This window comes from Cibotium barometz, chromosome 48 (assembly GCF_041138505.1).
Source record: "Cibotium barometz isolate CiBa-2024 chromosome 48, ASM4113850v1, whole genome shotgun sequence".
Taxonomy (NCBI): Eukaryota; Viridiplantae; Streptophyta; class Polypodiopsida; order Cyatheales; family Cibotiaceae; genus Cibotium; species Cibotium barometz.
The window spans coordinates 22,923,339-22,995,427 of record NC_141093.1 but is presented as its reverse complement, the minus strand read 5'-3'; positions in this window follow the sequence as shown (position 1 = coordinate 22,995,427).

Here is a 72,089-nt window from a genome sequence, read left to right as displayed (position 1 = left end):
GCCCAGGGCAATCCCCTCCTATGCCACTGGGAATTGGTTTTCACCACCAGGGTGATGTATATATGCTGCCTAATTCTGTGGTTGGGTCCAGGCTAGTGCGGTGACTTAACCCCCACCTCATGAGGAGACGTCCCCTTCGAAGAGCGAGAGGGTTTGGTACAAGCGTCAATACACCTGAGGGGGTGACAGGACGGCTTGGCCCTCGTCGGCTGGCTGACGACGAGGGGAGACGGTCCGTGAGGTTTACCCAGCTGGTTGAGGCTGGAAGATCGAATTCTAGATCATCGATGTGGTTGTGGTTGTGATTGGATTGTGGTTATGGTTATGGTTATGGTTTGGACATGAAGTTTGGATTGGAATATCGGCTCAGTTTCAGGGTCTTTGTAAATATTTTTCACTGTAAGTATGTTCGTTGATTTTAATGTTGTGCTAAGGAAGATTTCTTTTAAGGAATCAACCGTAATTAATTAATAAAGGAATTTATTTTTAAGTGTTTCACAGTGTGGTAGGATTTAATTAGAAAACAATTGAACGGGTGAGTGTGTGGAAAGTGGGAGGATGGAAGCCCTGACGGTACCATTCTAAGGATGGGTGGACCCGATCAGTCGGGTAGCTTTCTACTAGTCGTAATAACTTACGATACTTAGGGAATAGTAGAGTCACGAACAAGACTTGTTTTAGGGGACCGAGCCAGCGGCGGCCGTGCCTCATGAAATACGGGGGAAAAAGGCGTTGGCTTCCTTGAACCAAGTGTGGGTCTTGTTCCATCTCCACGCACATTTCGTGCTGGGGGATTAGAATTTCCTTTAGGATGACTACGCTTCCCCTGCGAGATAGAGTTAGGTCTGTCCGTTTGCTCGTAACCTCGTATTTCTACGAGATCGAGGTGTCGTCAATCAGAAAATAACACGAGACTTAACCGCCTATCAAAAGGATTCCCCCACCCTACGGGTCGGCGGGGGGTTTTACAGACACTCTAAGTTGATTAATCTTACATAAGGTAGTCCTACTTTGAGCTTATTTCTCCTTGAATTTGGCCTATGATAATTCCATGGATCAACACTATAAGTTTTCATGGATATTGCTTACGTTACATTAAAATCATAGTGTTGTTAACCTTGCATAAAGAGAGTTTACTTCAAGCTCACATCATGTTACATAAATGTTAGATTTTAATTAAACTTACACTAGGTAAATGGTGACCTAACTTCTATTGTATTTATACTAAGCTTTCATGAATGTTTCTAAGGGTTATTTTGTTGGTAATATTATTTAAAGAATGCTTACTTCAAGTTGCATTGATCTATCCTTAATCTTGATTACGCTTGTTTAGAGAACACTTGAAGCATGAAGGTGATATAATGGATGATAGGTAAGGTAATCCCCTTAGATGCTTGCAATCTCCTTTAATGTTTAAGATTTTATAATTATTTCTTAAGCTAATTTCATTTTTCCCAAGGCTTACATAAAGGTTGCATAAATTTTTAATACCTATTCTAAAAGTTTTTAATTAAGATTCATGGTTGCATATCTTGCATATAGGTGCTTACTTATACTTACCCTAAGCTTATGTCAATGTTGATCTCGCATGGGGGATGCTTACTTTATGCCTACAATAGGTTTATCAAAGAAATAAATTAGACTTGTGTATGCTAATTAGATGTTTACCATAAGAGCTAGATCTTGCATTACCAACCTCCTTAGTTGTTGATCTAATGCTTAAGCTTGCATTTTTACATAGGTAGTGATGGGATAATCACACTATGTTTGCAATTACATAGGTATTGGTGGAATGCTTACATGAAGTCTTTCAAAATAGGATAAATATAGGTGGAATGCTTACATGAAGTCTTTAAAAAATAGGTTAAATAAGATCTTGAGCTTGAAAATAAACTAACCTTTTAAGGAAGTGAAGGTACATGACCCATATCTATGCTTAGACTCATCTACACATCTCAAGTTTGCTTGTAAGTCAATTATTCTAGGAAAGATCATAAGAGATTTAGAGATTTATGGTTTTGTAAATGGATCTTATTTCTTTTTATTCTAAGTTATAAGATAAGGGCCCAAGAACACAAGGGTATAAGACAATGAAGCTGTATCTCCCAAAAAGTATATTTATTAAATCAAAATTCTCTCTTTGAATCTAATGAAAAAGTAGGGTGTGGTTCCTCTGTGAGATTAAACATAGAATCACATCCAAGAAAAGCCATAATCAATTGAATCAAACTCCATAATAGTTTCAAGACTCAACAAGTTTCGACCACATAAAAATCAAGTTATTGCTTCTCTTATGTTTTGAGAAATAACCAAGGGAATAATATTCAATTAGTTAATCTAGTCAATGGTAAACATTATTGCTACAATGGAAAGATAAAATGATAGCAAAAAGTTCTCGAGAAGAAGAAGTCAACTTGGTCTTTTCACCTTAGCCAATGGAATATTCTATAGAGATTGGAAACTAAGTTTCCCTTAAAAATCTCGGTGTGCCATAAATGAGCATGGAAATTACAATCAAGTTTTTGATAAGGAAGACGAAGGAAACTTTTGTATTGGAAACACAATCTCTTCATGATGTGAATGTGGAAATGTTATATGGAAGTTGAAAAGAATTGTATTCTCTTGTTTGAAAATATTAATTGATGGTGTGAGCTACACCTAAAAATGGTCAATAGAGTGAGCCACTCCTTGAATCACTCCTTGAATGGTCTTGATGATGTGAGACACACTTAACAATTGTTGATAGAGTGAGCCACTCGTTGAATGGTTGATGTTGTGGCCACGCCTAACAATGGTTAAATAGAGTGAGTTGCTCTTTGTATGGGAATCATAATGAAATTAGTTCTTGTTCCACGTTCATTCATCTACTTTCAATCCAAACTAAGACAGGGCAATCCTCGAGAGGGCAGCAACACCGACCATGAAAAGGGATCCTAAGGGAGGTCCAAGGTAATTGAATCGGATCCTACGACCTAAATTAGTTTGTCTTGGACTTAAGGGAGCTGGTTTGATGCATAATGGTGATAAACATTTTGTTTTAAGTTCTGGGGATATCATAAGGCCCTTTACATGAAAAGTAACATGACATTCATTTTGTTGCTTTGAAAATAGTGCTCGGACTTGTTTATGGAGACTTTAGTTTCTTTTGGTTTTGGTTATAGAGGGAGGATGCTCATTGAGATGTGGCTTGTCCTCCTACTCCTTTGGTCAAATTCAATTATGTGGTCTCTTAAGTTTCAATTTATCTGGTCAGATAAGTCTCTCCAAAATTACAAATTCCCTTAAAAAAGAGAACTTATCCAAACTCAAAACATCAAGGATAAGGACAATGCGATGTCTGCAATGTCTTGTGGGTGCAATAATCACACTCGTTAGGTTCATACTCATTTGAGGTGAGTTGGGACCTGCTAATGTATAAGGGATGTGTAGTGACCCTTCTCTTGGAGGTGGTGCCTCTAAAGAGGATGAGATAGAGGCATCATCCAATCACCTAGGAGAAGATGTTACACAGGTGCTGTGATGACCCATGGAAGGCCAGTTTGCACATCGCACTACATTTAGCAAAGTGGGGTTATGTTTGATTTTGGTTCACAGGCAAAGGCTCCAAAACCTCCTTCATTCGTGCAAAAGCATGGATAATTTATCGCTCATATATTGATTTATGATTGGTCTAAGATCAAGGTCATTCATGAATATCTTTATAGGTCTAAGCACTGATGTTTTATGAGTGTTATCATGCATGAGGCAATAGACCTAGTTGATAATTTGCAAGTCAAAGATGTAAAAGTTATCCACTCACCACCACCCAAACTAAGAGAATCATCCAAAGCCTCATTAGCCAATGGTGCTCAAGTATAGGACCATGGACAAGTTGGCAACGAGTCTACTAAACCATTTGGGCTAGCAGTAGTAGTGGCACGGCTAGCCTGAAGGAAACCTCATGGGGCCAACCCTAGCCATCACCTGAAGTAAGAGATCGACATCTATTCCCATGAATAGGTGTGCTTTGCTGCACAATTTTCTCGAAATCATATAAGTACACAGTGTCCAATGCTGAGGAATAGACAACAACAATTTTGTGCTCATCATTATTGCTAGCATCATAAAGAGAATACAGGGGAGAGGGAGTGCTTGAGTTCCTTGCAAGAAAACACACACACGCACACAAAAGAGAGAGAAAGAAACAAGAGAGAGATTGATGGCTAAATTTTCATCTATATTCTTCTCTTTTCTACAACCATATAACTAAAAAGATAAGAGTACTTACTATAAGGGAAAGTACTCTCCTACAATAACATACAATGGTCGGTCAATAGTGTGAACCTAACTATATGAGCTGGCACTATAACTATGCCATGGCTCTAGTACTCCAAAGTGGCGGATTGCTGTCCCAAGTTGTGCTACAGTAGAAAAACACTGATGTGATGAATGCAGAGAAGGTTGCTGTCCCAGATGTGCTAAAGCAAAAAAATGTAAATATGGTGAAGATCCATGCTGCTGTAGAGGTAGGTCGGCACAACAGCATAAGATCTTGAGTATGATGTGGATGTTTTGCTGAACGATGAAGCGATTCATATATATATACATATAATTTGGGGACTATTAGTTGGCCTAGAGTAGGGGCTGTTGGCCAGCAGAACAAGACCAAATTCCAAAAATAAATCAAACAGAAAACCCCTTTTAGGGATGGGAAAAATACCATTTTTACACAAGATTGGAACTAGCAGTACATTGCCTTGTTCCAAAAATCCAAACTAGTGAGAGTGTCCTATTCTAGCCCTATTTTCTCAATGCTGGGAGAGAACTAGGGTATAAGATTTTGTGTGGAGAATGTCCATATGTTTTACTTGAATTGTATCAAATCTCATGATATTTTGACACTAAGAGGTAGGTGTTTGCAGGTATTTGCAGGTGTGAAAAGTACCTATCTTGATGCATAAGGACCCAAGGGACTTACAAGCTAGCGGGGCCTTCTCCTTTGAAGTTGGGCAGGTATTTGCAGGTGTTTGCAGGTATTTGCAGGTATTTGCAGGTGTGAAAAGTACCTATCTTGATGCATAAGGACCCAAGGGACTTACAAGCTAGCGGGGCCTTCTCCTTTGAAGTTGGGCATGAAACTTGATATGTGGGTCTTATGCAAAGTCAAGGAACAAATCTATCTTGCAATCATCTCTCAGACAGCTGATGGAGGGATTTCTGTAGGAGGTTTGAGTTGGATCATGGTGTGTAGGTGGATCATAGGTAGAGGATTTCTCCCATCAAGTTTAGTAGTGTTTGGACAAGTGGAAGTGGTCCTAGACCCACATGCTCCAACTCGGGTTAACATGATGCTAGATGTCGGCTGAAAGGCCAGTGAGAGAAGCGCCTATTATTCAACCTATAACAAAGAACAACAAGCTGCCCAGTGCTAGAGAGAGAAAGCAAACACTGTCCAACCCTCTGTATCTCTTGTCTAGCCCTCTAAATCTATTCTCCAGCATGCTATACATGTTGTCTATCCATCTATACCTACCGTTCAGCCCTAGACAAATAGGAGAGTGGCTACTATAGAGAGAGATGACAACCCGTCTAGCTTTGTAGAGAGAAAGGTAACAACCCGACCAGCTCTATAGAGAGATATAGAAACCTGCAAGCTTGAATCTTAGTGTTTCTTCCTATTTCTTTCTTCCTGTTTTTTTATAGGTTGTGGGTTGTAGGGTGTCCACCAACACAAGCCCTTTTATGGGCTATGTGGACTGGTGTTTTGGATTAAGGAGGGGAGATTTAGGTGAGAGATAGTAGCAAACAAGGTTTCCAGAGTGGAATCTCTACAGTACAAGTTTTACAATTGTTGAGAGTGTGGAAGGCAGGAGATTGGGACTAGCAGTGGTAACTTGTTCTAAAAATCTAAACTAGTTAGGGTGCCTTGTTTCCAACCCTGTTTTCTCAATGCTAAAAGAGAACTAGGGTACAAGGTTTTGTGTGGAGTATGCCCATATGTTGTACTTGAAACATATCAAATATCATGAGATTTTTACCCTAGGATGTAGGTGTTTGCAGGTGTGAAAAGTACCTATCTGATAGCTGCTCTGCAACAATCAGGATTGCATACTGTCGAGGGCCTTCTCTTTTGAAGTTGGGCATGAAACTTGATATGTGGATCTTATACAAGTCAAGGAAAAAATCTACAAAGTTTCATCCTTTTTGGGTCCATTGAGGAGGTGCAGCAGAAGGGTTAGTATCTGGTCCAAAGCATCTCTAGTTGTTAGCTTGTAGCCATCTGAGAGGGCTGATGGAGGAGTGGATAAAGGAGATTTGGGTTGGAGCTTGGTGTGCAAGTGGATCATAGGCATAGGATTTCTCCCATCAAGTTTGGTAGTGTTTAGATAAGTGGAACTGCTCCTGGGCCAATCTGCTAAAGCTGGGGTTGACATGATGCATGCTCGTGAGAAGGCCCAACATGAATTAATGTACCTGGCTAATGCAGCATGCTCAAGAGAAGGCCCAAAATGAAGTAATGTACCACATGGTGGCAAGAAGCACCTAGTTTGCCACCACCACTTGACTTCTAAGGAGAGCCTTGCAGAACTCCAGTACAAAAGCTTCTTCTGAATGCTCACCATGATAGCAGACTGCAGTGCCCCTTGAGATCCACTCAAAAGCCTCAACTGGATGCCAAGTCTGTCATGTGCACACACATGCCATAGCTAATATTTGGCATGAACTATCTTAATCCTTGATTAGTATAACAATTAGCAATAAAATCATAGTCATCATTATGATCTGCATTAGCATCATCATCTTCATCGTACGAGGAGTATAGAAGGGCTATCTACAGGCAGCAGTCCTCTATACAGCAGTTGGTTAGGTGTTTAGTTCATGGGCAGTAATAAGTGTGGTAAGGTAGCGACACAAAAGAGCATGATTTATGAGTATTTTATTCAATTTATTATCCACATCATGCCGACTTGTGTTAGCACAGCTAGCTAAATACATACTCTAGTTTATTGTGCACAGTCTACCTAGGAACCACGCAACTTGTGCCAGTTGATGTGTGCTCATGTACTTGTGAACCTTTACGAACCCCGGACTTAAGCACCTTCATTTGGGACTAAATCAATGTTTAGCCTTGCTAAGCCTATTGCTCTAATACCAATGGCACATGGCAAAAGCTTTGGGGGTCTTCTTTCATGTCACGTGCATGCTCGTGCCATGGCTAATCATCATCGGTATGAGCAGGCTTAATCCCATGAGTTCAGTCAGTCATCAGGGTAGGAGAATTACTTAGAGCATCGGAATTATCATCAACAAGTTCCATGTGGAAGATCTAGGAGTCTTCTTTCAGTCCTAAACACCTTCTAGGAACATGTTAAGTAGGTCTTAAAATATTACACATCCAATAGAGTAGAGGATCGCCATCACAACAGGGGTGGCAGAGCAGAGATTCTCCATCCATCTCCAAAGAACGTGCATCACACGTCGTGAGTACACCCGATAAAGAGAGAAGAAAAATTTTATCTTTTTTTGTGTGGCGCCTCTAAAACCTGGTGTAAAAGAGTCCTTCGTAAAAGGTCTTCACACACAAAAGACGAACCTTGTAGACATTTTCTTTGGGGATATTAAGGGTTCACTCATAAGCATCTAGTCAAATTGCGTTTTTTTTAAAAGGTTTTTATGCTCCATTGTGAACGGGTAGACATTGACCTTGCGAGTTGCAAGTGTTAAGACCCTCGTTATATTTTTTGTATCACTCATAATGGGCACGACACTCATCATGGACACGAAAACTATATGTGCAAAAGCATGTTGTCACACCAAATGGGTAACACCATCAGCTTCAAAATCTTCATGGATAGCATCATTGAAGGGATTATAATCGGCATGGGTGTCTTGAACAAATATTTTCACAATGGCATTGTTATCATTAACCAATCCTTTCACCAATAATTTTGTAATCTTTGTAAATGTGCCAATATGAGGAGGCAAATTCACGACCAAGCGTATGAAAAAAATGTAACCCTTGGTGAAACACGGCCAAATGAGCACGCATGGAGCAAGTGTGTGAGGGCAAAGAAAGAGCTTTCAGGAAAGAAATGGGCAAGAGCCACTAAGTCATCCACCACAAGCAAAAGGAACAAGCTAAAAGCCTCTGAGTCCAAGGTGGCAAACAAGCTGAATAGCCCAACAAATGAAGAGCACCAAGGGTGTTAGTAAAGAAATGGCTATTATGGCTCATCCTAGCCCCCTTTTAAACACATCCAACAAGTGATTACCTGGTAAACTGCAACTGTCGTGAGGATCTTTCCAATGGTCGAGCTCGTAACCCTTGAGGTCTCTAGGCTCTACAACTCCTTGAGAAGCAATTCCACCCCACCTCCCGTGAGTGTTGTCACACCGTCGCGTTGCACTATGGGTACTCGCCCCTCCTCTCACCTCACATCACTCACACACACTCACTACCATGCATTAGGAAGAAAGATTAGCAAGAGGATTAGAAAGAGCAAGACTCAATTGCACAATGGGAGAGTATGTTGTATTATGAGAGATATTCACTTATATACATGGCCATAAGTGTTCACACTCACTTAGACAATGGCCGGCCTCGTATTGCAATAGTACCAGTCATAGCCGCACCTGCAGGTGTTTGGCGTTCAAGCTCATACCAATGCTGGGAGATTTACAGTAGCATAGCAGCCTGGCACATCTGGCGTGCTAGATGTAGCAAGGCCGTCGAGGATACCCACACTCCACTGGCTGAGATCATCAGGAGCATATGGCTCAACATCATTCACACCCTCCGCGGTCCGTGGGGGAAGTTGCACGGAGGTTTTGACTGCATGCGAAAGCGGCAGGAAGCCTTCTTGAGACTTTAGAGGCTTGGCCCTTTCCTCACAGATAGAGGTGGGGAAGCCATTTCCCACTATAGACCACCTATATGGTTGTTTCCCCCTTCTTTCCCTATATAAGATAGCCTTCTCCTCATAGAGTGGCCAGCCAGAGGAGAAGCATCTCTCCCCCTTATGATCCCTTGTTTCCCGCCCTTATATGAGGTGAGTTTGTATTTAGCTCTTCGTGGTAGTTTTCTCTTTAACTAATTGAAGGATCTTTGACTATTCTCATGATATATCCTTTAAGTACATCACTTGGGACTTCATCCTAACTTGCTATCACATGCTCTTGAAGCGGGAATTGCCTTAAGTATTCCATCGGACCATAATGGGCACCCGTCCAAGTTGTAGCTTTGGACACCATTGCTTCATATCGTGAATGTATGACCTTTTGGTGTATCTACCTTGACTCCTTGATGTAAGATAATGGCGGTAGCTCTTGTTAACCCTAGGAATTGGTTAACATTCCCCTCCTCCTGATGGCCATTGCATCCTCGTGATTGTGTTGAAGACCTTTCTATGGGGAGAACTAACATGCTTGTAGATTGCTTTGATGTTGATTGACGTTCAATGGTCTTTTGTTCCTATGGAAGGAATAAGAAAATCTAGTTAGTTAATGAAAAGGTTAGTGGTTTATTGGAATTCATAACAGGCCCGAGGGGTGGGGTTTTTTGCGAGTGATTGCATTTTTATATTTGTGTGACCATGTTTTTTTTTTTGGAGTTTTTTGCTCACTTTGTTTTTGGCTATCATAAGTAAGGTTACATGTGATTTGTGTTAGTGGGGATACTAAGAGATGTTAATAATGGGAGAGAAGAGAGGGAAGTATCCAGAGAAACATTAACATAATCATCAAAACAAGATGCTGATTCTCAGTTCCTCATTTGATTCATTGAAGTGACATTCATCATTTGAAGAAATTGGCCTTCGATGGTGTCCCTTTATGTGGCAAGATTCTTGTCAAATGTTGTTCAGTATAGGACCTATTCCTGCATGTTTCTTCACATGTGCTTTCTATGCTTTTATGTATATTTAAGTGCTCTTAGGAAGAAAATATACATGAAGTACAAGAAGTGAGTCATATAGACTCTTCTTGAACTGCTCTGTGGGTGTTGAAGTAGCCACTTGTTGGTGAGGATTGAAAGTATTACGTGGACTTGCAAGGCTAATTTGATATCTTCACTAAAAAAGGATTGAAGATCATTGATTTGTGAAGATGGTAGTGTCGTTTGGAGAGGTTTGTAATTTGAAGGAAAATTCCAGGTGATGGGTTGTACCATTGACCAGGCTTTCGCCACCATGGCCCGCCCCATCTAGAGATGTACCTGGAAGTTGTCAATGGTGATGTTTTGGTGGAAATGTCCTTCACTGTATGAGTATGGATATGTACTTATGGAGCAGCTGCTACATTAACATAGCCAAAAGAATAGTAAGCTATAAGCTTAGCAAAATATAATGGCTATTGACGATCCTTGAGAGTTGCTTGTGATATTCTACTACTTCTAGGTAGGCTATATGTGTGACTCCCTTGTGTTTGTGTGTTTTTTTTTGTTACCAAGAGCAATAGGTTCTTGTGGCTACTTTCCTTTTTGAGAGAATAGGTTCTTATGTCTGCATGGCATAGCTTCTACACTTACATTTCACATCCAGAGGGGTGAAAAGAGCATTGTGAGTTTGTCTTTGATGCGCTCATAAGTCTCTGTTGTAGACGTGGGAATTGATTCTTAAATTTTTGGCTCAAATGTTGTCGAGGCAGTAGGTAAGACTGCTGATTGGTTACCATTGGGGTTGCTTGAACACACAAGCTCTTGTGTACATGCTGAATGCATGACGAGAGTGGTTGAGTGACTTGCTTGGTGTTGCTTGGGTTGCCATTCTTGTCGAACTATAGGTAAAGCTGTTGGGGTTGAATTAGGTAGTGAGGCTTTCTTTCACGATGTTGGATTTTGTCAACCATATGATGGTATTAACTTCATAATATCTTTGCTGAAGTTCCAATCCAACCATAATCCTAGTGATGAACACTATAAATTGGTGATTGATGCTTTTGGTGCTGAGGCTTCCTTCTTTGTGCAAGCTTAGGGTGATGCGCTTGGGAATCTAAGCTTCGGTATTATCTTGGTAGTACCCTTGTGCTTGCAGTAATCTTTTTGGTATCCACACTTGTTGACTTGGTGGAGTTCTTTGAGAAACTCGCATAGGTTTTTGTGGACGGTATTGAGTACTTTTATTTTTCCTTGGCCTCTAAGTGTTGCGTTGAGGGAAGAGGCTTTGATGATTGAGGCACCCAAATTGGATTAGCACCTTCTTAGTAGCCTTGAGCTACAAGTAGCTACTTCTCCAGCCACCTTTTGATACCATTAAGATACCTTGATTTGTGTTGTCTTGGTGGATTTTACTTTTGGTGGAAGTGGAAGGTTTTGGGCCCTCCTTCATATTAGTTGGCGTTGAGGTTGCATGTTTGAGACTCATGGGCATTGTTTTGACAATGAGGTTCAAGTCTCTTGCAGAGTGGCATTCGATGATGAGGCTTTCGAGCATGCGCTTGTCTCCTTTGGTGAGGTTTTTTGATGAAGAGGCATAGGCTTCGGGGCTTTTCCTTTGAGTTCCTTGTTAGAGATAGATGGTTGCGCGAGGAGAACTTCTTCAGGAATAGCTGTTGATTACGAGGTTTTGGCATCGAACTTTGGTGGTGAGCATGGGGTTGAAGGAGTAGATACTTTATCAAAGCCGGTCATTGACGTAGATGGTAGGTCATTGTATAGAGGGGTTTTCATGGAAGAGGCTTGTAACTTTTTTGTTCAGCATCATAGAAATCAATTTAAGGTTGGATCCTCTTCCTTGCAATATGGTATTGTCAACTTTGTGCCGTTAACCATCATGATGATCCTATCGTTGGCAAAGAATAGTGGTGCTTTGGGTAGCAAGTGTCCATTTATGCCTCAAGATCAAATCTGCTTCTAACACATACTCAACCACAAAAAACTTACAAGGGGGTTAGTTTCAATATACATTTTGTGTTCAAAGTACCCTAAACATGGCATGCTCAAGTCTTGAGTGTAAAGCAAATTCTTTCAGGATGAGCCATGAGTGTTGGTTGATCTAACAAATCCCATAACTCGAGGGGTCATGAGATTGTGTTCTCGTGTTGGATAAAGCTATACTTCAGCTGTGGTGATTTATTGGAAAGTTCCAATCCAACCATAATCCTAGGGATCTTTTCAGTAAGATATGTTAGAAGTTCTAGCTCCTCCAAGGTCTCTTCCTCCCATAATAGTAGTTGTACAATGCCTACAGGAGTGTTCAAGGTGACTGTTTGCATGGATTCATCAATTGAATACAACGAGTTATGTGTCCAAGTTCCACCAAGGATGACATCATACTCAAAGGAATCTAGGGTAACATGGAATGTAAATTCCACATCTCCACTGATTGTTTGAGAAGCATAGCTAAAGTAACTAGGAACTTCAATGTTTTGTCCATTGGCTCCTCTTACAAGACCATTGTCTATAGGGATGAGTTTAGGTTGTCCCAATGACACCCAAGTGTCTATTGTCATGATGTTATGACTAGCTCGAGAGCTAATCAACGCGTGTTTGCACTTAACATCATTGCTTAGGGAGATCTAACCATACCATGATAGAATCTTCAAGAGAAACCATGGATGTTTTAGTTCATGTTTTAGCTTCAGATCTTGTTTCCGTTTCATATTTCCGTTCACTTTTGTCCTCTTTTTGGCTCTCAAAGTTTTTAAGAGTACCCAATGCATACAATGGCACACTTGGTCCTCTGATAATTCTAACAACTGAGTTCTGTTTAGAAACTTGTGAATCTTCACAGTCCTGTTCTATGGATCTCTTTATGTCTTGGTATAACTCATGTTGAGCCCTTAAAGGTGCAAGTGCTAATGCTATGCTAGCTTTACCATGAGAGAAGAGCATTCCTCCAAATGAGGTTTTGAGAGACTGCTTTAATTTTGTAAGGGAATTATCAAATTCCTCATGTGCTTTCTCAACCGCATAATTCGTGCAATCTGTCTCTCTAATGACTCTTCTATAGAGAGTATGTCTTCCTCTTTAAAGGGAAAGTGGTACTCCTTTGGGTTTTGTATTTTGGTTGCTTTTCTAGACTTAGCATTATGAGGTTCAATGACAACCGGTGATCCTGTAAGACACTCAACCATGTTAAGCATGCTCTCTTGAGCTTTCTTTTTGCATTCTACATATGTCACGTGATCATGATTTTCAATTTGGGGTGGTTGGGTGGGTTCTAGTTTCTTGATTTTTCTGTGAGGTGCACCTAGTGCCGAATAAAAACTTATTTCATCCTCACTAAATGACGTATTAGAACTTGTTTCATCTTCTGATTTCCTTTGGATTGTCAATTTTTCATTATGTTTATCCATGTGACGAGAACGAACTTTATTTTGGGCTTTTTTGTATCTTGTGTCGCACATATGGGTTTTGTGGTTTGTGTGGTGGCCTTTGAGGTGGATGCTTCTGTATCATGTGTAGCTTTTGGCTCTTTTGGGTTTATGTCCTCCATATGATCCTTTTCTTTGTCCTCTTTTTCAACCTTGCTTTTTTTCGATAGTTGGTTGTCTCTTGTTTTTCTTGGGTTTAGAAGATTTTGTTTTCTCATTTGGTTTCTGCTTTAAGGCATGTTCTACCCATTTCGAAGTATTGTCTTTTGCGTTCTTTTTTACTGTTTCTTGTATCTTGGCTTGCAATCACGTAAGCACATTCAAAGGTATTGTGGACAATAATTGCCTGTTTTGTACACTTAAGATGTTAAGAGTTGTATTTTGTGAGACAAGTTGCATTAAAGCAACTCGTCTTAGGCAATCTTGGAACATGTGATCAATGCCACACCGTTCACACATGGGTTGCAAGTTGCCAATTACTATGGGCATGGAAGTATTCCAAATTGTGCAGTCTACCACTTTGTTTTCTACCATTTGGAGTGTTTCTGTTTGGTGCACGGGAGATGGAGGTTTTGAGTTATTTGTAGATGAATTGGGACACTTTGTAGTATCATGACCAAAGGATTTACAATATATATGCAGTACAGAAAAACAAGTGTCTTGTATGCAGCACAATGGGGATTGGGATGGTTGTAGATTGAACTGAACACAAGGCATTTTCGCTCCTCACTTGTAGAGGCATTAAGGATGTTTGGTTTTGAAGGATTTCATTCTCTCTTAGAGATGTTGATTGAAAGATTTTAAGCAAGGCTGCATAAAATTTAGGAAATGACAATTTCGAGGTCAATCTTTCTTTAGGGATTGCTTCACTTGGTTTAGATGAGGAACACCTCGTATCATGATCATCTTCCATCATGTTGTCATCTAACCGTATTGCTTCTTTACAACATTGATCGAATGTTTCTAGATTGGATACAATGATCAAGTTGAGTAAGCTATTATTCTTTAAACCCATCATGATAGATCTCTTCAATTAAGAATCGTTTAATTTCTCCCATGACTCACATTGTGCGTCCAAGAGTTTTATCCAAAGGATAAAGTCTCTAATGGTTTCATTTGTTTTACGCTCAATTAAATAGAGTTCTTTTGCTACACTCCACTGATCACCTTATCTTGAAAAGCCATGGATGAAGGCTGATGTAAGATCCCTGTTCCCACCGAGCAACGGATTCGGGGTACTGGCAGCGGAAATAGCGCTTCTCGCGCGGGACAGGGGTCCCACACTCGGGGCCTCGCCCACGGATATCCGGATAAGAGACTAATCCGTCGGTTGTTCCAAAACCGAACCCGGAAAAACTTTCTTAACCGGAAACACGGGCGATTCCACCAGGATAACTTTTTACTCTAACGTAGTCAAGATCATTTCTGATCGAGATGATCCAATTACATCTATAAGATACTTAGTCAGTTCAAGGAAGAAACTTGCACTTGGATCATTGGGATCAACGCTTTTTTCCCCATTCAAGAGGCACAGCCGTTGATTCCTATCCATAGAACAGTTACTGTCCGGGATTTTTTTTTTTTCTATCGTAAAAACAAAAGTTTGAGTCTCGATTTACGGATCCATCAGTCCAGCCTAACCCCATCCAATCCCATGGGTTAGCCAACCGCCCAACCACTGTAGTGATGGGATCCAATTAAAAATTTGGTTAGGTTTTGTCCCGGGTACCAAGGAAAAGAGTTCCAAGGCCCCCTAGCCGGATATTCATGCAAAATAAAACTAGTCACACCACTCACACACCCAATATGAAATTGCCTTTTTCAACCAGATTCAACCAGTTTAAAACAATCCTTTAATAAAACCATAGTATCATTGATCACCATCTTCCAATTTATCCAATTGATTCTTAATTTTCCATCATTCCTTCATCAGAGTATCTATGGCATCATTGGCAACTAGAACGCTCAGGAGCCGTTTCGATAGTTCCTAGCCCATAATACTTGGCAATATAATCACTTAACAAGATGGACTCTCGTTGAAGATCAGCAAGATCAACCAACAGATCCATATAAGGAGCCATGGACTCATCCATTGAAGACCAGCAAGGTCAATCAACCAGATCCATGCTCGATTTCAGAAAACAACTCCAACTCTGTTCCAATATCTTCCTCGACGCACGCGTGGGTATCCTAGGCAACCCAGAGCCCGAGCACCGTATGGTCAGCACCCTCTAGGATCCTTCGCAGGTAACCTAGCGCTTCACGCATAGGCCGCTTCCTTGGCCCCTCATCCACCGTACCGGAAGCTCACCATTTTAATCGCACCGAGGCTGGTCAAGACCTCGGCCGACCTTGCTACGCGAGACGTCCTTCATTGACTCCCCGTCAGCAGTTGCAACTTTCTCATCACGACCTTAATCACAAGACGGTCAAAATGCTCCCCCCAGCATTCTTGACATAAAACAATCATTTACAGACAGCATTTACAAACAGCATTTACAAACAGTTTACAATACAATTTCTATTTTAACTTTCATTTTGCCACATTATCCCTCTTCAATCTACATTACTTATTCCATATTCCATTTATATGTATACTCATCCCATCACATCATTTCCATCTCATCACTTCAGATTCCCTCACATCACAATCGTATATTCACATCCATACATCCACAACTATATGCGTACATTCACATCTACATGCATACATCTACATCCCTATGCATACATTCACATCCACATTCACATTCACCTCCATACACCTACATCTACATGCATACATCCACTCCACATTCACATCCACATCTATACATCTACATCTACATGCATACATCCACCTCTACATCCACATCTACATGCATACATCCACCTCTACATCCACATCTACGTCTATACACCTACATCTACATGCATACATCCACCTCTACATCCACATCTACGTCTATACACCTACATCTACATGCATACATCCACCTCTACATCCACATCTACGTCTATACACCTACATCTACATGCATACATATACATCTCCATTAACAACTACATCTACATGCATACATCCATATCTCCATTCCCATCTACATCTATACATCTACATCTACATGCATCCATCCACCTCCACATCCACATCTACATCTATACATCTACATCTACATGTATACATCCACATCTCCATTCACATCTACATCTATACCTCTACATCTACATGCATCCATCCACATCTCCATTTACATCCTCATCTACACATCTATTTCTACATGCATACATCCACGTCCCATGCATACATCCACCTCCACATTCACACTCACATCCATACATCTACATCTACATGCAACATCCACATCTCCATGCATAATAAAATTCTTTTAATTAATCTAGGATGATAGTTCCTAGAATATGGTAGGAATTCCTCTTTTTATACTTTGAATAAATTTATTTTATGCGTAATTTCTATAAAAATTTTGCCATAGCTCCGCTACTATGACTGATAAATCTCAATTTTTTTCTAAGGGATAAAGCTCATTATTAAAGAAATAATTAGAATGGTCCCTAATTGGATCATCAATCCATAATGGTCTCTAATTGGATCATTAAGAAAACAATTAGAATGGTCTCTAATTGGATCATCAATCCACAATGGTCTCTAATTGGATCATTAAGAAAACAATTAGAATGGTCTCTAATTGGATGGTCTCTAATTGGATCATTAAGAAAACAATTAGAATGGTCTCTAATTGGATCATCAATCCACAATGGTCTCTAATTGGATCATTAAGAAAACAATTAGAATGGTCTTTAATTGGGTCATCAATCCATAATGGATTGAATCATCAATGTGCATAAACTAAAAGCATAGCAAAAAGCCATTAATTTGGCCTCAAGCATAGCTTAATCTTGGATTAAGGAAAAGCTTTATGAAAAGTTCATTTGGATTGAGAATGGGTCGTGAGTATGACCATTTCTTGAGTGAGAGAGAGAAATTATAAAAACCATTAGAATTTAAATATAAGTGGAAATTAACTTCTATAGCATTTATTAAATTATGTAACTCTTCACTACTATTCACCAATTAACTTCAATAGCATTTAAAAAAAAACCATACCAATTAAACTTCTCAAGCTTGAGAGGGGTTGAGAAGAGAGAATCATTGAGAAATCATAGAAAAGATCAACATTCAATATACTTACCTTATGATTTGCTTGATTCTTTATTCACGGTAGAGGCCCCCAACCAATCAATTGGTTTAGTATGTTGATGGAGCCACCAATGGGGATTGAAGAAAGAGGGAAGTATCAAAAACTAGTGAAATATTAAAGAATTCACAGTTCTTGGCTTAGGTAGAGTAGAGTAACAAGGCATAAGACACTATATATTTTAGCTTAGGTGGAGTAGAGTAACAAAGCATAAGACTCTATCTAATTTGGCTTAGGTAGAGTAGAGTAACAAGGCATAAGACACTATATATTTTAGCTTAGGTGGAGTAGAGTAACAAAGCATAAGACTCTATCTAATTTGGCTTAGGTAGAGTAGAGTAACAAGCACAAGAGACTATATATTTTGGCTTAGGTGGAGTAGAGTAACAAAGCATAAGAGATTATATTTTGGCTTAGGTGGAGTAGAGTAATAAAGCATAAGAGACTATATTTTGGCTTAAGTGGAGTAGAGTAATAAAGCATAAGAGACTATATTTTGGCTTAAGTGGAGTAGAGTAATAAAGCATAAGAGACTATATTTTGGCTTAAGTGGAGTAGAGTAACAATGCATAAGACATTATATTTTGGCTTAGGTGGAGTAGAGTAATAAAGCATAAGAGACTATATTTTGGCTTAAGTGGAGTAGAGTAATAAAGCATAAGAGACTATATTTTGGCTTAAGTGGAGTAGAGTAATAAAGCATAAGAGACTATATTTTGGCTTAAGTGGAGTAGAGTAACAATGCATAAGACATTATATTTTTTTCAACAAGGGGAGGCTTCTATTTATAGGAAAATTTGAGCTCCTAACCAAACAAACTGATTCTAGAATTTTCCAAGTCAGTTTGGTTGAATTTGGACTAGATTTGGACCTAGTTTGGTTACTTTTTGATTCGGTTTGGTTCCATTTTGATTTGGTTTGGTTCAAGAGAGATGAGAGATAAAAATATCACATTATTTTTGAGTTTAAAACTCATTCAAGCATGTGAAATATGCACCTCCTTTAAAGAATTCCCCTTCCTTACATATGTGTCAAAATTTTATTGCTCATAGTTTTTTACTAATAAACCTTGTACATTTTCAACTCTTCATCTTATGTGAAATGTGCACCTCCTTTAAAGAACTCCTCTTCCTTACATATGTGTCATAGTTTTTTTACTAATAAACCTTGTACATTTTCAACTCTTCATCTTATGTGAAATATGCACCTCCTTTAAAGAACTCCCCTTCCTTACATATGTGTTTATTTACTAATAAACCTTGTACATTTTCAACTCTTCATCTTATGTGAAATATGCACCTCCTTTAAAGAACTCCCCTTCCTTTAAAGAACTCCCCTTCCTTACATATGTGTTTATTTACTAATAAACCTTGTACATTTTCAACTCTTCATCTTATGTGAGCATTTACTCAATTTTTGGGTATCTTCTTTTACAAATTGGATTTATCTCCTCCCTACACATGGATTGATGCTATTGGCCCATAGAAACCTTAATTGGACCATAGTCTAAAGATTTCTGAAAATCTAGGCTCTTAGACTAAGGTTCTTTATACCTATTTCCAATTAATTCCAATTGCACATTGGAAAATTCTTTTTTGAATTTCTGTTTCAGGGGAACTTATTTTAATAAGATGAGTTATTTTTCTATCCAAAAATATTCATAATCTGAATATTCTCTCTCTAGAATATTTTCTCTCTCTAGGTTAAAACAGTTAGAAACAAGGTCTTTATATTTCTGAAGAGGGATTGATTACGGGGGAAGATACTAGACATCAAAAAGGGGGTTGGGGGGAGGAATCTTACATTCTACCCCACTTAAAAAACGCGAGATGTCCTCATCTCGCAACTTGGGATAATTTCCCAAGGTGAATGAATATGAGACTTAGAGGAAAATTTTAATCATATTAACCACCAAGAAAAGTCTTAAAGAGAGCAAGATTCAAAATAAGAACAAGATTTAAACTTTATTCATTCACGGGACTTATACAGTAAAGATAGAAGAACTCTTTACACTTCCATAAGCCCATCCATCATATGGTCACAAAAGCAGTCCTCACAAGCTGCACAAGTATAGGGTAACTCATCTATGGGAATGATTCTGCTGGTTATTGCCGCACCTATCTCAGTGGTATGAGGTGATCTAACAAAAGGACCTCTGAGAGGCAAGCCAAAAACGGGGTAAAGGCATATCTTCTCATGAGGAAGAAAACATGCCAGTAAAAAGACCCGCTCAGAAAACCCAAGATGCCTTGATCTCATGACACAGTAGTATCGGGGACCCAAACCCAAAGCTTCAATAACCATGGCCAAGCGGACATTGTTACGAAAGTGTTGCTGACCCCAGGGTGTTACCCTAGTTATGTTTTGATAGGTCCGCCATTTGGTCTGCGCTACAGAAGTTCCTAGGTGAGGAAAAAGTGAGCGCTCATACTGTTCTATAAAGTCTTTCTTCACAGACTCTCTTGCGTCTTGAAGGTGAGAAATCATCAGGGATAAAACTAATTCCTGTTGCCAAGCCATGAAGGAGATTAAGAAAGAAAGGAGATTGATGGGAGTAAGATTACTGTGAGCGACAAGTAAAAGTTACGACTTATATAAAGGAAGGAGCTAGCGTAACCTAGAAGCCAACGGTAACTTGCCACTGAAGTTTTACCGTCTTTCCATGATTTGTGTTTGACACATTTTTCTATAGAAGGCATTAAGAATTTTGAGATGAGGAGATAAAAGAAACTTGTAGGCTAAGTCACCTACTTTCATTGAATTCAGCTATAAGGGTCACAATATTTGGGGGATAACTTCTTATACTCCCCAAGAGATAAAGAACTTCTTTTGGGCCGTACTCGAATGAAAACCAAAACCTTGGTATCCAAAACATCGATTCTCACTTCTGAACTCATTGTTCTAAATCCTTAAAACAGGTGGGACTCCTGAGAAGTATTCTAGGGAAAGGGTCTTCCTTTTTTTAAACAGAAACTTTCTTTTATTTTAGAGAGGGAATAATTATAAGATCAGAAAGGGAGATTCTTACTCCTGTATACCTCGAAGGCTGGGGAGGAATCTTACATTCTACCCCACTTAAAAAGTGCGAGATGTCCTCATCTCGCAAGGTAGAGGACAGCTCTTTTTCTTAAGATCCAATTTTATTCTGGGGTTCCTTATATTTTGGTCAACCCAACAGAACACTGGGATAAATATCCCTTATATAGAACTCATCATTAAATAACAATTCATTCAGGTCATATCATTCATATCTTTAACATGATAATGGTCCATTAGACCGAAAAGTTTCCTTCGGAACATTCCTCCACGGAAAATTTTAGTCAAGTAAGTTCTCAATTTGACATCCCTTAACTTGATCTATCGGTCAAGTATTAACAGTAGTAATCTGACCGCACAACCCACTAATCTCATAGTGATTTGCTGAATTCCTTATCATCATTCTAGTTATGAATATCATCACAGGGACTCGTCCCATTCCCCCTCATTGTGGTTTCATTATATTTCAACTAATTTTTTAAAATCAACATTTTTCAATCAGCATTTTCAATCAGAATCCAAATCAATTCATCAATTCTCAACAGAATTAAAAATCATATCAATCACATTCGAAATCATCATCTAGATAGCATTAACACTTATAATTTCAAGTCTTAGATTTACTCGTATATACTGTCAGTAAAGAGCTGCAGTATACTCTCGGTATATACGGGTAGTCACGGCCCTTGGAATTATAAGGTAAATACTATCATGTCTAGGCCTCAAGCAAGTCAGGGATTCTATATAATTGCGATACTTCCATCTGAAGACCCAATTACCAAATTACGAGTTTCAGTTTGAATATCAAATTGTATGAATTATATCACACAATTATAACCTTTTTGTGTTTCTTCATAAATTTTTGACCTATTTGTCTTCTCAGGTGATCTTTATTAACCAAATGCTCTGATACCAACTGTAAGATCCCTGTTCCCACCGAGCAACGGATTCGGGGTACTGGCAGCGGAAATAGCGCTTCTCGCGCGGGACAGGGGTCCCACACTCGGGGCCTCGCCCACGGATATCCGGATAAGAGACTAATCCGTCGGTTGTTCCAAAACCGAACCCGGAAAAACTTTCTTAACCGGAAACACGGGCGATTCCACCAGGATAACTTTTTACTCTAACGTAGTCAAGATCATTTCTGATCGAGATGATCCAATTACATCTATAAGATACTTAGTCAGTTCAAGGAAGAAACTTGCACTTGGATCATTGGGATCAACGCTTTTTTCCCCATTCAAGAGGCACAGCCGTTGATTCCTATCCATAGAACAGTTACTGTCCGGGATTTTTTTTTTTCTATCGTAAAAACAAAAGTTTGAGTCTCGATTTACGGATCCATCAGTCCAGCCTAACCCCATCCAATCCCATGGGTTAGCCAACCGCCCAACCACTGTAGTGATGGGATCCAATTAAAAATTTGGTTAGGTTTTGTCCCGGGTACCAAGGAAAAGAGTTCCAAGGCCCCCTAGCCGGATATTCATGCAAAATAAAACTAGTCACACCACTCACACACCCAATATGAAATTGCCTTTTTCAACCAGATTCAACCAGTTTAAAACAATCCTTTAATAAAACCATAGTATCATTGATCACCATCTTCCAATTTATCCAATTGATTCTTAATTTTCCATCATTCCTTCATCAGAGTATCTATGGCATCATTGGCAACTAGAACGCTCAGGAGCCGTTTCGATAGTTCCTAGCCCATAATACTTGGCAATATAATCACTTAACAAGATGGACTCTCGTTGAAGATCAGCAAGATCAACCAACAGATCCATATAAGGAGCCATGGACTCATCCATTGAAGACCAGCAAGGTCAATCAACCAGATCCATGCTCGATTTCAGAAAACAACTCCAACTCTGTTCCAATATCTTCCTCGACGCACGCGTGGGTATCCTAGGCAACCCAGAGCCCGAGCACCGTATGGTCAGCACCCTCTAGGATCCTTCGCAGGTAACCTAGCGCTTCACGCATAGGCCGCTTCCTTGGCCCCTCATCCACCGTACCGGAAGCTCACCATTTTAATCGCACCGAGGTTGGTCAAGACCTCGGCCGACCTTGCTACGCGAGACGTCCTTCATTGACTCCCCGTCAGCAGTTGCAACTTTCTCATCACGACCTTAATCACAAGACGGTCAAAATGCTCCCCCCAGCATTCTTGACATAAAACAATCATTTACAGACAGCATTTACAAACAGCATTTACAAACAGTTTACAATACAATTTCTATTTTAACTTTCATTTTGCCACATTATCCCTCTTCAATCTACATTACTTATTCCATATTCCATTTATATGTATACTCATCCCATCACATCATTTCCATCTCATCACTTCAGATTCCCTCACATCACAATCGTATATTCACATCCATACATCCACAACTATATGCGTACATTCACATCTACATGCATACATCTACATCCCTATGCATACATTCACATCCACATTCACATTCACCTCCATACACCTACATCTACATGCATACATCCACTCCACATTCACATCCACATCTATACATCTACATCTACATGCATACATCCACCTCTACATCCACATCTACATGCATACATCCACCTCTACATCCACATCTACGTCTATACACCTACATCTACATGCATACATCCACCTCTACATCCACATCTACGTCTATACACCTACATCTACATGCATACATCCACCTCTACATCCACATCTACGTCTATACACCTACATCTACATGCATACATATACATCTCCATTAACAACTACATCTACATGCATACATCCATATCTCCATTCCCATCTACATCTATACATCTACATCTACATGCATCCATCCACCTCCACATCCACATCTACATCTATACATCTACATCTACATGTATACATCCACATCTCCATTCACATCTACATCTATACCTCTACATCTACATGCATCCATCCACATCTCCATTTACATCCTCATCTACACATCTATTTCTACATGCATACATCCACGTCCCATGCATACATCCACCTCCACATTCACACTCACATCCATACATCTACATCTACATGCAACATCCACATCTCCATGCATAATAAAATTCTTTTAATTAATCTAGGATGATAGTTCCTAGAATATGGTAGGAATTCCTCTTTTTATACTTTGAATAAATTTATTTTATGCGTAATTTCTATAAAAATTTTGCCATAGCTCCGCTACTATGACTGATAAATCTCAATTTTTTTCTAAGGGATAAAGCTCATTATTAAAGAAATAATTAGAATGGTCCCTAATTGGATCATCAATCCATAATGGTCTCTAATTGGATCATTAAGAAAACAATTAGAATGGTCTCTAATTGGATCATCAATCCACAATGGTCTCTAATTGGATCATTAAGAAAACAATTAGAATGGTCTCTAATTGGATGGTCTCTAATTGGATCATTAAGAAAACAATTAGAATGGTCTCTAATTGGATCATCAATCCACAATGGTCTCTAATTGGATCATTAAGAAAACAATTAGAATGGTCTTTAATTGGGTCATCAATCCATAATGGATTGAATCATCAATGTGCATAAACTAAAAGCATAGCAAAAAGCCATTAATTTGGCCTCAAGCATAGCTTAATCTTGGATTAAGGAAAAGCTTTATGAAAAGTTCATTTGGATTGAGAATGGGTCGTGAGTATGACCATTTCTTGAGTGAGAGAGAGAAATTATAAAAACCATTAGAATTTAAATATAAGTGGAAATTAACTTCTATAGCATTTATTAAATTATGTAACTCTTCACTACTATTCACCAATTAACTTCAATAGCATTTAAAAAAAAACCATACCAATTAAACTTCTCAAGCTTGAGAGGGGTTGAGAAGAGAGAATCATTGAGAAATCATAGAAAAGATCAACATTCAATATACTTACCTTATGATTTGCTTGATTCTTTATTCACGGTAGAGGCCCCCAACCAATCAATTGGTTTAGTATGTTGATGGAGCCACCAATGGGGATTGAAGAAAGAGGGAAGTATCAAAAACTAGTGAAATATTAAAGAATTCACAGTTCTTGGCTTAGGTAGAGTAGAGTAACAAGGCATAAGACACTATATATTTTAGCTTAGGTGGAGTAGAGTAACAAAGCATAAGACTCTATCTAATTTGGCTTAGGTAGAGTAGAGTAACAAGGCATAAGACACTATATATTTTAGCTTAGGTGGAGTAGAGTAACAAAGCATAAGACTCTATCTAATTTGGCTTAGGTAGAGTAGAGTAACAAGCACAAGAGACTATATATTTTGGCTTAGGTGGAGTAGAGTAACAAAGCATAAGAGATTATATTTTGGCTTAGGTGGAGTAGAGTAATAAAGCATAAGAGACTATATTTTGGCTTAAGTGGAGTAGAGTAATAAAGCATAAGAGACTATATTTTGGCTTAAGTGGAGTAGAGTAATAAAGCATAAGAGACTATATTTTGGCTTAAGTGGAGTAGAGTAACAATGCATAAGACATTATATTTTGGCTTAGGTGGAGTAGAGTAATAAAGCATAAGAGACTATATTTTGGCTTAAGTGGAGTAGAGTAATAAAGCATAAGAGACTATATTTTGGCTTAAGTGGAGTAGAGTAATAAAGCATAAGAGACTATATTTTGGCTTAAGTGGAGTAGAGTAACAATGCATAAGACATTATATTTTTTTCAACAAGGGGAGGCTTCTATTTATAGGAAAATTTGAGCTCCTAACCAAACAAACTGATTCTAGAATTTTCCAAGTCAGTTTGGTTGAATTTGGACTAGATTTGGACCTAGTTTGGTTACTTTTTGATTCGGTTTGGTTCCATTTTGATTTGGTTTGGTTCAAGAGAGATGAGAGATAAAAATATCACATTATTTTTGAGTTTAAAACTCATTCAAGCATGTGAAATATGCACCTCCTTTAAAGAATTCCCCTTCCTTACATATGTGTCAAAATTTTATTGCTCATAGTTTTTTACTAATAAACCTTGTACATTTTCAACTCTTCATCTTATGTGAAATGTGCACCTCCTTTAAAGAACTCCTCTTCCTTACATATGTGTCATAGTTTTTTTACTAATAAACCTTGTACATTTTCAACTCTTCATCTTATGTGAAATATGCACCTCCTTTAAAGAACTCCCCTTCCTTACATATGTGTTTATTTACTAATAAACCTTGTACATTTTCAACTCTTCATCTTATGTGAAATATGCACCTCCTTTAAAGAACTCCCCTTCCTTTAAAGAACTCCCCTTCCTTACATATGTGTTTATTTACTAATAAACCTTGTACATTTTCAACTCTTCATCTTATGTGAGCATTTACTCAATTTTTGGGTATCTTCTTTTACAAATTGGATTTATCTCCTCCCTACACATGGATTGATGCTATTGGCCCATAGAAACCTTAATTGGACCATAGTCTAAAGATTTCTGAAAATCTAGGCTCTTAGACTAAGGTTCTTTATACCTATTTCCAATTAATTCCAATTGCACATTGGAAAATTCTTTTTTGAATTTCTGTTTCAGGGGAACTTATTTTAATAAGATGAGTTATTTTTCTATCCAAAAATATTCATAATCTGAATATTCTCTCTCTAGAATATTTTCTCTCTCTAGGTTAAAACAGTTAGAAACAAGGTCTTTATATTTCTGAAGAGGGATTGATTACGGGGGAAGATACTAGACATCAAAAAGGGGGTTGGGGGGAGGAATCTTACAGCTGACTTTAAGGTTCTGAAGTTTGTCTTGATCGTCGGCATTTTGTCTTGATCGTTGGCATCAATGTGATGAACCATCGACTATCTTTTTCTTCTAAGCATAGGTTCAACGCATGTACCTTGGTGGGGCAGTTTGGATTTCCAAAGGCTTCACATCGTTGTTCAAACATTTGAATGAATTGAACAGGATCAGTTGTTCCGTCATATTTGCCCATAATTTTAGAAATTTGTATGGTCGTATTTTTGTATGAGTCTCTGAGGCTGTATGTGAGTGCTCTTATTGGTAGGGATTTGGTGAGTCCATGGGCAACCCCCCTTCCTAGACTAGTCTCGGTATGTGCAAGGTGTGGGCATCTCAGGGTTGGTACCTATAGGATTTGTGGAAATGTTCGATGAAGGACCAAAGCCCAGTGGGATTGAAGTGACAGGGGGTGCAAAACCCGATGACACTCTTGTTGTTGGCATGAAAAATCGTATTGGGAAGCACATTTGGGGCATAGATCTCAATGGCTCAAAGATGTCAGCCATTGGGTTCAGTCCGTGTTGTGTGAGCCCTAGTAATCCCTCTATCATTGCCATATCTTGACTTTACTAATTGCTCCTTTAATGAGCAAGTACACGTGTTTTTTTTTTGCTTTTTAGACTTTCTCACAGCCTGTTATTACAACCTTAAGAGGTCTGGCGTACTCTTGGTTGGATCAAACGAGTGTCTGTTTGTCCTAATTAGCATAGATGCTACACGCATGTGAACGATCTCTTGGAAATATTTTTTCAAAAAAACTGCATGCTAGTAACTTCCCAGATGGAAGACGAGGTCCTAAAACCTATTTTCCATCATTGTCTTAAGATGAAAACTTTTTTCCAGAAAATTTTCATGTTTCGCAATCTGTTTTTGAAGGTGTTCCAAAAGGAATTTGGAACAACTCTTTATGAGAGAGTTGTATTTTTAGAGTACTATAACTTTGTCTCTCTGAGTCATTTGTAATTTTATCATTTAGACCCTCAAAAAGTAGCGTGAATATGGTCCAGAGTCCTTTTCGTCACACTATTTTTTACGATTTCTCTCGGGAGGGTCACTCACAAAAAAATGTGAATATCACGTGCATTCAACAGAAGCATAATTTTAATTTATAAAACTTACAGAAATATATTTACATAAGAGTATGATTTAAATTTTTTTCAAAAAAAATTACAGATTCATAAAGAAAAGGGGATATTATATAGATTAAAAAATTCACAAATAAGGGATTTAAAATATAGGCCTTGAACGCACGCGATAGGGATATTTTACATATAGTGACCCCCCCGAGCGATTTCTATGGACAGGTGGACCCGATTAGTCGGGTAGCTTTCCAACAGATTAAGTGAAAGCCCTTTACTAGATAAATAGGTTCTTGGGCAATTCTATTCTAGAAGACTAGGCCAACGGCTATGCCTTGCATGGATGAGGAAAAAAGCGTTGTCTCTAGGAATCAAGACTAGTAGTTGCCCAAATTATAATCAATTACCCTATGGGTGATTTCATTTTTAAAAGACCCCGCTCTCCTTGCGGGATAGGACTAGGTCTTACCTGTGTATCGTATCCTTGAATCTTTGCATGGTCAAGGTGTCGATGAGTGAGTAGAAAATTTTCCCCAAGTTAAGACTTAGTGGACTATCTTAAGTGTTTCCCCTATTTTGGAAGGGGCAAACCTTACAATTAGTATCAGAGCCGATCTTAGCTCCTAGGACTTGCCATTTAAGGACTGTTTAGCAATGTATGTTTTACCTAACATAATGCTAATTAATAAAAACACCTTACTAAAAACAAGTTGAACTGATGTTTGAATGATTGAAGGAAGAGGAAGATGCCTACTCAAAGTTTCTAGTTTTCCAATGCATCTTCGAGACTGCTAGTCACTCCTCAAATTTCGAGTTTCGTGACACCATGGTGCAGATACTAGAGAAGATGTCCCTCCTCCATTTCTCTCGTATCGAAAGAGGATGAGGTAGAGATTTATGGAGTCGCGGACCGAGATATTTCTTCATTCAAGCGGATCGAATTGGGAACCTTACCACACCGACCTAAAGCAGATTCGTTGGATTGAAAAGTTGAAGATGGTCCGTTTATTTTGGTTCATCACAGTACTCCCAGGCCCGACACCTCTATGATTATAGATGGGATTCGCATACCTTAGGATCGTTGGGTGTACAATCCACTGATATAGATCTTACTTGCCGACAGAGTTGCTGTGTTGGGACCTACCCCAATCTAGAGTCTACCACCCTTACCATCAATTTTTCAAGTCTTAGAAACTACAGCGAAACCCCCATACTTCACCTATGTGGACCGCTCGACCCTTATGTCATAGTCAAGCTTAGGACTCTCCCTTCATGTGACAAATAAGACTAATTATATTAGTCTCAGATCTTTGTAATAAAACTTGTCCTTGTAAATATTTGGGAATAAAATGATTTCAATATTTTACTCTTAAAAAAAAAGCTTAAGCATTGTGCAAATATGAATCTTGTAATCTTAAATTTTTTTTTAACAATGATGGCGAGGACGATCAGCCTCCACTTCCCAATACACTTTACACCGATATCCAGGAGAAGAAGCTCCTGCTCAAGCAAATGCAACCTCCCTCCTTTAAAGGCAAAGGTTCAAAGATTGAGAAGGATGTTGAAGTCTGGATTGAAGCGATGGATGATTATTTCTCTGGTGCTGGTACTGGAGCAACAAATCAGTCTATGATTGCATAGTTACACCTCATCGGAGATGCTAAACTCTGGTGGAAACAATGGTGCCATGACAAGGGAGTCACCGAGCATTCTCAAATGTGGGAAGACATCAAGCACACCGTGAAGAAAAGATATCTTCCCACATCCCATGAATCCATAAAGATGAATGAGTTTTTTAGTCTTAGGCAGTGCAGCTTAACTCTTGAGGACTACTATTCCAAATTTATTACTCTTCGGAAGTATGCCCCAGCTATGACTACATCCCAGCAAGTGGCTATGACTACATCCATAAAGATGAATGAGTTTTTTAGTCTTAGGCAGTGCAGCTTAACTCTTGAGGACTACTATTCCAAATTTATTACTCTTCGGAAGTATGCCCCTATGACTACATCCCAGCAAGTGGCTATGACTACATCCATAAAGATGAATGAGTTTTTTAGTCTTAGGCAGTGCAGCTTAACTCTTGAGGACTACTATTCCAAATTTATTACTCTTCGGAAGTATGCCCCAGCTATGACTACATCCCAGCAAGTGGCTATGACTACATCCATAAAGATGAATGAGTTTTTTAGTCTTAGGCAGTGCAACTTAACTCTTGACTACTATTCCAAATTTATTACTCTTCGGAAGTATGCCCCCAGCTATGACTACATCCCAGCAAGTGGCTCGTATTTGCTAAGGGTTAAATGAGCCCTTAGATTCCCGCCTTGAAGCAATGAGGCCAAGCACATTACAAGATGCTCTCATACGAGCAAAGCCCCTTGTGAAAGAAATGAGGACTGACAAAGCTAAGCCTCAAAAGAGATCTTACCCTGAGGCAAATCCTAAAGATCAGCCCTATAAGAAACTCCAACAGAATTTCCCCTACTACAATAGAGGGCGTCAAAGCAACTCTTTTGTCCCTTGCTCATATGCTGCTTCTTCCAGAGAAGGCCCTCTGTGTTTTGAATGCAATGAGCCGGGACACTTTAGGGCCAACTTTCCCAAGCTGGCAACATCATTTCCCCAAGGTGGCAGAGGAAATCGAGGTCGTGGAACCCCTATCCCACCAAGGTGCAAGAGGCGGTGGACATGGTAGAGGCCACGGAGGAGCAGTTGCTTGAACCGTCTGTATTATAAGTGAAGAACCGACCTTGGAAATGGCTGAAGAAGAGCGCGCCACCGTCCATGCAGTGGTAGAATACCAAGGTTCAAATAAACAATTTGGTGTAATCCAAATCCCAGCCACTCATCGCGGTAAGCCATTCTAGCTTTTGATTGATTGTGGAAGTACGCATTCATTTCTTTCTCCTAGGTGTTTGCAAAAATTAAACTTGGGTCAAAAAACAACTAGAAGAATGATTATAGAGTTAGCCAGTGGGAAAGAAGTAGTATCTTGCCACTCTATAGGAAACCTTCATTTTGAGTTGGGTAATGAGTAAACTCATGGCCACTTTAGAGTCTTGCCATTATGAATTTATGATGGAATCCTTGGGATGGACTGGTTAATTACAAACAAAGCTAACATTCACTATAACCAAGGGAGTATCACTTTTGAAAATGAGCATGGCCAAGTAGTATCCGTTTAGGGAAAAACAGGAAAACCTAAATCTAGGGTAGTCAAGGCAAAACATCTTCTCAAGGGATTATGTAAGGGTCAGCAAGCTTTCTTAGTCAAGCTCAACAAAGCCATTGAACCTAGTAAAGAGAGAGAACCCTCTTGGCTCCAAGAATTCTGTGACATCTTCCCTGACGAGCTTACAGGGATACCGCTTCCTCGAGAAGTCGATCATGAAATCGAGGTGATTCCTGGAGCTCAACCCATCTCAAAAATGCCCTATAAAATGTCCCTCCCTGAAGCCATTGAACTTAAAGAGCAACTTTCCCAACTCATTGAGCAAGGATTTGTATGCCGCACCTGTTCTTTTCCAAAAGAAGGACATAACTCTCCACCTCTCTGCATAGATTATCGAGGGCTAAATCAAGGCACTGTCAAGAATAAGTATCCTATCCCTCGCCATCAAAACGAGCTTCTTGACAGGCTTCATGGGGCCAAAGTTTTTTTAAAAATAGATTTGAGGTCTGGTTACTATCAGATCAAAGTCAAGGAAGTAGATATACCCAAGACGGCCTTCAATACCCATTATGGCCACTATGAGTTTACTGTAATGTCATTCGGGTTAACCAATGCTCCTGCAACTTTTAGCCGCCTAATGCAAGCTATATTCCATCCTTACTTGGATGAATTTGTGCTTGTTTTTTTTGATGACATCTTAATCTACTCCAAATCAATGGAAGAGCATGAGGAGCATGTGCGTTGGGTTCTGCAATTGCTACGTAGACATAAACTCTATGCCAAGAATAGCAAATGTACTTTCTTTACTCATCAAATTGAGTATCTTGGGTTCATCGTCTCCAAAGATGGCATCTCAGTAGACCCCGCCAAGGTCAAAGATACACTGGAGTGGCCACCCCCTAAAAACCAGTTCGTGAAGTTGCTCATGATAGTCCCACTGCAGGACACCCAGGCTATGCAAAAACATTAAATGTCGTAAGAAGGAGCTTTCATTGGGCAGGCTTGAAAAATGATGTTCTTCGGTACTTGAAGAAATGACTCTCATGCTAAAGGATCAAAGCTGAAAGGGTCAAGATCCTTGGGAAACTTCAACCCTTGGATATTTCCCAAATGACTTATTTACCAAAGTAGCTCACCTTATACCAGCAAAGAAGACCTTCAAAGCTTCTGATGTTGCTCGAATATTCATCAAGGAAGTCTTCAAACTTCATGGTCTCCCAAAGAGGATAGTAAGTGACCGGGATTTTGACTTCACTTCAAAGTTCTAGCAATCCTTATTTTAAGCCTTGGGCACTCAACTTTGCTTTAGCACAGCTTATCATCTAGAGACTGATGGCTAGACTGAGAGAGTCAATCAAGTAATTGAAGACATTCTTAGAGCATATTGTGGATGGGAACCAAGAAGATGGATTCAATACCTTCCTCTAGTAGAATTTGCCTACAATACATCTTATCATCAGAGCATAGGAATGTCACCATTCAAAGCACTCTATGGGCAAGAATGGGTGGTTGCAAGATCAGGGTGCCCAGTTTTGTCCACTGAGACACCCTGTAAACAGTAAAAAAATAGGCATTTGTTAGTGGCTAATCTCTCCCAGATAACAAAGGAATTTCCTTTCAAGTTCTTTTGTTGGAACATCAAATGCAAATTTGGGAATATAGTTGCATAATCTGATTAAGCATTAGATAGTCTAAAGTCCTCATTGTTGAAATGTCAAGCTCGTATACAGCTAGAGGATAGCACATGGGTGCTTGACAGAGTGATAGTATGGTAGATAGATATCGTGTGGTGTGTTTATGACCGCGTCCAGCTGGTCATGTGTGGTGTGGACATTACATTAGGTTTACTTTTGTAGTGTGGACATAACACTATGTTGTGTTCTCCTTTGTGTGTGTGAGAGAGATGATGACTATGGCTTCTCTCCTTCTTTATGATTGATGGATATGGATTAGGGTTTGCTTCTCTTGTGTGTGCTCCCTCTCCTGCTTCTGTTTTTTATCATGGTATCAGAGCCTCGAGCTCATTAGTTGTGTTGTGAGAGTGAGTGAGAGAAGAGGGAAGAAGAAGAAGAAGCTGTGAAGATTTCCATTGAAGCTGTGGAGCAAAAGAAAGCTGTGGAGCTCACCTCGGTTACAGATCTGAAGCTTGGCCTAACTGGTAAGAGTAGCAAAACTCCCTTGAGCGGATTGCAGGTGCCAAAGAGCAAGTTCAGTGAAGATTGAAGTGCATAAAGCAAGCAGAAAATTTCTGGTTTTGAAGCTTTCATGGAAAGCTTGTGAAGGAATGTATTTTGTCAAATGTATTAGGGAAAATACAAAGGAAACACAGAGGTTCTCATGTATTGTGAAAGGGCACATGTATTAGCAACACTGGAGCAAACCATTGCATGAAACATTGATGTATTTCAGGAGATTTGTGAAAGAAAAATTCTGGTTTTTTTGACTCCTGCAAACCAGAGAATACATGCCCCGTGGAGGATCAAATGTGGCAATTCTACTCAAAATTGGAGCTTTCCCTTTATACCCATGATAGATTAGGTCATTGCTAAGAGACCTATCAACTCAAATGTGAATTGCCCCTCTTCTACAACCCTCTAGAGCAGGCAGCGCATCTCTGTGTAGGTTCTTGGATAGGTTGAATACTTTTTGGTCTAATTCACTCATTACTACTCCATTTGATGCCATTCAAAGCTTGGGGAGTTTATCAAAGACATTTCTAAGGCATTGTGAAGCTTGGTTGCAGCTCATTTGATGTATTTGGAGCTCATTGAAGTCATTTATCAGAGGTGTGCAGGTTTGCAGAAAGTCTATCCAGAAACAGAGCATTATTAATCAAGGCATTAATCCTTGTCTATATCAAATTGGCCTAATTCCTTTGGTACAAGTAGAGTCCTATGAGTTGCTAAACTTTTGATTCAAAAAGTTTTGAATTTGGATAAGATTTGAAGGAGATAGAGCATTTTTAGTGAGAGGTGGTACCTGACATATGCAGAAAAAGGCAAACCAGGGAGCTACAAAAATTGGTGGTTCTCATTAACCTTGAAGAATTTGATCAAACCCTTATAGGATATGTTGGAGCAATGTGTTATGAAGCCAATGAATGCATAAACATCAAATTTGAACAAGATTTGAAGGAATTAGAGCAAGATCTTTGACTGGTTCTCTGGCGAGAAAAAAAACCAGAAATTTTTTTGTGAAGAAGTATCATTTGTTTTCAAACTTGATCGAGTATACATTGTTGATGAAGCATTGTGGGATCCAAAAGCACATATATTACAATCATGTGATGTGATTTGGAGAGATTTGGAGCATTACAGGTACTTCATACATTGTGATCAAAGGGGTACATCTACTACCTTGCCAACATGGGAGATGGTCCGATACAAATTGTTGGAGAGAAGCTTGACAGAACTAACTTTCAAGTGTGGAAGTTTCGAATGAAGAGTTTTTTGAAAGGCAAAGGTTTATGGAGTCTCATGTCGGATGAAGACCCGGAGCCATTCCTACCTCCTCAACCAAATAATGCTCAGTTGCTAGCTCACAAGCAATGGGTAGAGCGGTCTTCGAAAGTGTTGCATTACTTTTCAATATGTGTAACAGATGCCTTGCTTATTCACATCCAAGATGTAGATACACCGAAAGAAGCATGGGGTATACTGCTCATTGTCTTTGAGTGGACCAAGGAGTGTCAAGAGGCTTATGATCATCTAAAGCAAGCCTTGGCAAGTGCACCCATTTTGTGACCCCCCAATTGGGATCTTATATTCCACGTACACATCGATGCATCAAATTTTGCCATTGGTTGCGTGCTAGCTCAACCTAGTGAATTCAAGTTGGACTATCCAGTTTGCTTTGCTCGTCGTCAATTAAATGATGCAGAGGTGAACTACACCACTACCAAAAGAGAAGGATTGGCCATGGTCTACGTAGTCAAGAAATACCGACACATTATCTCTTGGCTAACAAATTCATATTTTTTGTGGACCATCAAGCTTTGCTATATTTAGTGAATAAACCTTGCACCACATGAAGAATCACACGTTGGCTACCATCAAGCTTTACTGTCAATAGTAGCCAATGTTCCCCGAATAATTGTGCTGGAATCTAGTGGCCCACGTTATTCGGGGACGCCAATGAGTTTGTCAAAAGATGCGAGGAATGCCAACATTTTGTGATCCAGTAAAAAAGAGACAAGATGCCACTAACCCCCATCATTGTCAAGCAACCATTTGAGAAATGGGGAATAGATTTTGTGGGGCCTATAAGTCTGGCGGCTCATCCATCACAAGCCTGCTACATAATTGTAGCCACTGATTATTTCACAAAGTGGGAGAAGGCCAGAACTTCAAAGAAAGTGGATGCACGAACAACTGTGAAATTTGTATATGAGCAAATCATATCACGATTCGGATGCCCATTGAAATTGGTGAGTGATGGCGGCTCACATTTCATTGACGAGGTGATTAATCAATTGCTTTGCAAGATTCTTGGTAATCCATCGTAAATCGTCACCATACTACCCTCAAGCAAATGGTCAGGCAGAAAGTACCAATAAGATTTTGTATACCATCCTGACAAAAATTGTGGAAGCAAGTCGAATAGATTGGGAGCATAAGCTTACAACAGCTCTTTGGGCCTACCGCACATCCTATAAGGTGACAATAGGATATACTCCTTTCCGTCTAGCTTATGGTGTTGAAGCAATTATGCCTATGGAATACTTAGTCCTCCCTAGCTTAAGAATTGCTATACAAGAACGTCTAACTGAAAATGCATTAGCTGAAAGGCTCATTGACTTGGAAAAACTAGATGAAACCCAATTGATAGCATCACACGGACTCATGGTTGAAAAGTTACGTAGAAAATATTGGTTTGATAGAAACCTCAGGCAAAAAGAGTTAAAAACAGGGGACCTTGTCCTTGTGTATGGTGTGGGAAGCACCAAGAAAAAGAAACTGAAATACCGCGGTCTGGGACCATTCCGTGTATCAAAAATCACACCTCAAGGATCTGTCCGAATAGAGACAATTGACGGCATCCAAATGGAGGGCTATGTCAATGGGAGTAAACTAAAAAAATACTTTGGACCATTAACCTAGGAGATGCTCTTCCAAGAACACCTCTCAAAAAAACAGAAGCAATTAGCAAAAGAAAAAACCCAGCAAGCGCAAGACGAGGCTAAAGCTAGACAAGAAAAAGCTAAAATGCAGAAGGACATGATTCATGTCAATATGGCGTCCATAACCATGGTGGACGAAGAGGATTTAAACATTGAACCAACAAGACTCAAGTTGGGACTCACAACAAATAAGGGCATTGCAACAAGTGTTGCATTGATAGATATGGGATCAAGCCACAACCTAATCTCATATGATACTTGGATAGCCTTAGGGAAACCAAACCTGGAACACACGGATGCAAAAGTTCGTAGTGTTGTGCACTTAACAACCACAAAGGCCATTGGGTATTTAAATGTTAACATTTCCATCAGTAATAATCCCTTGGTTCGAAAGGTGTTTGTAATGCCTGCAGGTACAATGGAAGAGGAAATGATCTTAGGATGATCCTAGATTTGAACAAGTGCAATATCCAATGGGAAGATAGAACAACATCACTAACCATCCATTCAAAAGAAATGTCCATAACATTATGGACCTTGGCAAATTAGGGCAAACAAATCGCTGCAGAAGCGGTACTTCAAAAACCAGAATCTAACACCCACCGTATTCAAATTGCCTACACAAAGCCCAACATACAAGAGTACATACAAATGGGTACCCAAGATTCACCCAAAGGGTCTTTTTTAAAAAAAAACACAAAACAATGGCACACCCCACGAAACAAACCCACACGACCGTCGTGTCGTGTGGTGGTAGTGCCCATTTTCCACGAAGTAGACCCACCGCACATGGCCGTAGCGCCGCATGCTAAGAGAGAGACAAATCCCACAGCCGTAGTGCCGAGTCCTTTGAGAGAGAGCCGTTCTATGGCTGTTGTGCCTAGTGAACACGTCTATGGCCAGAGAATAGCACATGTGGTGATCACACATTTGGTTCGGAGAATAGCGCCTCGAGAATAGCACACGTGGTGATCACACATTTGGTTCGGAGAGACTAAATTTAAGCTAAGCATAGACTTAGTATTAACCATCAAAGTCACGTAGTTTGGCTATAGTGTAAATCTGAAACCGTGGTGTGTTTTACTTGGGCTAAGAAAACCGGCAATGGCGTCAGTTGTGCCCAAATTAGACGAAGAGCTTCTCACGAGAAATCAAGGTAAGCCTAATTGAGCCGTAGTGCTCATAACCCTTCAGAATCTTTTAACAGATGCTAGAAGATTGTGATAAACTTTGGCAAATGAGAACCATGTACAAGCGTAGTCTTGATGTGGTTATGCCTTGAGTTCAAACAAGTTGCTTACTGTTTGTAGCAACAAGAGAGCCTTGGCCCGTAGAGGCAAACTGGCCCTTGTTAAAAGTAACAAAATAGTGTCACTACTTGGGCCTAGAGAGTAGTGACTAGTTTGATTTAGTCACGTGATTGCCTGGTAAAAGTAATCCCTAAAGTGTGTACTACTTGGGATAAAGGGGCTAGCAGTGCTGCTAGCAGTACTCAATTGAATGGTTTATCTAGGAGTACTAATCTGAGGGATTAGCATACGACTAGATAATAATAGCAGATTTAGGATTGATTTGTAGAAATCAAAGGTAAATCTGAAGGGGTATAGTCTTGAGATGTATTGCTCAATGCCCTTATAAAAAGTTGATCGAAGAGAACTGTTCTTAAACTTACTAGCATGGTTTTCTCTTCTTTTTATTGCCATGCGTCGACATTCCACTGCTCGAGAGTTTGTGGTGATCTTTCGAGGGGGGAAAGAGCCTTTTTATATGTCACATCGATTGGTTTAATGGTAATTTGATGGTATGGGACATCAAATTCTCACGGAATTGATTGTAGTCTTGGTGGAATGGGACGCCAAGGCTTGTGCATGTAACTTGACTCTTTGGCAGGTCTGTATGTACACTTGTCTGTAGTGATAAAGTGTGCAAGATAAAATTTGAACTTTGAAAATTACCAAATATAGCCATAAGTTGGGATAAAACCCAGTCACAGAGTTCGGAGAAGCTCTAGGTAGCAAGACCATGATGGTGTGCTAGTGCTAACAGAGTGATTTAGTTCCGGAGTGATCTAAATCTAGAGGTTAGCAGTAAGACTAGTTTGGTTGGACAATTTCATGCATGGGGGACGCCCTATAGCATTTTGCAAGCGTAATCTTGCCTATGTTCAACATAAGTGTGCGATTGTGAGCACATTTTAGTTGCTACCATATGAATTTGGGAAATATATTACTTTCCTACATAAGCAATTGTAATATTGCATGACAGGCTATTTTGCTTACAAAGTTCATGTGCGTGTAAACGCTATAAGTCGTACGACCCTTGGGAATGAGTGGAGCATTCCATGGATTTAATAAGGTTTTACATGGCAATAGTGAGTAGTATCTCACTCCAGATGAGCCTGGTTGTTGTTAGTATCGGATCCGACATATGAAGTATACATAAACTCGGGCTGAGTTAGGATAGAAGGCTAAGCCGGAGAGCTTAATGGTAAATCCTACTGTATCTGGTGAGTTTTGACTTAACCGGAGTGTTAAGAAGTAAACTCAAAGTCTGGGGCTGAACTGGAATGTTTGGAGGCAGACATATCTTTTGTTAAATCAGAGAATTTAGAAACAGATGAGCTTGGGGTGAACCATGGTACCCAGGAAAAAAGCTCTTCACACTAAAATAGTGCACAATAATTTTAGGGTGATAAAAATCCATCGCAGGAATGTTTTACAACTTTCCATAGATGATAGATGAAGACCATGTACTTTACGGAGTTAAAGTACATGAACTCTGATTTTATATTCACGTGATCACAAAAATTTTTTTGTTAATAACATGTGTGAACATGTTATTAACATGTTCACATGTTAACATGTTCTCAAAAAAGCCGGTGGCAAGCGACCTGGTAACCGGGAAAAATCCCGCCGGGCTTTTGCTATACCCCGGCAGGCCCGCCGGGTAAAGCAAAAGCCCGACGGGTCCCGGAGGGGTCGTCACATAGCCCGGCGGGGTACATTTTTCTATATATATGGGCCCGAGGGGCCCTTTGGGATTTCATTGCTGACAGCATACACAGGTAATGAAAACTTGTGTGTGTGTGTGTGTGTGTATGTGGGTGTGTTCGTGCGGGCAGCCGCCCACTGTCGCAATGCGCGGCAGGATGTGGGTGGTCCGCCACACGAGGGATGTGTGTGGGTGAGTTTGTGCGGGCAGCCGCCCATTGTCGCAATGCGCGGCAGGATTTGGGTGGCCCGCCACACGAGTGGTGTGTGTGTAAGGCCATTCTTCGGAATGGTGCTTACCTTGGGGCACTTAGTCGGTAACGCGGCTAGTCTGTGTCCTATGGTAAGTATGGCACGCCGTAGCGGTACTAGTCGGTAACGCGGCAAGCATAGTATCGTTATGGCGATGTCACCTTCCCTTCCCTTCCCTTTGTCAAATGCGGACATATGGTCGGTAACGCGGCCTGTGTATGTTCGTATCCTATTGGTATTCCCATAGAATCGGGCGGCATTTTGTCGTTAACACGGCAAGTTGGTGTCGTCCGCTAGTGCATAAAATGTTTTTTGCATATTGCGGCATTTGATCGTTAACGCGGTCGAAAAAGTGTCGTAAATTTGCTTGCGTATTTCGGCATATGATCGTTAACGCGGTCGAATAAATGTCGTAAATTTGTTTGATTTGACTTGTATTGTTTTTATTGTGTTTGATCCATGCGATACTTGGTTGCTAACGCGGCATTAGTATTTCATGGATCAAAGTTTACATCATATTGTCTAAACGTTTTATTTTATAATATTGTGATTCGTAACTCGAAAAATATGAATCTCTCTCTTCTTACCCCCCTCTCTCTCTCATGATACACTTCACAACTCTTTCTCTATCTCTCTCATGATTCACTTCACAACACGATGTGTAGATAATGATTTTTTTTAATTTCTCTTAAAATATACATAATTCTTAATAATTTCTTTTTTCTCCCTCTATTGACTTAAAAATTAAAACAATACATTATTTTTCTCTTTAGGAACTCACAAAAACATTAAAAATGTCATCTAATGTTTCTTTTCTCTATCTGTCGCAACTCTCTCTTCCTCTCCTCTCTCTCTCTCTCTCTCATGATACACTTCACAATTCTCTCTCTCTCTCTCTCGCAATGATACACTTCACAACTCTTTCTGTCTCTCTCTCTCTCATGATACACTTCACATTTCTCTCTCTATCACGATAGGTATGTAGATGAGGAGTGCTTTAGGATTACAAAACATTATTTTTCTCTCTTTAGGAACTCACAAAACTATAAAAAATGTCATTTGATTTTTTCTCTCTCTATCTGTTACACCTCTCTCTCTTCCTCCCCCCCTCTCTCTCTCTCATTCGATAATGTATACACTTCGTAAGTAATTATGCGCATGTTGCGGTTGTCTCACGTTCGATAATGTATTGCATGATGTTGAGTTCAGTAATATTGTTTGATATATTCTGTTTTTGTTTGATCATTGATAAGTAATGATACACTTGTTGTTTTCTCACGTTTGATGATGTATTGGATGATGTTGAGTTCATTAAAATTATTTGATATTCCGTTTTTGTATGAACATTGATGATATTGATATACTTGTTGCTGTTCTCTCACGTTTGCTTGATGTTTATTTCAGTAATGTTTGATATTCTGTTTTTTTGTGTTTAGTGATATTTGCTAGATTCACGAAGACGATCAACATGCTTTCCCCCGAAGAGCGCAAAATTGTTCTGCGAGCAATTCGCATTGAAGCGGTCATCACAGTATCACAATGTACTGATGATGTCGTCAAAAAGATCAATGAGTCTGAGATACTCATGAGAGATCTAATAGACCAAATATGGGAAAATGCACAGCGTCGGCTTCGAAGCGGAGGCAACGCTGAGTTGCTAGATAGACAGAAGATAGCAGATTTCAACCATCAGCACATAACACGAACCATTTTGGGGAGCATGCGTGTAGCATGCAGTGATCTTAGAGATGCTGCCCGGCCTGAAGCCAATATGCAACGTCTACAGTTATGGGACGTTGTATGGAGCGAGCAAAGAGCCAAGAGCAAGCGCATGAAGGCGTTGGATGCAGAGTCCCTCCCCAAAAGAGTGCGCATTGCCCAGGACGTCGCTGCAACGTCCAGTCAGGCAGATGCAAGTGGTACAGGTGTCATTAATCGTACCATCTACAATTCTATGTGCACACATCTTATTGGCATCCCTCACGAGGCACTTCACGAAGGACGAACAATAGGCTCCGGTGTGTTTGGAACAGTAAAAGAGTATGCAATTAAAGGTATATCATTTTTACCGGAGCACATCACTTTTTGTGGAAAGCACTACAAAGGAGAAGGCAGCGCGAAGTTCGAGAGCTTCCAGGCAGAGCAGTGTATGCAAGTGCTACATCCATCGATTGTCCGATGCATTGCCTTTACAAAAGAGGCTCCTTGGATCACAATTTTCCCATACTATAATGGCGGCGCTCTTGGTGATACTCTTCTGAAGGTTCCCTTCAGATTCAGTGAGTTCACCAGAGCAATTTTTCGTTTAGATCGAGGATGGAGACAACCCCCGCCTGATAATATCCCTTTAAGTCATCTAGAACTTTCAAAAATAAAACAAATAGTAATAAGCATGCCACATATTATGCATGCCCTGGTGGAAGGTCTAGCGGCAGCACATATGGCAGGTATTGTACATACCGACCTACATCCTTTCAATGTAGTGTTGGATTATACAAAAGAGCTAAAGCCACGCATAGGTATTATCGATTGGGGGTTGCTGCTGAGAGCGCCCAAAAAACGGGTGTCTCTCAATTTTGTATTTGAAGCAGACAAGAACCCGGAGAAGGTGGCACAGGCAGTCTCCTACGCAGACAGAGAGCGAAATAAACGGCCGTGGATAGCCCCAGAGCTTTATGATCCATTTTTGGCAGATGCATATACTCCTGCATCTGATGTTTTTGCCTTGGGATATTTATTACAAACTTTATATGACTTTTGGCAGAAAGTGCAAGAGTTGTGGATGGATAATAGTTCCCATGACAAAGTTACCATGGATACTATTATTCATAGAGTCAAAAATTGGATGTTTCTGCCTAATCGCGATGAGCGAAAATCAATTTTGCAAGTAGTTGAATTTTTTAGATCACTAAATACTGACCCTACGAGGGCACAACGTCCTCTTGTAGAGCTATCGGTGGCATTCACCCCAACTTTGTAATGATACAGTATCAAGAGATGAAGTTTCAGGAATTTGAAAATTTGATGTGTCCAATGTTTCAAAATTTTGTTTCTCTCTTCAAAATTTGATGTGTCTAATGTTTCAAAATTTTGTTTCTCTCTTCATTGAGTCTTTGCAATATCTCTCTCCTCTTGTGGTGTTTAAGTTTATGTTTTCTCTTCAAAATTTGATGTGCGAGCATTGTTTGAAGTGTTTTTGGAGTCAAGTGGATATTTCTCATCGAGTCTTTGCAATACATATCTCCTCTCGTTGTGTTTGACTTCAAGATTTTGAGAGTAATGGTAAATTTATCTTACGTTGATCTTTACAGTTCATTAAAATCCTAAAGTCATTTACGTTCATGCAGATATGGAGCAGGCGTAAGCGAACGAGCATCAAGAGTTAGCCAAGAAGGCATACGAGCGAATGAAGGCCCTTGCACATGGCCTGACAGCCCGCGAAGCTACAAGAACAGCGGCAGGTTATCGAAATGGACAAATCCAACTTATGCCCAATGGAAAGACATAAACAAACGCGTAACCACAGAGATGATAAAGGAAATATGGCCATGTCCAGATGGCGAGATTAAGAAGGGAAGATGGAAGATTTCTCGTTGCACTCACAATGATATCAAAACTAATGCCGAGCGCATTTTCTTGGAGGTGTACGGTCGTCCTCTCCATAACGCCGACGCTCCACTCTATTTTGCTAAAATGCTATATGCTCACTTTATCCTGGAAACTCCAGTGGACTTCGCCTCCAGAGAGGCCACTGTCAACACCCACGACATACGTGAAGAGACAGTGACATTCACAAGAGAAGAACTTGCTCTCATGGTGGAGGGCGCCGGACTGGAGTTAAACCAGGTCAAAGAAAGCTTAGGGGCACAGCTAGCAGAGAAGGAGAAAGAAGCTGACCGATTAACTCAAGCGTCAACTCCTCCCTTGGCCAATAGAGGGATTCAAGAGCAGCTAACAAAGATCAGCCAAGATGTGCAGAGCATCTCTTCACGTATTGCTCCTGTGCGCCAAGGAAACCACATCTCTCATTTTTTGATACATCCTGATCTTGTGGGAGTTTCTGCTGAGGCTACAAGTTCCTCCACCCCCCAATGTCCTGTATGTTACAAAGTATTCGATGGGTGGAGCGGCCAGTATATACTACCATGTGGACACTACTACCACTTAATATGTTTAGTGAGACAAATGCAAAATACTTCCACATGTGCATTGTGCAATGTCCCAATAAATCAAGGTATTTATACAGTGTTCAGCATGGCTAGCGAATATAAACCACCAGGACCTTTAGATGCAACTCCTAGTGCAATTCGCAATTTATTTCAAGATGAGAGCTAAGAAAAACAAATTCTACTTTTGTATTGATAATTTCTCCAAATATGATCATTTGTACAAGTACTTTTTATTAAATTAATGAAGTGACTTCTTCCTCTATGTCAGTATCTTGCTCCAAAATTCTTTCACCGTTTACTCTCTCGTCTGCTAAATTAAGCTCATCTAAGTCAATGTCTAAATTGTCTTCTATCTCAAGGGTGGTGCACAACATACGTCCAACATCAAAGTTCTCGTCTACTACATCTTCACAATTGTACATCCATCTGGGCATATCTTCTTCATACTCTTCGCTTTCGATGTCTCGCAAGATCTTTTCATTGCAGTACATGTAAACAAGTTTATCTGCTCGATCTGCAAGAAGTCGATTGCGAATAGTACTATGAATATATTTATACATGCTCCAGTTTCTTTCTGAGCCTGAGTTTGAAGAGCACTGACTTAGAACCTTCATCGCAAGGTTGCGCAATAAAGCATAATGCTCACCACCATTCATCATCCACCACTTCCATGCAGGTTGCTCTTTAGCCATTTGTTGAACAAGGGAGTTGGAAAATAAACCCTCTTTCAACCGAAATGAGGTCATCTCCTTTATGCACTGTACACGATCATCATCATTATTATAGAAAGTGTTTACCACTTTATAAAAATCTTGCACCACCTCAACGTTGGACATCAAATCCATATTCCAATATTCCGGATCTAACATGTAAGTAGCACTGTGCAGTGGTGAATGCGCTCCAATCCATCTAGCATGAAAGTACTTCAACAGAACTTTTCTTTGTCTACTGGAGAATGGTACACGCCATTGCTTTTCTACCACTGAATGCTCTAATTTCTCAGGACACTCCAAACTCCGCTGGACAGTCCACCATTGCATCCATGCTTTTCCGAGATTAGGCGCTCTTTGATCAAGGCTTCGTACAGCATACATAACAGGCATCATTACATGGTATGCATCCATCACACTGTTCCACCAACTTCTTCTCGTAAGCGCTCCCTTCAAGACTTTGATTTTCTCTTTCACTTTTTCAAGTTGAGTGTTCTCCCAGTCATGAAATGCCATGCATGTAAATGTTTCACAAACTGCATCTTTATTTCTAAGAAGAGACTCAAAAGTGTAAAAGTGAGTGCAAAACCTAGTCTCCGCTGGAAGCTTTAACATAACTGACATGCGAGGTCGAAACATATCCAAAACTCTCTGTCTCTTGAGCATGAATTTCACAAGCTGGCGAGCAGTGTCGACGATTGAGGCAAACCATTTGGTATCATCAGATTTATACCAATCTTTTAATACAAGATTCAAACTATGAGTATTACAGCCTACCGGAAAAATATGTGGATATTATCGCTGTAGGATTCTGGATGCATTTTTACAATTTTTTGCATTGTCCATGACGACTTGGACTACATTTTTGGCACCCACTTCCTCTATCACAGAGCTAATGACTTGAGCAATGTAAGCCCCAGTTTTGATTGAACCAGCTGAATCCACGGCACGGATGAAAGTCTCACCTCTAGGTGAAATAACCATTACATTAATTAATGGTTTTCTTTGCACATTAGACCATCCATCACTTACTATACTACATCCAGAAAGCTCTATATTGCTAAGAATTATTCTTTGTACACGTTCTTTTACCTGCGCATAACATTTCTCTAATAGATCATTTCGCATAGCATGGTACGTAGGCGGTGAAAACCCTAGTCCAAACTCACCAATTTTCTTCCATGCTCTCTTCCAATGCTCACTGTCAATGCTCACTGTCCACCATCATCATAGCACTCCCAGAAAAGTAAATCGCTTCAGCAAGGACGAGTTGTGTATCATCGAGTCGACCTTGACGTAGGCTTTCTTGCAATGAAGTTTGACGCATGGGTATATTTCCTACGTCAAAGTTTCACTTGCAAGAAGATGCACTGGGTAGATTATTTTCTGGTTGCACATTGCCGTTCGGGGTACAAGTAGGCGATGTAGCAGGAGTTTGATGATTAGAACAACAGTGTTCTTGCTGCCTTGATACATTAACGGTAGGAGTGTCATGTTTTCTTGAATCTTTCTTTTGAATTTCTTCTCTTATGCGTTTGGCCACTATAGGTGCAGAGGGGTGGGTACATGACTTTTTCTTCGGTCCGCCTAAAAAGTGTTCTCTTAGTCGAGGCGCCCCACCTGATTTTACTGCATGGCATAGCTTACACTCCCAATCTATGAATCGATCACCAACGTTAATTGCATATTGCCACTCTATCCCAGGTGCCTTTTTTTTCCTGCTATTTGAAATTTGGACTCTATTGGAGGTATCACTGGATCCAACATTGTCCTCCATCTCAACAAATAACCTATTCAACCAAGCATATAACAATGAATACACAAATGAAAAAACAACAAATCACTCACGTATAACAAAACATACATCTGCAGACAAAGTACTTCGAAACTATCTTGACAAATACAAAAGATCATCACATAACACAAAACTATTTCAAACTATCTTGCAAGGTCTTACTACAAAACTACTTCGAAACTATCATGCACATTGCACCCCCAATGAAGGATGCCTTTTGTACCCAATTAAGGATACTTTACACAATCAAAGATCTATGCTTGCCCAATACTCTAGTATAGGACAATAGACCTTCTCTAACATTCACAAAAAAAATCAAAGATCTATGCTTGCCCAATACTCTAGTATAGGACAATAGACCCTTGTCTACTCTAAACTATATCAAGTATCAAGAACCAATACAAGCCCCTAAGCAGGACTCTTGGCTCCATCAAACCATTCATAAAGCAGAATGAGGTAGATTACGTACGTGGCTCAAATGCAAAGCTGAATGACTCCAAATTTGTCCCTAAATCTCCGCAAGTATTAGCTACGAACCACACCCTGCCCCCAGTTCAAAGAACTAAGGACGAGTGGCCCAATAGCCTTAGGAGTGCCTACAAGGAAAGACGACAGCCCCTAAAATAAGGACGTTCTTCCCAAGAGGACACTTCTAGCAACTCGAGAGCTCTACAAGTACTTTGAGGAGAGATATCACGCCCCCAAAACAAGGACTATCTTCCCAAAAGTTGTACGATGGGTGTCGGGCAGTGTTTATATATAGAATAATACCCCGCCGGTGTTTTTTGTTTTTCTCGACGGGCCCGCCGGGAAAACTCTGTATCCCGGCGGGCCCACCGGGAATGATAGAAGCCCGGAGGTGTTACTGGAATAGTGGGTTCCGGCAGGTCATTTCTCAGGTCATGTGAATATACAATGTGATCACAAGTTTTAATATGTTAACACTAGGTTTTGTTAACGTGATCACGAAATTGTGAAGACGTTAATGAAATCCCTGTACATGAAGGTGACTTCGGCGCCACATTTTTTGTAGGAAGTCACCAGTGGTGTGGTTAGGTCAGCCGAGACTCCACAAGACCTATGCACTAGTTTTTAAGTTGACCTCTATTAAGGACGTCCAAAAAATTCATGTTGTAATACCAGAGATTGTACTGCAATGTGCAATGGAGGGGTCAATTTGTGTAGTCACTTCTTAGCAGCAAGTGACTTAAGCATCTTGTTATAGATGGTTGTATATGGTACTCCCACTCGGGGGAGGTACGTCATTGGGTACGGAGTTACTCACAGACTAGTATGGAGCTACTAGTGTGATGATAGTGGGTACGTAGTTACTCACTACTAATACATAGCTGCTAATAAAATTAAGATCCTCGAGTGAAAGATACTCTAGATCAACATTTTAAATTACCGAACCACAATCCATGAGTATCGAGGTACTCATAAATATGTTGACGTTGCTCAAATCGAGGGACCGATTTGTTCGATGGTATGAAAAAGCAAGGAGAGTGGAGTAACTTAAAAGTTACACATCACTAGTCCTAGTGAGTTGTCGAGGTCATCCGTAGTTTGATGATCCCCTCTACCTATCAGATAACATTCAATTTTGCAAGCCCTGGCATTTAATCCGTAGTGATTATGAGTTTGGTGTGAGATATGGTTATGAAGTTCTTACAAGAGTACTCGTTTATTTGCTTGTCATTGGTTATAGCTTGGTAGAGATTGCCACCTGTGATGGGTAGGTAGCTTTGCCGCTATAATGAGGAGGCAGCAATAATGTTCTCATAGTTATACTTCATACCAACACCAAACAGGGATAGGATGAAATTCCTAAGTTCATCATCACAAAGTACTGTGATGTTTGCATTTATATTGAATGTATGATGTAATGAGACATTGGGCTTGTGTAATTACCATCAATTATCTAGCAACCTATGGCTTCGCAGCAAGCTCAGTCATTATCTGTGGATTGATAATGTGGTTATTAGTAGTTTGAAATTTTCTTGATAGATGGTACAACCCACCCAAATGATTCATAAGTGTGTAACCGCTTATGAAGGGTAATAATATGCAACAATGAAGCACTTTGTTACAAGTGTGAAACCACTGATCTGTTGCAAAGTAGTTTATCAATAGTACCACCATATGTGCGTAGACACTATACCACATCTTCGTTGCAAGATGTCTAAAAGTTTCTTGGAAGGACTCAAGAATATAACATATGATATTAAGCACGGTCTAGATTTGTTCTTGGACCTATGACACTAGCGCATAGTCCGCTTGAGAGTAGAGTTTTTGAGGACAAAAACCTTTCTTGAGGGAAAGGAGGGATATCCTCAAATATCACATAAACTCGAATAGTTGTGTGAGTCCAGACAATACTTGAAGGGATGTGTCTGGCAATAGCAACAAAGAGTTGTAAGTGATTGGATGTAACTCCAAACACCCGTAGTGGTGCAAGAATCTTTATCAAACATCTCCACATACTATATGATCTGCCCGCAGATATAGTATGGCATAAGAGATAGGAAGTTTGATTGTTATATTTGAAGGGAAATTTTCAAAAGTTACATTTACTCTAAGTTAGAGTAAAGTTTAACCATCCGTAGATTGATGGTAGTTAGAAACTCAACAAGATTCTAGAGCAAAGATGTTACTCTAAGAGAGAAAGTATCTCTCAACTTTGGAACTAATCCTTGTGATGCATGATTAGATTGGCTCTAGTTTATTTCTCCTATGGCCGTAGAGCTTTCCAAGGAGAAGTTTTAACAAGTTGGTGATGCAACATGGTAGCGTAGTCTACAAATATCTAGTAGCATAGTCTGAGAACTTGAGCTACTAGAGTGCTCTCCAGTACATTAGCTTCTGTGCTAATGACATGATGCAAAATCAAGGCATGAAATTTGCCTTGGGGTTTTGGTTGAAATACCAAATCACGGTTCACGTGAGTACTACTAGACATTTGCTTACCAATGACTTCCCTAGTTTGTTTTCGAGGACGAAAACTCTTTATCCTATAATGGCACGTAGATTGCCTTGGCACGTCGGATTGCCCGTATAGCGGCGGTCTAGCTCGACCGGACACGTGGGAGAAATATGCTAATTACTCCATTGACGCGATGGGTACTTACTTTACAAGGGTAGAGTATGTGTACCAACTATTGGTGACTTTCGGGCCCAAATTCTTTAAAAAAAAAAAGAGTCATGATAGTCCAAGTGCGGGTCATCCTGGCATGATTCAGAAGACCTATGCACTAGTAAAAAAGACAGTTTTATTGGCCTAGTTTGTTTAAGAACATCCAAACTTATGTGCTGAAATGCAGTAAGTGCCAAGTCAATAAACATGAACGTCTTAAGGTTGGAGGACTACTCCATCCGTTGGAGATTCCTCAAGGGAAATGGGAAAGCATTTCCATGGATTTCATTACCGGTTTACCCAAGATGAGTCGAGGGAATGACTCGGTGTGGGTGGTAGTGGACAGGTTAACTAAAATGGCAAAGTTTATCGCCACAAAGAAAACTGTAAAAACGCCAGAGTTGGCAAAACTCTTTATTGAACATCTTTACAAGCTATATGGCCTGCCCGCAGATATAGTGTCGGATAGAGAAAGTTCAATAGTCATTTTTGGAGGGAAGTCTTCAAAAAGTTGGATGCTACTCTGAGTATGAGTACGGCAGATCATCCGGAGTCTGATGGTCAAACTGAAAGAGTTAACCAAATTCTAGAGGATATGTTGCATTCTTATATTAGTAAGAAGCAATCTAATTGGGAAGAGTACTTGCCCTTATTGGAGTTTGCCTATAACAGCTCCAAACACTCAGCGACGACTGGATTTACACCATTCATGTTAATGTATAGATTCCAGCCGAGATCTCCGATGGCTATAGGCCTAGAAAAGGAGAAGATTCAATCTGTCAAGGAGTTCCTTGATAAATGAATGATATGCTCAAAGCTACACGCGAGAGCATCCGTAGTGCACAGGATCGCGCTAACACATTTGCCGATAAAGGACGCAGACAAGTGACCTTTGCAGAAGGTGACTTTGTATTTTTAAAGGTTCCTGTGCAGTCAGCAACCATGCAAACGGAAAAGTGTGATAAACTTTCTCCTAGATATTGCGGTCCTGTCAAGGTCCTTAAGAAGATTGGGGACATAGCCTACAAACTTGAGTTACCGGAGAGTTCTCAAGTTCATCCTGTCTTCCATGTTAGTAAACTGAAGAAATCCGTTCACGGGTTAGAGAACGTAGTTTCTCTAGATATTTTGGTGGAATTGATCACTCCACCAAAGATACCACATAAACCGGAAAGGATTCTTGGGTATCGAGACAGACAAACCCGACATAAAGTGTACCACAAGGTACTTGTTAAATGGACAGATAGGGATGAGGAGGTGGCAACCTGGGAACGCCGTAGTGCAATTTTCAAAAGGTTTCCCCAGTTTGTTTTCGAGGACGAAAACTCTTCTTAAGGGGGGGTAATGTCACGTAGGCTGTAACGCCTGTGATGACCGATGACAGACCGGATGGCTATATCCGGGGTTCAGTGGGAGAGGACGCCCATGCGCACTCATGGGCGGCCAGGCTAGTGTGGACGGCAGGCCACACACTATATAGCCTGGGGGATGAGGGGCAATCCTCATTCTTCCTCTATGGCTGGGTGGTGAGCCAGAGGCCGTCCCCTCTTGTGGTAACGCCCGTAGCGGTGTTACGGATATGTAACAAAGATACTTCACGTCGTGAAGTACCCAAAATGTTTCACGACGTGAACTATTTTTGGTGTTTCACGCCGTGAAGAACCCCAAACTGTTTCACGATGTGAACCTTTTTAGCATTTCACGCCGTGAAAAAGGACAAGAATTTCACGTCGTGAAACAATAAAAACTGTGGAACCAATCATAAAAAACACGATTGATCATTTAACATAGCCGCCCTATCCGACGGCTACGCTATAAAAAGTGATTGTTTTCTTGATTTCGTCACTTTCACTTGTGATTTCGTGTTCTCTTTCATCGATTCCTTGTGTGATTTTGACTCTTTGCTCCCGACATCACCTTCCCGACCTCTCAAGGTGGGAGCTATACCCTTCCCTTCCTTCTTTTTTGAACTTTGTTTTCGTTGTTGTTTCGAAAAATCTGCATAAATACATAAGGTATTGAAAACAAATAAAAACTAGCCTCATTGTCATGCAAAATTTGTAAAAGTGTGCAACTTCATGGGAGAACTTCACGTCCCCGAACTTCATGGGAGAACTTCATGTCCCAGACCTTCACAGGAGAACTTGACGTCCCCGAACTTCACGGGAGACCTTCACGGGAGAACTTCACGTCCCCGGCGAACTTCACGGGAGAACTTCACGTCCCTGAAGTTCACGGGAGATCTTCACGTCCCCGAGTTTGCAACTTCACGGAAACCTTTCACGCCTTCAAATTCACACATTTTACTATATGGAAAGGCCTCACGAACCTTTCACTAACATAAATGAGAATACTGACTTGAATGTAAGGCTGGAGCAAGCAAAGGAGCAGATACAAAAGGAGATAGCTCACACAAAGAGCCTAACAACTAGGCATGCCAAGGAAATGCAGGAGTACCAAGAGAGCGCAACGCATATAGAGGATATGCTTTGACAACAAATAGAGCTCCTCATAGCCACAACCTCCAAGAAGAACAAGAAAGAGTATAAGGACTGCAACAGGAATGAGAGCAGGTTAACAAAGCACATGTAGAAAAACTAAAGGCTCTTAATGAAATAATCATCACCTACCAAACAGTGGCACAAAGAAGCCAAGAAACAATATCACAACTAGAAAACCAATTACAGGATGCACAAAGATTGGCCACACAACATGTATTTCAAATTATTGAAGCCAATCAAAGGGAATCTACTACCAGAAGAGCACAAGAAGTGGCAACAAGAAGATTTGAAGCACTGGATGCTGAACGGATGATCAGAGAAACAACCATTTCTAGAGAGCTCAGCAACGCTGATATCCGCATGCAAGAACTGGCCTGCCAACTAGCCACATAGGAAATGAGTCAAAGGCCGGATCCCACAGATGACTTACGTACCCTCCTTGAGCATGCCTTGGAATCGGGACAATTGCCAGTAACTCCTCGGGCCCCTTCTCGAACTCTTACCTTGTTTTTGTCCACAGTAACACTCTCATTACTTCAATATGATATGAACTTAGTTGAAGATATAGGTTTAGGAGAATTAACCCTTATTAAACAAAATATCGAGCGAGATGCTGACCCAACCATCATTATGGGCATTTTGAGGGGAGATCTGATATTAACTAACCCATAAGATATCTTCTTTTATCCCTTGCATCCAATAGTCCTCAACCTCCGTAGTTGGTATCGTGTCTTACAAAATTCAAAAATTCTGGACAACAAGGTCGACAAACTCGACCTGTTTATTCTAGATGACATACTAGCAACACCAGCCAACTACGAGGTTATGGCTAATACTTATCAATGGGTAATCAATCACGGGTGGTTAGAAGTATATAATACCCACCAACATTTAAATCTTTGTGGGTCTACCTTATATCACCCAGTGGGCATCCTTAAGCTATATACTAATATCCATAAGCATTTAGAAGCTATGCTTTACCAACATAAGCAATAATTTTGATGCAACTCACATAAATTACCCAGACGTGGAGAACGAAGAAATCCCTAAAATTCAAACCTTTTTCCAAGCTCATAAACCTAGCCACCCACCCCCTAGTTGGGGTCACGGTGAGGATGAGGGTCCATCTTCTTTTTTCAAAAACACTTACCCTGTGTGTACTACTATCGCCAATAGGCTTCTTGATCCCTATCCAAGCACGCCTCCTACTACTTCACAAGCTAGATGCATCTACTCTTCCTTCTCCCCACCAGAATTAGAATTTCCCACTAACACTCTCACCCCTGAGGAGATATTGGCACCTATTCCATCTCCACCAAGGCAACCTTAGGAGGTATGTGATCTGCCTCCAGTTGATAATGTTACACCTTACACTAACAATAATGTTTTGGATTCCATGACAGCTGCAGAATATGAAGAGTTCATACAACAAGGCAATCCACTGTTAAAAGCCAGTGCTTATGTTCAATGCCCTGATGCAGATTACCCTGTTCGATCCTGCAAGCAAGATACTCCCAGAAGCATATTTTGCAGTCACCCCCACATGACAACATTATGTGCCGTACCCTCTCCGGGCCACTCCTCCAGAATTACAGGAATTACTACCATTTACTGGAGAGGGAACATTATGGGCCAATGTAGCAAAACACACGAAGCTGGCAAACCCCCATCTCTCAGACTTGTTGGAAATTTGCTTGGTCACTTTTATGATCAGTTATTCTTACAGAAGATGGAGGAGGAAACATCCACACCAGAGGTGGATACACTACCATCCACACAAATGAAGAGGCACCACAACTGCAAGATTTTGGAGTGTAACCTTCATGGAGAAAGGAATTTTTAATAGTCACTGAATGCAGTAGCATTTACATGAGTGTGCTACCAACATTACGAGTGGATCCACTCTATATTGCCTATCAAGAGGTTCAGGCACAAAGACAAGAACTACTCAATTGGATCAGAACTTGGTGAAAAATACATGATCCTGCAATTGTAGCCAATGTCAAGTTCATGAAGTTATTTAGTGGTTCTGATAGACCAACCTAGAGAACCTTATGATGGTTAGGAGGCTCAGCATCTACAGCTTGACATGAACCAAGGGCCATCAGACAGAGGTGTAATGCTATATTACCATCGTCTAAGATGTCTTCCAGGTTATATGCACATAAAATTTGAAGACATGATCGACACCGGGTTCTGGAAATCCCATTCGGCATTCTAGCACACACTCAAGAAACTTCAGTCTCGCCACAATTTCTATCGCCATGAATTCGGTGACCAGGTCTCTAAACCTCAGTAACAAGTTCTGAGGACAAAACCTACTTCAGGAGAAAAGGGTGAATGTTAATCCCATTTGGATTAACACCATGATCCTCAATTGAGGACATTAATAAGTGTTATGTAAAGGCACTATAAAGGCTGTACATCATGAGACATTGGCCACCCAAGGCCTAGTTAGTAAGTTTTGGGCGCCCAAGTGTGAATAAGGGCCAATTGTATATAAGGTATTTTCTCATAATGAAAGGACACAATCCCCTTTGTGCTATTGAGAGCTCTTCCTTTTTACTTGTGAGAGAGTGAGGACTTAGAGCATTCTAGCATTGTGCCTCTCTCACGTTTGTGTGGTTATGCTTATATAAGAGAGTGAGAGAGAGTGTGATTGGCCTATGTGATGGTGTGAACGGTGACAGTGTGGAGGAGGTGGAGCTTGGAGTTTGGAGCATACATGCGAGCTTGGAGGCTTCAAGAGACACGAGCTTGAAGCATTGGTAAGTACCCCACGATGGTTGTGTTTCATTGCTCATCCATTAGGTGAATGTGTAGAGTTCCCTCTTGGAGGTATGGTTTAGCATAACAACAACATTAACTACATGTTTCATAACAACAACATTAACTACATGTTTCATAACAAACAACCTCTCATTATCCTCATTATTTCTGCTAGAGAACACATAGTTATTTTGCTACACTTTTCCATTTCGTATGTCATTCTACTTCTTATAGCAATCTACCTGCACATGTCCAGGCTTACCATAGTAAAAATAGACTCATGTATCATTATGCTACCTTTGCAAATTACCACGACCTCTTTGACTCCTCCTGCCTCTAAATTGGCCTCTTCCACCTATGTGTTGTTGTGATTCATGGGACTGTTGTTGCTGACCATAATTCTGATTACCTATTTGGCCACCACCTTGGCCATAGTCTCAGCCTCTACCTCGTCCTCTACCTGAACTTGTGTAGAAGGGCCTACTGCTCTAAACTGTTGTTGTTTTGTGAAGATTGTTCATCTTCACCCAAATTCTTCTCTTCAATGATCAGTAGCATTGACACCAGATCTGTAAAGTTGGGAATGTTTTTTCCGAGTCTAAATAGACGTCTTGAATGCCTTGTATTGTGGCCCGAGACCACGTAGACATACTTTCACCTTATCATCATCATCAACAGAAACACCAATAGATGCAAGGGATTCCAGAGTGCCGTTGATCTTCAAGGAATAATCATTCACATACATGTTTTTCTTCTCCAGAGTATGAAGCTCATTGTTCAACTGAATCTTTCGTGCCTTGCTGTTAGTTTTATACAGCTTCACCAAGGTGTCCATGCCTCCTTGGGTGACCTGATCACATATATGCCCAATCATGGTGTCATGTATGCTAACAGAAAGCCAATACATGACTTTACTTGCTCCTTGATTCCAATCCTTGTATTCTTTTACATTTGCAGTAGTTGGATTAATCTCCGGTATCTCTGGTGTCTCCTCATGTTCACCTTCAATGTAGTCTTAATAGCCTTTTCCCATTATAAAATTTATTAATCTAAACCTCCAAGCATGGAAGTTGTTCTTGCCAAGCTTCTCTGCAACAATCTGGTTAATTCTATCATTTGACACGTTGTCTATAACAAAAACTCATAAAAAACAACACTCTTGTTAACCTACATAAACAACTCTATTCTTTGCAGTGGTACTTTGCTACACCCAAACTATCACAACCAATGACCTCAACTTGCATACATACACCTAATAGCACCTATAAGACCTCTTTGTAGTACACACAATGTATGCACAACCAATCGGCCTTCCTACAATACCAAAAATAGAATTCGACCGAAAAATTTGTTGTCCAAAGGACAATATAGTTTCCCTTAAGCTTTGCTTCCATGAAGAAAGCTTCTCAATCGGAGTTTGTTTGTCGGTGCCTCCCGAAGAAGAGCTCCCCATAAGGGTGTAGTAGCCAACACAAAGGACAATATAGTTTCCCTTAAGCTTTGCTTCCATGAAGAAAGCTCCTCAATCGGAGTTTGTTTGTCGGTGCCTCCCGAAGAAGAGCTCCCTATAAGGGTATAGTAGCCAACACAAAGGGGGAAGAGTAGATGAAGCTCTTACCCTCGTATCACTTCTTGCACTTCTCTTGCTTACCACTCAGCTCTTAGCATGGACCAGACTTTAATACCATGAAAAGATGCAGGGGAGAAGGGAGCTTGAGCTCTTGCAAGCACACACACTCTCACAAACCCTAGAAGAGAACACACAAGGTGAGAGGCTGAAAATTGTTCTTCTTCTTCAACAAAAGAGGTCTACTTAAGAAGATAAAGTGACTAACACACACATACTAGAGTATATACAAGTGGTCCATAATGTGAACACGCTAAAGTGGAGTGGGTAGGTGTGGACTAGTCAATGTAGTCCAGCTGTAGAATCTCTGGCGAAGATATGTCAGAGCCAACTACCAACCTCACCACTGATATAAATATTGAATGGTCACACAGGCGTCTCGTGAGTGTCAGCTCATGTTGAGCTTGACATCTCAAAACATTAGCATTGGCAGAGAAGTTTCTTGAGAGAAAACAAAGGGAGCAGCTATGGATTGCATAAAGAAGCTATATTGGAGCAACAGTATAGTAGCAAATTAAGGAGACTATGGTGCAACAAAGCGTAGCGGAAGTGAAAACCGAGATGGCGGACAACGATTCAGAGTAGAAGCACAACACCTATGGTGGTGGTGTCAATAGTTTTAGAAGAAGACAACCTGCCAAATAGGTCCAAGAGCATGAGTGAAGGCGTGCAACAAATCAATGTCAAGGTCGTCATGAAAGCTCAGAGCAAGAGTTATGTGGCGACTGTAGAAAAAGTGCAGGGTGCATAAAAATGATGAGTTCGTGTTCCAGGCACCCCTGCATTGTAAAATTGCCATCAAACGGAAGAAATGGGTTGCTTGCATTGTCATTATACAGCTAGAGTGTTGGCGTGACATTTTCAAGCAGACAGTAGCCCATGTTCGGGTATGTGTGATTTTTCACCATTCTAGGCACTCTACGCCAGATAATGGCATAGTGGCGCACAACAGGATGTATGTAAAGGAGGCTGCAGTCCAGCGGTGCTGAGTAGGACACGTCAATAGCATTTTGGCGATGCACAGCTAGCTACATTACTAGCTATGCTACTGCAAGTGGTGATGGCTGTGCGGAGACTGGAACAGTCAGTGCTAAGGCTGGTGGCAGGGGCTAAGATAGGCACAGCACTGGTGGCTCTATTCATCAGTAGCGGCTGATGTCGGCAGTGCTAGCTATAGAGTTGGCAGCATTGACTGAAGCTGGCAACGCTAGCTAAAGCTCACTCAAGGGGGCGGTTCTAGAGGCAGCAACGGTACAGAAGGTGGCAGCAATCAACCTAGTTTAGTAGCTCCACACGGCACACAAAGGTGGCGAAGATTCTGGTAGCGTGCATAGGTGCAGGCTACATAGAAAGGTGGCGCTTTTCAAAAGCTTGATGATGCTGTTGATAACAATGAAGATGGTCTTCACACACTCCATGATCTCCTTCATGATTCTACAAGAGAGGTTCAAGCCTTTTTATACTTGAAAAGGGCTCTCCTTTTTTCCAAAAGTTGAACAAAGATTTTGCTTTTGAGTTTTTTCTCCTTTTCTTTACTCTTTATTCTTTTAATAAAATATTTCTCAACTTTTGTCAAAGTTCTTTAACTTTGCTTTTCTAACTTCAAGGCCTTGCTTTTTGGCCCTCAAGATACTTTTTGAAAAAGCAGCTTGTAGCTTTTTGGTCCGACTCAATCTCCTCTTGCCAATGGAGCCCCTGGCTCGCTGTCAACCTAGTTTGACTTTTTGCTTTTTCTTGTTTTTTTTTTGGCTTTTTTCTTGAGCAAACCTTATGGTCCCTGTCCCCATGCCTTCTTCCACCTATTTGGTGTCTGGGCAAGGGTTCCATCATGTGAAATAGAGCTAGGAGGGCCAAATAGTTACAAAGGTTGTGTGTTGTTGTACAAGGTGTATCCCTTAATGAAGAAGGCTCTGTGAGTAGTTACAAAGTGGTTATGTAACAGACAAATGTCCAGTGGCATGTAGTTACATGTGGTCATATATGCATGCATGTGCATGAGATGCACATACATACGTATCGTGTAAATTGTCACGTAGCCTATAATGACACGTGAGAGCTCAATTGGAGGTGAAGCCCGAACGCTGGATCACGGATGGCCGTGCATTCGAGGTCTAGGGGTATTTTACCTCAAACTTATGCTAGTGTTTCTTATTTTGAGGATTTAGCACTCCTTTTGCTGACGAAGCTGATATTTTGTAGCAAACTTATGCTCTTCTTCACCACATGGAAAGGGGGAAGTATACATTGAAGATTACAGCTCAAGTTTTAACAAAGACGATGTCTCTAGTGAAGCTGATGAAGCCTAAGAAGACAATACAAGCATGTTCAATTCTGGCTCGCTTCAAGAAGAAGAAGTTGCTCAATCATTCATGCTCACTTCAAGAAGAAGTTTGACACATCTTATGGCTCTCATAATTTCATTGAACGCGGCTAAGCACATCATTGAACCCGACTAAGCACATCATTGCACAGATAATTCTTAGTTTAGGTTTAGCTTAAATAACTGGCGACTCACCCTTGGGAAATCTCATTTCATGCACCTATAACTTAGAAACACAACATATTTCCTCTGATAGGAGGGGGAAAGAAAGAAGGAACACAGTAGTGTGAAACCGCCGTTAGCCATGAAATGACACACACGGCAGTTACAATAAACTCTTATGTAATCATCGTCAATAATATATCTCTCTCTTGTCCTGAGTATATGCCTGTGTCTTATGTAATATGCTTGATCTAGATAATCCACGAGGGCTGTTGCACTATTGCTCCGATTTTATCAACACTCGAGGCTGTGGGGGACCTATATTAACACTCGAGTTTCTCCACTTGCAAAAACAACATATTGATGGAACCTTACAGTGAAAGGGAAAGAAGACAAAGCAGGCCGGCAACTGCATGCGGGGGGAGAGAGAGACGTGAGCGTGGCCTGCGTACGCAGGGTGAGACAGAGACCGCATATATTTAGGTTAAGTATTATATTAGTTTTAGGTCAAACTTATACTAAAATTAGTATATTTGCTCAGGAGAAAGAGATTGACTTTATTTGTGCCAAAGTTGATTTTGACAAAGCCTATGATAGGCTAGAGTGGAGCTTTGTATTACTTAGTCTGGAGAAGATGGGGTTTGGCCCGAGCTTGATCCAATTTGTTAAAACCCTCTTCGGCAACGCTTCAGCTAGAGTGGCGCTAAATAACTCAATGTCAGATGTTTTTCCCCTGGCGAGGTCGGTCAGACAGGGTTGTCCTCTTGCTCCTCTGTTGTTTGTGATAGCTGTGGATAGCTTGAATTGTATGGTGCAAAGATTCCAGAGGTTGGGGCTAATCCAAGGCATTCCCTTACCTAGCTCAAATGGTGTTCAGATTCTCTCTCAGTTTGTGGATGACACCAACGCCTTGCTCATCAATGATCAGAATTCTCTCCTGACCTTCTGGAAGGTGTTGGACACCTTTTGTTTAGCATCTGGTTCAAGGGTCAATCATACAAAAACGGGCGTGTTCTCTATTGAAGGAAATCTAGGATCCAAAACTGTGTCTAGAATATGATACTCTGATGTTATATAATAATACATGAACCCTTGTTTTGTTTGATAGACCGGTTCCTGCGCTCCAACGTCGCGTCTAAGGTCGGTTTCTATAAGCCGGTTATTCGTCGTCGCGTGGCCTCCGCAGGACTCGCATGTAGCGCCCCTTCTTTTAGTAAGCTACGACTATTCAAGCTTAGCTTAGCCGTTTGACCTCTTCCAAATTGAGTAGATAAGCACAGAACGATCAGCGCCGAACATTGTCTGCGATCGGCCAATGAACACGAAACACATTTACCTGCAGCCAGATTATCGTTGGCTTGATAATTAACTCTGCGATCGGCCAATGAACACGAAACACATTTACCTGCAGCCAGATTAATGGCTACTTAGTATCGTTGGCTTGATAATTAACTCTGCGATCGGCCAATGAACACGAAACACATTTACTTGCAGCCAGATTAATGGCTACTTAGTATCGTTAGCTTGATAATTAACTCTGCGATCGACGCTCAGCAGGCGATTCTCCAAACATTCCAGACGCTTCTCAATCGTAGATATACTTCCTGCTTTTCGCCAAGGGAAGAGTAGCTGAAGGAGGAGGACCAGCGGCCAGCCTTTGGGTGAGGAACTTGGCGACAAGGGAGCAGAAGCAAACGGCTTAGCTGGATTTCTCCTTTTGTACGAGCGCTGTGCAGCAATCAAGGCGTGTTCACGGTGTTGCGGCAAAGAACGAGGTTTTCGCAAATTGCGGTTTTCCCTTTCCTTTTCTGTGTCTGCTTTTATTGCATGTTTCTTTCATTTGGGTAAGGAGTTTGCATAGGCCCACATGCATGCAAAGACTCATCCCACAAAGGTTCATCATCCAAAGACTCAAAAGCATACTCTTTCATATCACATGCATGCATCTGCTTATGATTCACTTGTACCTTAACCATAGCATCCAAAGGAAGTACATTAGGATCTTGAGGGAAATCTGCCTCAAAAAACATATACTCTTCAAGGGCATCCTCTGTCATAAAATCAATCCTTACTTCCTCGCATTCTTCCTGTATGGCCTCTTCTTGTTGGGCAATCTTATCACCAAGCACTTCCTCATCAATAACCAGGGCAGCCATGTCTGCATCCTCCTCACTGGATGAAGTGTCATCTGTTCCCTCACTAGTAGTGGTGCTACTAGTCGTGTCATCAACACTCGAATCAGCTTCATTTTTCCCTTCATCATCAAATAGGCTTCTGATTATCCATATTAAACTGCTTTTTATCCCCTCGCCTGTCATACAGAGTAATGACCCCTTTTCTCCAATCTTGAACAGCTTTCACCGCTCTCAGCCATGGTCTTCCCAAAATGATGGGGAATGCACCCATTCCTGCCGGAATAACATGACAATCCACAAGCACCTTTACATCAAAAGCCTGCAGTTCTAACTTCTTGATCACACCTAAGCATTTGACCTTCTGGTGATTGGCCAACCGAATATGGAAACCAAACGCTTCAGTAATGTTAAGACCAAGCCTCTCCACAGCTACCAGCGTGATTACACAAATTTGTGCACCACCATCTATATATGCTTCTCCCAAATTCTTCCCTTTGTGCCATACATCCACCACAGGACATATATCAGGCAACTCCTCAATAGATAAAACAGTCACTATCCCTCTGACAGGCTCCTTCTCTCTCGGGTTCACAAGTCTTTTCCACTGACGTTTCAATTTGGGAGCTCTATCAATTGCCCAAAAGTAATATTAGCTTTCCTTCCAGCCATGTCCTCCTGCAAATTGTAGCTATCCTGCCCAACCCCTAGTGGAAAATCAGTCACTTGAAATTTCCTACGAGACTTTCGCTTCCGCTTGACCTTTACATCCCCTCCTTTCTTCTTACTAGGCCCTGCAGTATCCTTGCCTTCCCTTTCCTGTGGCGTCCGTTTCCCCAAAGGCATTACATCAGCTTCTGTCTCCTTCGTCTTCTCAAGGGTGATCACATTCACTACCTTAGTTTTACCCTTCTCCTCATTTGTCAACCCACTGGTCCCTGCTTCACCTTTAATTTCAATTCCATAATCATTTGCCCTATTGGGAATCTGAGAGGGTAAGGGATACATATCACCCCCCATTCGTGGTGGCTTGTCACAGTCAGGACTTATATGCCCCAATTCACCACAATTGCAACATATCGGAATAAACCGTCTACCCCTACCAAAACCATGGCCACTTCCATAACTTGTCTGACCTTCAACCCCTTCCTGATTATAACCTCTGCCTCGGCCACGTCCACCACCACCGGTGTTCCCTATCATTTTCAGACTCAGATTCTTCATACAATCCACTATTTGCCTCATGTCTTGTTGAAGCCCCCTTCATCAGCAGGAGCTGTAACAGCTGTTGGTGCCACCTTTGTCCCATGTGGTGTGGCATTATTCACTTGAGCTTCGATCGGTTGCACTCTTTCCAGCACGGGTCTCATCGGTAGCGCTTCTACCCTTCTAATTTCAGGCCTCACTGCCATTGGAACCATCCCCAGCTGGTTTATCCGCCGTTGCAATTTCCAATCCTTTGATTTGGCGATCTTCACTGCATCCTCATAAGATTTGGGCTTCTTTAGTTCAAGTGGTCAAAAGAGTTCTCAGCAAGTGGGCCTAAGCTCTCCACTTGCCCGGTTTGGATTGAGCTCCCGGATCTGCCTTACCACATGTACCCATGGACTGACAGAATTGCAGGCTCCCTTGGAAGGGTTCTTGGTCACAGACCGAAGTCATTTATCAACCCATCCTGGCACCCTCAAGTGCTGGTTGAGATAGACCTGGACAAGCCCTTAAAGGAGTCCATCTCTATCAACTATGGAGAATTCAGTATAGAGCAAAAAGTTCTTTATAAGCATCTCCCGAATGCATGCTTCCATTGTGGAATGAAAGGGCATGTCATCAAAGAATGTCCCTCAAAAGCTCCCTCTAAGGGCAATGCTCCACAAAGAAATGTAGTTCAGAAGGGAAAACAGTCCAACCTCGAATTTGCCTTACAAAAGGACTCAGCTATGTGCAAGCTAACGCAGCCTCTACTTCAACTGGTAACCCATCCACCTTTGAAAACCCTTCCGGTAGCGACTCCCAGATAGGGAAGGGTAAGAACGATGGATTTATTCCACCCCCTAAACGAAAGACCTTCAAACAGAAGAAGAACAACTCATCCAATCCCAAAGCTAACTTCTATTCCCTTCTGGACAAACCTGTTCTTTCAGACTCAGATGAGGAATTTAGAGATTCAACTCCAGTTAATCAGCTCAATCTGGACCATTTGACCTCTGAGCTGGCTAAACTGGAAGATACCCAAAGTCAAGAAGAGGATGACTCCATGCAAGAGAAATCGAAGGAGCAGCAACAAAGACAAACCTCTACCTCAGACAATGCCATGGACATATCCATAGATCTCAAAAGAAACCATGTACAAATGGAGGGTTCCCCCAAAGATGCAAATAAGAATAGAAGACAGAGGAAACAAAACCAAGCCCCCCCTCCATGAAGATATTGTCTTTGAATGTCAAAGGTCTTACTACACACCCTAATAAAGGGAAAAAAGTTAAGGTATGGTTGAAACAACATGGTAATGTCGATGCTGTAGTGTTGACGGAGATTAAAGTCAGTGGAGATAATCTCATCCAAAGACTGAATGCAATAGATAAAAATCTCATATGGATTTATACCGATCACCCTCAAGGCTCTGGAGGGGTAGCTTGTGGGTTGCACCCTAGATGGGAGAATCAGATCAGAGGTATCCAAGTCGACCTTTTTGACCAGTGGGTGGCGTTTGAACTTGAGGATTTTGTTCTGATAGGCATGTATGCAAACTGCCGGCAGACTCAAAGAGCTCGTATCTGGAATTCAGTCATGCAGGAGTATGATGAACCTGTCATTCTGATAGGAGATCTGAATATGGTAGAACTAGAGGAAGATAGATTCAATAAACTGGGGAAGCTTATCTCAGGAGCGAAAAAACTTGCTTGGAGCAAATGCAAGGAACAGCTCAACCTAGTTGACATAGGACTACCAGGACAATTTACTTGGCAAAACTATGGAACAGGTGATCTATTAAGGAAGGCTAGAATTGATAGATGCTATGTCAGTCAGGAAGTGTGCAAAATGTTTGTTACTGTGGAATGCAAAGCCATTTTTGACACTTGCTTGTCAGATCACTATCCCATTCTAGCATCTCTGGAGAAAGTTGATGAGAGTGCTGCAAGTGGTTCCATACCGACCCTTCCCTCTTTAAACTCCCCATGGTACAAGCAGAAGTGAAGAGAATATGGGAGCATTTCTTTAGCTTAAGATTGACCCCCGCTAAGGCATGGTCTTTGGCAGTGAAGTCCACGCAATCCTTGCTCATTTGTGCCAGGAAAGGAGTCAAAAAGATAAGAGAGAAGAAGAAAAAAGAGTGTCTGGAAGAGATTGAAAAACTTGAGAACAGGGTCAACCTTGGTGATGTCTCTGCTCTCAGACTGCCCTGAGGGACACTAGAGCCCACCTCCATAAAATAGAAGACAAAGAACTAGAGGACAGAGCCTTGTTTTTCAGAGAGTGGTGGGCTGGTAAAGCCGACTGACCATCCAAAGAAATGTTTCAAATGCTAAAAGTGAAACATGCAGCAGAGACCATCCCCCTTTTGAAAGACAGTTCAGGCATCCAATTGTGCTCCAATGAGGAGAATAAAGCTTGGATAGCCCAACACTTCCAAAGTCTCTTTTCGGAATCTACGACAAATCAAGCGGAGCAAACTGCCTCAACTAAGCTCATAGAGCAATGTAGAATTAAAACAGTGCCAGAACAGCAAGCTCAGTGGCTTGACAAACCAATCACAAAAGAAGAGATATCCAGAGCTATTGACATGCTTAAAGACAAAAAATCCCCTAGAAATGATGGTCTTCCAGTGGAATTTTTCAAAACCTTCAAAAACACTTTGATACCTCTGTCAGAAATTTGGAAAGAAGCCCTTCTCTTTGAAGCCCTCCCCCAAACCATCAATGCAGGCATCATTAAGCTGATACATAAGAAGGATGATAAGGATGTTATCACCAATTGGAGACCAATTACGCTCCTAAACTGTGCATATAAATTTTTTGCCAAAGTGTTGGCACTAAGGCTGAAAGATCACATGAATGATTGGACTCGTAAGGAACAGAAAGGATTTATCAAGGGTAGATATATCCTAGACACTATCATTACGCTCTGGGAAGCTATGGAATTCGCTGAAGAATCAGAGCAAGATTACATCTTCTTCAAAATTGACTTTGACAAAGCTTATGATAGATTGAGCTGGGGATATATGATAGATGCATTGAAACACATGGGCTGTGGCTCAAGGTTTTGTAGTATGGTAAAGACACTACTGGGTAATGCAACTTCTCGGGTTTGCGTCAATGGGGACCTCACTCAAGCTTTTCATCTAACTAGATCAATCAGACAAGGATGTCCTTTGGCCCCCCTCCTTTATGCCATAGCTGCGGATGGACTTAATTGGCTTGTCCAAGACAGAATCAACAAAGGAGAAATGAAAGGAATTCTGCTTGGCAATAGTAAGCAGGTTTGCATTGAAATGTTTGCGGATGACACCAATGCACTTGTTGATAATGAGGAGAGAAGTATAGGGGCCTTCTGGGATTGTCTGCAACCCTATTGTAAGGCCTCAGGTTCAGTTATCAACCATAACAAGACTGGTATCAGAACTAGCATACAGCCCCCGCCTAACTGGCTGCTACTAGAGGGTTGCAAGGTCATCCAAGATGGGGAAATAGTTAGGATTTTAGGTATACCCATGGGGTTCAGAGTTTCACTTAAGAAAAAATGGCAATGGATCATGCAAAAAATAGAGATCAAGTTAAAAAAATGGCAGAATAGGCAGCTTAACATGGCAGGGAGGAAGATGGTGCTGAACCATTTTATTATCCCCACAGTTATCTACTTCCTGAGCTGTTGGAGACCTCCTGAAGAAGATTTGAAAAGCTTCATCTCCTGTTTTGCAGGAACTTTTTCTGGGGAGGAGACCCGTGGGTGAAGAAAGTGGCCAAAGTGAAATGGGAATTCTGCTGCCTTCCCACTGAGCTTGGAGGGCTGGGTATCTTGGACATTGAAAATATGGCTAACAGAATGGCAGCCAAATGGATTCTGAGAGGCTTAATGTCCCCGAATGAGAACTGGGCTTGGCTTCTTAATAGGAAAAACCATCTGTTTGCTCTTAAAGGTCATTACAGATGGAAACAGCTCCCTTTTCTAACCATTTTGGGAAGGAAGTATCAGATAACCCCTAAAGGATCAGAGCTATTGATCTCTCTATGGAAGGCTTGGTTTAAAGTAAAAGCCCAGCTGATGCCATCCCCAGACTATAAGGACACTACAAGGACACGCTGGGCATCCACTACGTCGATTCCATCTGGTGGCCTGCTCTTGACTTGCCTCAAGTAGATTGGATATCAAGGGCTGATCTCATTGCTAAGTACAACCTCTCAGATTCTCAACTGGACACTATTGGCAAAAGGCTGATGCTATGGCATCGAGAAGACTGGTGGCTAATGACAATTGAAGACCCCCCTAAGCTGAAGGCTTTCCAGTGGATTAACCAAACAAGCATCTGGCCTATTCCTCCCAGGTGGAATACCCCTCCAATCCATTGTATTCTAAATCAAAGATGGAATATCCTCAAAGATAGAAGCCAGTGGTATTTCCTCTTCAAATCACTTTGGGGCATACATGTGGAACCTAAAAAAGCTTGTCTTGCTTGGCTTATTATGTACAGGGCCATTTGGACACATAAAAAAGCCCTAGTCTTTGGCAAGGGAAATGGATCATGTGCCAGATGCCTCAAGGAAGAAGATGACGTCCACATTTTTCTACTGTGCCCTAACATAGAACCAATGGTAAAGAAACTCAATGAGTATGTGGCCAGTTGGGGGAAAACTTGCTTATTCTGGAAGCATCTGCTCATTGGGGAACCCATAGGCTGCTCTACTGAACTATGGACAGTATTAAGAATAGAAATCCTCTGGTTCTTCTGGATTGAAAGACTAGCGGCCCTACACAACGGTGTTACCTGGAATACCTGCTCCCTCAAACGTCTCCTTATCATTGCAGGGGAGAGGTTCTACTTGAGGAAGATCACTGACATTGAGGCCAGAATTTCAAAACTGGTAGGCCCTATTGGAAGCACTCCAAAGAATGTCAGAGATAAGGTCAAGATGCTTTAGCTTCAAGAGAAGAGAGAATATCTTTTAAACGTGGATCTAAGCTATGTGCTGAAGCTCCAATACCTCTAGAGCCTAGGATAGAGACCCAGAGGGTCATTGCTCTTTGTTGATTGCCTAGGATAGTGAGAGAAGTCTCGGCTTGAAAATGGCCTTGACCGCTATTTGATGTCAGCCCGACTTTTGTAACTTGTCTCGATTTTCTTCAATAATAAAAATGCCTTTATTGAAAAATAAAACATAGTTTACCTACAACCAGATTAATTAATGCTGTTCAATCCTCTGTCCACATTGCACAGTCCACTCTCGCGCACCTTAGTTGTCACGCGCCATTGTCGACCCAATGGACAAAACCCACAAAATAATATTTTTTAGCATGCTTAAAGTCATTAAACCACGTCATGAACCCAAGTCAACAACGTTTAGCCATCGCATCCCCACACTACTAGTCATTAAACCACATCATGAACCCAAGTTAACAACGTTTAGCTGTCGCATCCCTACACTATTTGCTTTATTTCGCATCCCCACAGTACTTGCTTTATTTCGCATCGATACAACTATCTCCATCCATATGGATGTTTGCTTCCCTTGCTCCCATTGCCCATTGCTTGTGGGGCGTTTTTTTTTTTTTTGCAGAATGGCGATTATACTATATTAGAAAGAGGAGAAGAAAAAATCAGCCATTACATATTGCTTTTGACCAAAGAAGCATAACTTTTGCATCAAAAAACCAGAGCCTTCTTGCCTTTCATATTGCTTTTGACCGAAGAAACATAACTTTTGCATCGAGCCTTCTTGCGCTGAAAGAGTATCTAGAATAGGAGCTTGTGGTGATTTTGCACAAGCTCAGTGCATGTACAACGATCCCTCACAAAAAAAAATCATGTGTCGTGATCCTCTAAGGCTATCGACAATCTGCCTCCATAGATATTTTTTTCTAGATGCACCAAAAAATCCTATGGAAGCAGATTCTCACCGCCCAGAGTAAGCACACAGAATAAACCGTGCTTTCAATGCACCAAAACTCCCCGTGCATCAGCACCCCCTGACGTGTGTAGCCTATCAGGTCCCTCATGTCCTTCAAATCTTGCACGCCATTCCCTTCATATAAAGCTGCATCCGGCTTTGTCACCGTCATGTTCCTCTCGCTCGCCTCCGCAAACTCTTGCATGCTTTTGTCAACTCTGCCATTGCACTTTGACCCTCCCTGCTGGTGCTGCTCTAGAAGGTATCGTGAGGCAAAAAGCTTGCTAGAGTCGGATTCACAATCGTATACCCGGGCTTCGATTTCCACGGCCTACTCAACGACGTCCTTGCATCCGTCTCTCGTCTCCACTGGCTCAACACATTCCTTTGTAAAGGTGGATACCATGTCTCGGGCAGGCATACAGTTCTCATCCACCATGCCCAAGCTCGGCCAGGGCAAGAGAGAGAAGAGAAGTGCGTTGGCGCATGGGAGAGAGAGCGAGCCATCTTTTATCTTTTTTAAAACTGCCAAGGTTATGACGTTTCAAAAGAGAATTAAATTTTTGATGATTAAGGTTAACTAAAACCTTAATATCAAAGGTTTAAAAAAAATCCATCACCTAATCAATGAATTTGATTGTTCACTCATTGTATGCCCCTATTCCCTCAAAAAAATATATATACATACATACATATATATATATATATATATGTATATATATGTGTATATATGTATATATATATGTATATGTATATATATATATGTATATATATATACATATGTGTATATATGTATATATATATGTGTATATATGTATATATATATGTGTATACATACATATGTTTGCTTCACAAGGGATATACGTACTCATTCAACCATATGAGAAGGGCAAAGCCACTTCTAAATCTTTAGATTTTCAAAAGTTAAAAATAAAATAAAATCCTCATAAAGTTAATAACCTTTATATTTTTAAAAATGCAATCAATTGCATCCTTCACAAAACGTTGATTTTCCTTTTAAGAGTAGATGACTAAACAATCCATAGGAGTGATCAAATGATCAAGCACCATCAAATTGAATTTTTCTCGAGAGGAGTGAAATAGTAGAACCTAATCGCTAATTTTTCTTCAACTGATTTGGAATATAGAGTATGATCTCATATATGAAAGCATTGATATTTTATGGATACAAACTTCATCGTCGCTAATTTTTCTTCAACTAATCTAAAATATAGGGTATGATCTCATATATGAAACTATGGATATTTTATGGAAATTATTGATATTTTATGGAATATAGAGTATGATCTCATATATGAAATTATCAATATTTGGTTGCAAAACAAATGTATAGTTTTTACCTTACATTAACACCCAACACTATAGGAGAAGGCAAGCATAGCCATGCCTAGATCTGCGCAAGAACAAAGGAAATATAAAAGTGAAAAATTGTGTGATGCACAGCTATACGTGTGCACCCTACCATATGCACAATCTCGTGTATAGCCACACGGATAGCCTTGTGTATAGCCACGCTATAGACTGTAATTAAAAAAACCTCCCCCATTTTGTTGCTTTCTTAAAGTAATGATCATTGAAAGCATAAAAGCATAAACAAAAAGCATTGGGCTTAGAATTGGAGTTGACACTACAACATTATGAGGGTGTAGCAATGAAAACAGTAGTGCTTTTATAACTAGAAGGGTAGGGAGATGTCAGGCCCATTTCGCAAAAACTGTTATTTTCGTTGTAACGGGTTTGCTGCTAAGCAATGAAAATAACAACAAAATTTCACTGCTATTTTCGTTGCTCGAGCAGCAAAAGTACTACATAGTTAAAAAAAGTTGGGGCAAACTAGGGAGTCTCATGGACTAGGGAGTCTCCATGAGACTCCTTAGTCTGCCCCAGCTTTTTTTTTAAATACAGACACATTAAAACTAACACAACTTCATGTCAGAGGACTACTCATCGTCATGGACACATGTAATTTAAAACTTGACAAATACCAAAAAAAGGATAATTGTAATTCATGATTTTTATTCATGTCATAATTCTATTACAATACTTGGTGAAATTACATAAGTGTATGAGTCCAAAAAGCTCATATACAAAATAAAGTGTAATGAAAATCTATGGAGCTAGGGGCTACATTGAGGGGGTCTACATCTCATGCAGTTTAATTATTATTGTTCCTTGTAGCTCCATCCCCTTCTCTTCTCACATATTCATTGCTTGTTACTTGGACATTTGCACCACCATTTGTAGTAACACCGTTTCTAGTAATATGATCCTAAAACACAATAAAACTAACACACGTGAAAATCAGTTTTGCAAAAACAAAGAGGTTATGGTTTCAGGAATGTACTTACTTGCCATGCTTGCCAAGCATGTCCTCCAGTAATAACAAACGATTCTTCATCTTACACTCTTTCAAATAGAGCTTCCAAACCCCGTTGTAATGCAAAATCATATTCATCTTGCGTAAGGGGGCGGTCCATTGCTTCAAGCTATAGGCATACAAAGAAATGAACATTACAATTATGTTACTATTTAAGATAACCTTCTTTAATTAAAAGATAAGATACAATTTGAGGCTAATATATACTTACAAATATTGTTGGGACATCTACTCCTCCTTCACATGTAACATCCCGCTCTGCAAGTTATTTGTCATCTATCCAAGAAGAAACATATATACTTAAAACTCTTATGCATACTCCAATGCATGAGGCTTATGCATATGGCCTTATGCATATGGCTAATGCATAAGTCTCAAGAAAGCATTGAAAGCTACCGGCATGCCTAGGTAGCTATCGGCATGTGTTGGTACCCGGCATGCATTGGAAGCTACCGGCATGCCTAGGTAGCACCCAGCATGCATTTGAAGCTATCGGCATGTATTGGAAGCTACCCACAAGCCTAGATAGCACCCGACATGCCTAGGTAGCTACCACCATGCATTGGAAAGCTACCTGCAGCCCTAGGAAGCACCCGGCATGCATTGGAAGCTACCGGCATGCCTAGGTAGCTACTAGCATGCATTGGAAGCTACCCGCATGCATTGGTAGCACCCGGCATGCATTCGAAGCTATCGACATGCATTGGAAACACCTGGTATGCATTGGAAGCTATCGGCATGCGTAGGTAGCACACCCAACATGCATTGGAAGCTACCGGCATGCCTTGGAAGCACCTGGGATGCATTTGAAGCTACTGGCATGCATTGGAAGCTACCGACATGCCTATGTAGCTACTGACATGCCTAGGAGGCACCCGAAATGCATTGGAAGCTACCGACATGCCTAGGTAGAACCCAACATGCATTGGAAGCTATTGGCATGCCTAGGTAGCACCCGACATGCATTGGAAGCTACCAACATGCCTTGGTAGCTATACCAGAATGCCTAGGAAGCACTCAGCATGCATTAGAAGCTACTAGCATGGCTAAGTACTTACCAGAATGCCTAGGAAGTACTCGGCATGCATTAGAAGCTACCGGCATGGCTAGGTAGCTACCAGCATATGCATTGGAAGCTACCAGCATGCCTAGGTAGCTATCGGTATGCATTGGTAGCACCCGACATGCATTGGAAGCTATCCGCATGCCTATGTAGCACCCAACATGCATTGGAAGCTACCGTCATGCCTAGGTAGCACCCAAGATGCATTGGAAGCTACCAGCATGCCTAAGTAGCACCCAACATGCCTAGCCGACATGCCTAGGTAGCACCCGGCATGCCTTGGAAGTTAGTGGCATGCCTAGATAGCTATGGGTATGCCTAGGAGGCACCCGACATGTCTAGATAGCACCCGAGATGCATTGGAAGCTACTGGCAAACATTGGAAAGCTACCAACATGCCTAGGAAGCTCCTGACATGCCTAGGAAGCACCCGGCCCCAGGATGCCTAGGTAGCTATTGGCATGCATTGGAAGCTATGCCTATGTAGCACCCGACATGCATTGGAAGCTACCGGCATACCTAAGAAGCACCCGGCATGCATTGGAAGCTACCGGAATGCCTAGGTAGCACTCAGTATGCATTAGAAGCTGCTGGCATGTCTAGGTAGCTACCGACATGCCTCGGAAGCACCCGGCATGCATTGAAAAGCTACCGGCATGACTAGGTAGCACCCGCATGCCTAGGTAGTTACTGGCATGCATTGGAAGCTAACGACATGTATTGGTAGCACCCGGCATGCATTGGAAGCTACCCGCATGCCTAGGTAGTTATTGGCATGCATTGGAAGCTACCGACATGTATTGGTAGCACCTGACATGCATTGGAAGCTACCGGCATGTCTAGGTAGCACCTGGCATGCATTAGAAGCTACCGCATGTGGCTTATTCACGAGTCTCATGCATGTGGCTTATCCATAAGCCTCTTACATAAAACTTACATGCATGAGGCTTATGCATATCGCTAATGCATAGGGCTCATACATGAGGCTAATGCATAAGTCTCAAGCATACATTGGAAGCTACCGGGATGCCTAGGTAGCTACCGGCATGCTTATTCACAAGTCTCATGCATGTGGCTTATTTTTACATAAAGCTTATGCATAAGCCTCATGCATAAAGCTTATGCATATGGCTAATGCATAAGTCTCATGCATGAGGCTAAGGCATATTGTCATCTATTGAGAGAAGCATAGCTCTCAAAAGGCTATCCAGAGCATGGGAAAAATAACAAACCCTAATCTTAAAAGCCCTAAAACTTACAAACCCTATAACATGTAAAAGCATAAGAGAAGAAACATACAAGAAAGAGATCTCTTACCTTGTAAGCATTGTATG